Source organism: Miniopterus natalensis, chromosome 1 (assembly GCF_054644295.1).
Source record: "Miniopterus natalensis isolate mMinNat1 chromosome 1, mMinNat1.hap1, whole genome shotgun sequence".
Classification (NCBI taxonomy): domain Eukaryota; kingdom Metazoa; phylum Chordata; class Mammalia; order Chiroptera; family Miniopteridae; genus Miniopterus; species Miniopterus natalensis.
The window spans coordinates 14,830,551-14,902,639 of NC_142081.1; positions in this window are offsets into that span (position 1 = coordinate 14,830,551).

The following is a 72,089-nucleotide window of genomic DNA, read 5'->3' on the forward strand; positions in this document are numbered from 1 at the left end:
GTCATGAAAGTTATGCTAATTATATTCTACTGTACCAGTGTTGACATGTTTCTCCCAATTTTACCAAAATTGTGTCCCACTGTAGGCAATAACTTCTGGGTGGGATTTCTGTTTAAATGTTACAGTCCCCATTGGGAAATTCAGGTAGCTCATAGCACATATGAAATTGGATCTGTTAATGTAAATTAACTTTAAAGAAAATGCTCTCCTATCATCTAGACTCCAATTTTCCCAGAATTAACTGTGAACCAGGAAGATGGCAATTTGAGTTACAATGTACCTTTAACCACTGAAATTGAGTCTGAATTAACTTGCAGATAATAGCTGACTCTTGTTAAACTGATGATTTCAAAGTTGAACAGGTGCCTTACAGCAAAGAATTATTTCTTAAGTTGCCTTAAAGTAAACTAGACAACAGGAACACATTTGGGCTAAATTTACCCCCATTACCTTAAAAAGAGAAATAAAAATTGAGGCTCATTTTTACATGTTGACTTTTCCAAGCTATTTTCTTTTACACCCCATCAACAAGACTTGCAGAAAGGATCTGCATATGCTTCAGTAGGGACTCTGAGCTGCTCTGTTTACCTGTCTGCTGGACTGTGCTCAGGAGAAGGAAGGTGGAGGGAATCCTCAGAGGGAAGTGTACTTGTCCAAAAATTAATGGGGAGAAAGCTAACAGTAAATATTGACTGGTGAACCCATATATCAGCTTTATGTTAAGGCCAACTAAAGAGCTAGTACCCATAACATGGAGGATACACATTGGTCAACACAGTAGGACAAAGATAGATTTGAGTCTGTAAACAAACAGGAATCAAAAGAACAATATATCAGTGATCAGGACAAGGGGGGAAATCTAATCCAGCAAAGGACATGAAAGTAATTATAATTCAAGATAAGTCAGAATCAGAAAGCCAGAACTATAGATGAACAAACTAGCAAAAAACATCATGAGCTGGGGCAGTGATATATGTAGAAGTGCATACAGTAAGACAAAGAAAATCACCTCCCTATTTCTTGTATTCTATAGCTTCACTCTTTCTGGCACATAGTAGGTATTTGATAAATACATATTGTTTTGAATAAAACTTTGATGAATTGAAGACTGAACAGATGGCTGTCCCAGAATGTCATTGTTACTGATCTGGCAAGGATTAAATATAGATTTTGGTTCTGCTTAGGATTTGAGAAGAGGGAAGGAAAGATTTTTGACAAGCCCTTAACTTCAGATGTTTCTGTGACATCTAATGAATGAGGGCCACTGTGTCTCATAGGAGACCAAATCTCATCTCAAATGGAACATTCATATGAGATATCTGATAGGAGAGATGCCATTGAGTACTTACAAGCATATGACTTCTGGAAGTTCTGTGTTTGGCTTCCTTGGAGTTAGTCTTTGTATCCATACACATTTGCCAGGTAGCACAGTTCACCAAGAGACAAAGATGCTGCTTTTATGTCTCTCATCTTGGCTATATTTTCTCTTTGAACACACTTGTCTTTTCTCCCTAACTACTGAGAAAAGAGGCAGATAAATAAGAACACCTCCTGAGTTTTAAGTAGATGTTGGAGGACTTCCCTGAAAGAGCTTTGGGCCACCCTCAGTACTTTCACCTACGCCAAAAAAAACCCCACAAAAAAACCAAAAATAACACACATCCATTTTCTCAATATGTTAGCAAGAAAAATAGATTTTGTTGGCAATATCATAGGGAAATGGGTAGGAGAAGTCAAACCATTCTGCACAGAATAAACTTAAATCTCCATTTAGGCATTAAATGCTATTCTTCCAAAGGTCCCCTTGTTGTCAACCACCTCACCTGTCCTCCCTCTTTCTTATCACAGGTTCTAATCTCCTCTAATGTTGGAAACAATTCATTGATCTCTTGTGCACCCCACTATGTAAAGAAAGTCAAGAAAGTAGCCACACTTTACTTCTGAAGTTAGCTCATTGACTATCTTGTATTATTTAAGAAATTTCTTAGAGGTCTTACCTCTCATCCAAAGTAGCTAATTAAAGTACTCGCCTAAAAAAATATTTCTTGCCCTGGCTGGGTATCTCAGCTGGTTAGAGCATTGTCACAATACACCAAGACTGTGGGTTTGATCCCTAGTCATGGCATATACAAGAAGCAACCAACAAATAAAATTTTAAATATATGTATTTTTTATAGGGAATTTTGTTTCTTAGATGATAGCATTTTCTCTAAATTATGCCAGAAGAAACCCTTTTGTGTCAGTTATAGCCATTCTAGAAGCTATAAAAAGGAGGTAAAAAGATAAAATAGGACCAGGGAGGGAGTTTCATAAGAGAGAATGGTGTGTGAGGTCATAGACATATGATTCATGTCTCTGAAGTTCACTTTCCTCAAATAAAAGATGAAAATAATAATACCAATGCTTCACTGGGCTTAACTTGATATATTTTTAGGGTAAACTGAATTAACAAACATAAAGCCATTTGCACAATTTCTAGTGAAACTCCAACTGATGTGGTTCTTCCTGTTCCCATTTACCTGAATAATGGATAGAAAAGAATTTCAGATGAGAATAAAAGATAAGTACAAGGAATAGAGAATGGAAAGGAACAGAAGGTCTATTCACGGTGAAATAACTTTGCATGGCAAAGGCATTCAAATACTAATATCTCAAATTATAAGGATTTTGCATGTTTACAATACTGTCATTTTCTTGGCTCAGAAGTTACTGCAATTTATTGAGAAAAAGCAACTCCTGGAACCCTCTCTGTTCTCTGGTAATTGGTAGAAAAAAATGACATTGTAAAATTTTATTCTTTATTCTGCAAAAGAGTTAAATGAACTTAGGGAAGTTGGCCATCTTTTGCTATAGTTTTGCTTCCTCACTTTTTGTAAGCAGTGGCCACCAGTAGGATTGATAAGAGGCCAGAGAGCAAGGACTTCTGAGCCCTCTAGTCTAACACATCAGTTTCCACTCATCTGAGAGGGCTCTCCATTGGATATAGGAGTACAACCAAGCTACTCATACTAACCTGAGTTTTAAACATGACTTCACCAACATGACTCTGCAAGTTCATTTATTTCACTTGCTTTTGTAAACAAAGAAGGGGCTCTATGGCAAGTAACCTCACAGAGTGATCTGATCATAAACTCCTACTGGGCAGGTCATGGTAGGTAGTCATGTTCCAGGTCATAACTTTTTAAGTAAAAGACTTATCTTTGCCTCAAGCAAACTCTGCCCATTGTTTCTGTGCATCTAGATTAACACATCTTTGAAAAGTCTCTTTTTGGACCCTGCCTTCTAATACCTCACCATCCTTTCAGACTACTCCTTCTAAAGCATGAAATTGTCCTATAATAAGAGCTATGCTTTGCTTTCTCCCACCTCCATGTAATCTTTAAGTTTCCTCCTTAATTTCAAATGCACATGAGAAACTGCAAAACTGTTCTTGGGAGCATTTCATATCTTTTCCCCAGCATATGCCACCAGTTTTGGCTCAAATAAACCTTTATAAAATTCTCTACAGGTTTGATTGTTTTTTACATCGTAACTTTCTTCTTTAACCAATGCAATCTTTGTTTTAATATTCCTTTGATGTGCTGTAGTGAGAAATTATTGGACTATGTGAAAATGTCTATTCAATGATGTATTTATTCAACAATTGTTATAATAGATCAATTCCTCAACTGTACAATGGGCCAACTGGACAAGGTCATTTTGATCTATAGTCTCTTTGTTTATATCGCATAACATTTGACTTATGCTTTGAAATTCAATAATCTGAAGGGAAGCAAGCCTACTCAAAGTCATAGTAACAATAATAATAATGTTTAATGGTGAATATAGATCTTGGCATAATGTAAACCATCTGCAATAAAGTACTTTACATTGACCAAGATGGCCTTAACATTCCCCCCAACTTTATTAAACTATTAAACTAGTTAGGTTTCTTCCTTACTACTGGCTTTTGACATTCTTTTTCTGAGAACATTTACTTTAGAAAACTAGCTTAGTAAAATTTTTCTCCTGCCTTTTGAGATGTAAGTCTTCTTCCAGCCTCTTGCCTGCTTTGGAAATTCAGGAATGTCCTTCTTAAGGTTAATCTCTTTGAAATGGGCCAACTGGTCATTGTATTGATCTCTTAATCATCAATAAAGACAGTGCTCCTATCCTCCATATTTTGTGAGAGGGTAGATAAACATCAGTTAGTAGGCACAGATGGCCTAGTCACATAGACAAACATCTCCCCTCCTCAGGTCCTGGCTCACCTCAGGACATGAAAGCTCTCCCACCATTTGTTTCAATGGAGTTGAGTTCGTAGGGAAGGAAAGTTTTTTTTCACCCTCTTAGGGCCATTGACTGTGTCCAAAAATTAAACTGACAAAGAGATTAACAGGAGAAAAGTGTACAAATTGTTTAATATTAGTTTAACATGATACAGGAGCCTTATAAAGAAATGAAAACCCAAAGAAAGAGTTAGACCCATGTATGCTAAGTGTGATGAAGAATAAACAGTTATGAAGGAATATGACAGGTTAAGGGGTATGAGGTACATGTAGTAAACTGTGGAGCCTAGCAAGGCCTATTTGTTTAGATTCTTCTTGGGGCCCCTTTGTCTCTGGAGAGAAGGGTGGGAGGGCACCTCACTCATGAGGATTTTATGACCTGTTTCTGGGAAGAAGGGTGAGCAGAGGAAGAGAGCAAGGACCCTCCTGCTTCTGCCATTTTTCAAAACTCCTTTAGCTTAAAATACTTAGTATGTCAAGATGCCATTTTGGGGGATAGCATATCCTGAATCCCATTAAGTTCAATCTCCCTCTCCTATTGCAATAATCCCAAATAAACCTTAGCTTATTTAACTTCTTTGGTGCAATATGCATTATCTAAGTCTTTCTAACAATCAAAAATAGAAAATCACATTACTGTTTGCAGTTTATATTTGAGGGAACACAAAACTAGATCACCAGCTTATTGTCACATAGCTAGTTATTCGTACTTCTCCAGTCTACTCAGCAGGAGAAACCTGATGACACAGGATTCGCAGTTTGTCTCTTTGCAGCAATGAGCAGCTCATGCACATTATATTAGGGCTTAAGTCTAGAGTTGGGGCGGCCTGCTCTATCCTCCAAGTTTCTAGTAAGTCACAAATTTAAACCACCTAACCACATAAAACAAGGTGAGGAGGAGTGTGGTGAATTGAGTCAGGAGCTCAGCACTCACGGTTCACCTAGTTGGAATCATCCTGCTATTGGAACATAAGAATGTCACCTAAACTTTCTTCTTTTACTCCATTATAAAATGGGGTAGTTGTAAGGATTAGAATTAGGGATAGTCATGAACATTTATAGAGTGCTTATTGTGTGCCTTGCCTTTTAAAAAAGTAGTTTACATACATTTAACTCACTTAATGTCCCAATGAAGCCATGAGTAGCTAAACCATCATTCCCATCTTACAAATGAGGGAGTTCCAAGCAGAGAGAGGTGAAGCCATTTGCACACACTGACACTGCTGGGACATGGTAGAGCCAAGACGGGAAAGCAGAGTCTGACACAGAAGCCCATGTTTTCTTGAGGCTGCACAGCATCTCCATGGGAGAGGAGTACTCAGGCCCAGCACCCGGGATAGAGCATAGAGCGCGCAGTCAAAATGTTTTATCATTGCTATTATTATTTACTATTTTATTAACATGTGCATAATATGTCTTTCTTGTTAGAAGATTCGCTAAAATACAAACATGCATTATTTGGGGTGACATTTATAAGGTAGGACGCTATTTGTATTCTTTATATATGTATACGTAATAATCCATATGTCATCTACAGATCATGTCAGCCTCCTGGTAAGAATCACCTGTCTAGACAGGCAGCACAGATTTGGAACAGGTGGGTATGGGGGTGGCACTATTCCATGTAAATAATCAAAATACCTTACAGCACCCATTCCTGAAGGAAGGGTAGCAAAGTATGAGCCTCAAAAGCGAGCGGGAGAAGGCAGAATTGAGGTGGTAGTGGAAAACTAAACAAGTCTTACATCACATAGGGGTTACTTTCTTCCTTTCCTTCCATATAGTATTTAAATAATATGTGACATTAGAATAAACATAATTTTCCCCTACATTCCTCAATGCAGTGTAAATAAAATAGTTCAAAGTATAAGATCTTTAGATATAAAGTTGACTGTCAACATCTCAAAAGGAAGCCATAGGGGCCTTTGATGGATAGTTTCTTGCAATAAAAGGATATGAAATTCTCTTTCAATCATAAAGGATGGAGGTGACTCTTAGTAATGGAAGCATCAAAATCTCATTTAACATACATTCAAGTGGATGAACATCACAGTGATTTTTAACTCTGCTAGAAAAAGAATTAAAAAGCCAAGAGAATTTTGATAGTGCCTGAAACAGACTGGATCATTAAAGGGTTATTGGAATGCTTCACAACCAAAAAAAAAAAAAAATGTTGCTTTTTACATTCCTACGTTTTACTCCCTGTGAAGGCCACATATTGACAAACAAATAAACTCATGACAAACCTTCTATTCTTATAGCAACTTTATTTCCTCTTTGTCAGACTTTTTGTTGGAAAATTATTTTTATTATTAAAGGGCTAACCCTGACACCTTAGGAAGTCAACTTATTGTCTTACCTTCTACAAGTAAAGCTCTGATAGGAGGACTGTCACTACTTGTCAATCAAATTATCACTGGTGCCCTTTTTACACACTGGTACAGAACCCTTGCTGGCTTGGTCCATTAACAATGAGAACCAGAAAAAGAGTAGCACTCTGAATGGTCTGCAAATATTTCAAATGTTTTCTTAAATTACCCAATACAATCTTTGGCTAAAGGTCGATAGCATCTGGTAATTATTTTTATTGACATGTGCGTTTACATAGCAAGTGTTATTTGCAAAAGCTAATTATTTACACAACCACTCTGAGTTGTATCTCCTAATGACTTGAAATTTATTTCAGCACAACTTAAATTCAAAAAATCTAAATCTGCCTTTCTGTAGCATCAGAGAGTTACATAGTTGATTAAAAGGAAAGCAACAATTTATTTATTTAAATTTTTATAGATATCTAGATAATAATCTCCAAATATTTGGTGTTAATTCTGGTACTATTCCCCTCCCACTGAATGCAGGTGAGACCTGTGACTTGCTTGTAACCAGTGAAATATGGCAAAGATAATTATGTGTCATTTCCATGATTACATTATGCTAGCAATCTCTACATAAACACTCTCAAACTTAATCTACAGATTTTCCTTCATGGTTTGATGTATCAAGAAACCATGTTGAAGAAACCAAACAGACAGGGAAGTAGGAGTAGCCTCTGAGAGATGGGAGTAGCTGGCCTCCAACCATCAGCCAGCAGGATGTTGGGACCTTTGACCTATCATCTCCAAAAAATTCTACCAAGAACCTGAATGAACTTGGGAGTAGATTTTTCTCCAAGTGAGCCTCCCTGTGAGAACACAGCCCAGTAGCGCCCTTGATTAAATCCTTGTGAGACTCAGAGTAGAAGATCCAGTTAAAATGTGTCTGGCCTCCTGACTTAAAAACAAACAAACAAACTTTTATGTGATAAATATGTTGTTTTGTGTTACTACGTTTGGAGTAATTTGTTACGCAGCAGTAGTAAGTTAACACACTTCATTTTTTTGGCCACTAAAAATCCATGAAATTGATAAATCCCAAATCTAGGAGAGTAGTTATTTTGAAAATAAGAAAAGGGAATGTGTTGGGGGGTACATAAGGAACACCAACTTCATTTATCATGTCTGAGTTCTTAAACCATGTATATAAGCCTTTACACAATATATTTCAAAATACATTTTTAAAAGAACTTGGTAAACCATGATTCTCTGTGAGAGAAGATGTAAGCCACAGAGGCAAGCAGCTCTGCAGATTACCTTACTCGGAGGGCTGCATGCTTGGGTGAAAGTTGGAGCTAAGATTGTGCAAGGCTAACATACCCCGGAGCACTAGTAAGTATTTGCATTTACATGAAAGAAGAGAATATGTACATTGGTGTAATAAACACAGGTCTGTAGAACTGGGAATAAAATAAAGAACATGACTCCTTTTTAAAATCTACTTGCACATTTCTAAGAAACGTTTCCTCTTTAAGCCGCAGTGTTAAAAGCCGTATAACCTCTAAGACATAGGAGCATGTGCCTCTTGGCTCTGATCCCTTGAAGAGAAATTCCAACCTTTAGCTAGACAATCAAGTGGGGTTGCTTCCTGTGAATTCTACTAAGGAGGATTAGCCATCTCTGAAAATGTATTCTGTTGACTTACTCAGCTATTCTTAGCTTGAGAATCAAGTTCAAATGGTAAGAATACCTCAAAGTGTCTCCTAGCATATTGCATTGTTGTATTCTACATTTTTAAAATAAAATATTTATAACTTCATATTAGTATTCCCACAGCATGTCCTCAGCAAGATATCTATGCACCTTAAAATAATTTTAATTAACTAATTTATCTTTATTTTGTTCCTTAATATACTTGATGATATGAAACACTTATCTGCACTGAATTATGGTCGAATAGTTAAGTATAAAAATTTGCTTCTTGGACAACAGTTGAGCAGCTTAAAATGCCCCAGGTTTGTTTGTCATAACTGGAAGTGAAAACAAATATTGGTGACTAAGCAGTGAGAGGAGTGGATAAAACTTGTCATGAAAATTCAGAGGAGAGTTGTCATTAAGAAAAACTTCACAGAGAAGGATAGAGTTTGCGTTGGGGCTTATATCCTATATTGGTTCAGTATGAAGGAAAGAGGCAGAAACAACTGTGCATGTCGTTTCAAAAGGAAATTCATTTAGGCTACATTGTCCTTGATAAATCCACAAATATTTATGTTATGTGAGAAGACTGGAAGGACAGAGAACAATTTAGTTCCTTCTTTACCTATCGAATCACTATATAGATATATTCCTTTCTCAATATAAGAGGATTTTATTTAAAATGCATCTATAACAATTATTATTTACTCCAAACAAGTTAATATAATTCTATATAAAGGTACAACAACTACCATATATTCTTAACATAGGGTTTATAGGAAGTATGTAAATTGACTTGTTTTAAATATTATTGTTAAACTGTGTGCTGTTATTAAGGCTGCAGATATGTTATGCTTTAATAAGAACATTCGTTGCAGGCTGCCCTAATTTATACCAAGTATAATGAATGATACACAAAAATGAAACTATATAAAGATATTAAAACAGATAATCTGTTTTGTTAATAATAATATTAAATATTTCTTTGATATGTTAAAATAATTTTTTTTCTACCACTAGAATGTAATATCCACAAAGCTCTAACTTTTTCTGGGTGCTGGCTTGTATTTCTAGGACCTTGGACAGTGCTTGGCACAGCACTTCAGTGTAAAAGACTTAAATGTAAGTCGCAAAACTATAAAAATCCTGGAAGAAAACATAGGCAGTAAAGTCGCAGACATCTCACGTAGTGGAATTTTCACTGATACATCTCCGAGGTCAAGAGAAACAAAAGAAAAAATAAACATATAGGACCACATCAAACTAAAAAGCTGCACAGCAAAAGAAAACAGCCTCAAAATACAAAGGAACCCCACGGTCTGGGAAAACATATTTGCCAAGGATGAATCTGATAAGGGGCTGATTTCCAAAGTGTACAAAGAACTCACACTACTCAGCAAGAGGAAGACAAACAACCCAATTAAGAAATGGGCAAAGGACCTGAATGACACTTCTCCAAAGAGGACATAGGGATGGCCAAGAGACATAAAAAAATGCTCACCATCGCTAATCATCAGAGAGATGCAAATTAAAACCACAATGAGGTATCACTTCACACCTGTCAGAATGGCTCCATCAACAAATCAACAAACAACGTGTTGGCGAGGGTGTGGGGAAAGGGGAGCCCTGGTGCACTGCTGGTGGGAATGCAGACTGGGGCAGCCACTATGGAAACAGGATGGAGGTTCCTCAAAAGATTAAAAATTGACCTTCCTTTTGACCCAGTGATCCCACTCCTAGGAATATATCCTAGGGAACCCCAAACACCAATCACAAAGAACTTATGCACCACAATGTTCATAGCAGCGCAATTTACAGTAGCTAAGATCTGGAGACAGCCCAAGTGCCCACCAGTAGATGAGTGGATGAAAAAGCTGTGGGACATACACACCATGGAATACTACACAGCTGTAAAGAAGAAAAATCTTGTACCCTTTGGGACAGTATGGAAGGACCTGGAGAGTATTATGCTGAGTGAAATAAGCCAGGGAGAGGAAGACAAAGTCACATGACCTCACTTATATGTGGAATCTAAAGAACTTAATAAACTGATTGACAGAATAGATTCAATGACATGGAAGCATGGAGCAGACTGACAAATGTCAGAGGAAAGGAGGGGGGGTGGCAGATGGGTGGAAGGGGAGAGATTAACCAAAGAACTTGCATATATGCACAACCCAAGGACGCAGACAATGGTATAGAGAGGGACTGGGGAGGAGGTTGGGATGGGCTGCAATGGGTCACTGGGGAGAAAAAGGGACATTTGTAATATTTTGAACAAAAATTAAAATAAAACAAAACAAAAAAGAATAATACATTTGGCATTTGTATACATTTTCACATTTATAGTTATCACATAACATACTCATATATATTTTTTCTATATATTGTAAAAATATTTCATCAAGAAGAAATAGTAAATGTACTATTTGTCTCTGCAAATTTTATATTTATATACTTCAATAATAAGCCAGATTGAGAAACAATATAAATCAGGATAAGACTATTTATTCATGTGTATAGTCAACTAATTTAGTAATTAGTGTTTACCAATTAATATCTACTTAAGCTGGTATTTAAAAAAATAAATTAAATTGGCAAATCTGTCTTAAGGCTCTTTTTTAACAGTGGAAAATAAACTAGGTTTTAAACCAGATTTTTAATTAATTCTCTATTTATTAATTTTCCCATGGTATTGAGCATTGGCAGTCTATAGCCATGCCCGTATAACATAATGTTTTTAAAGATTTCTACATAAAATTATGAATTGAGACATTCTATCACCCAGAGTATTTATGAAAGTCTTTTGCTCTTTTTTATTTATATTTACTTATTTATTTTATTATTTTAAAAATTTCATTAGGATGACATTGGTTAATACAATTATATAGGTTTCAGGGCTACAATCTACCATCTGTATGTTGTATTGTGTGTTCACCGCCCCGAGTCAAGCCTCCTTCCACCACCATTTCCCCCCCTTTACCTATTTTACCTCCCCGCACCCCCTTTCCTCTGGCATTCACCACACTATTGCCCATGTCCATGAGTCTTTCTTTTTTTTCTTCGATACCATTATCATTCACCAGTTATTAATAATACAAAAGGAGCAAAGGGAAGGCCGAACATTGTAAGCATGGTCTCTGCAAAACACCGGGGGAGGGAACCACATAGGGAAGGCGGGCACATGCCCAGTAACGTCGCGATAACATAGGGAAGAGGCTTGTCTGTCAGTCACACCTGGGAACAGAGGACTTTGGCCAGAATGAACATGGCCAGGACCAGGGTGTGCAGATTTGAGATATATAACCCCCTAAGCAAAGGAGTTCACTCTCCTGGTTCCTCTGGGCAGGCCTGGCTCATGGCTCATGCCTGGCTTCCTGGCATCCTCCCATAAGGCCCACGGCCATGTGGACCCCCACACCCCAAAGGGCTGCAGCTGGCCTGATGCTGGGCTGGACCCGGCTCCCACAGGGAAAGGAAACCCTGACACTCGCTCTGATTTTAGCTCCGCTGAAGCCCCAGCTACACTTCTTCTATGCCTGACTGGATGAAGGGAAATGGGGTTTTGGAAACCCAGGGGTGTAGTTCCTCAGGAATAATGCTCTGTGCCATACCTCACCCTCCCCTGGGGCCTCCAGAAATGCTTATTCCAGTGGTGCCCCAAGAACCCCACTCCCAGCAGCAACAGGGGGAGACAAGGCGTGCTCTCCTCTAATATCACCTTCATCCTGCTCACCCAGCCCCCAACCTGCTCCTGTCAGTCTGTTCTCTGTATCCATGAGTCTGTCTCCACTTCGTTGGTTTATTTTGTTCATTAGATTCCACATACAGTGAAATCATATGCTCCTTGCCTTTCTCTGACTGGTTTATGTCATTAAGTCTTTTTCTGTTTGTTTTATTGAATTAAAGACTAAATGTCCAAGTGCCAAAGACATATACTTTCCTGGATCAGCTTTTCACTTATGTTTCAGCCGGATAACAGACCATTTATATAGAAAACAAGCTGCATTTTAGTCATCTGAGGTGTATGGAGATGGTTCAATAAGTGAGATCATCATGGGTGAACCTTTTCTTTCAGGAGTTTGCCTAGATTAGGAGTCAGCAAAAGTTTTCTTTAAAGGACTAGATAGCAAATATTTTAGCTTTGTGGGACATGTGATTGTGTAGTGCTACTAAACTCTGCCATTGTAGCAAGAAAGCAGCCACAGAAAACAGGAAAAATGTCCTGGCCAGTGTGGCTCAGAGGTTGAGAATCATCCCATGCACCAAGAGGACACGGGTTTGGTTCCTGGTCAGAGCTCATGCCCAGGTTGGGAGCTCAATCCCCAGTAGGGGAGTTCAGGAGGCAGTTGATCACTGATGTTTCTATTTCTCTCTCTCTCTCTCCCTTCCTCTCTCTCTAAAAAATCAATAAAAACATTTTTTAAAAAGAAAATAGGAAAAGGAATGTGGCTTTATTCCAATAAAAGTTTATTTACAAAAATTGACTACAGATTAGCTTACTTGGGAGAAGAAATAGCTGATATTTTCAAATTGTTTCTATCATTTCCATTTGCCACCGTCCTTAAAACTGAATATAATATTACTTAAAAGAATGTTGCAAGAGTGCGTTAGCATCTCACAATTAGAACATTTATATAGATAAGAGGTATCCGAGGACTGTGTTTTCAGGTTCTTTTGACTATGGACTTCTTCCACTGGACTGCTCTTCTTTCTCTTTTCAGTTCTGCCCTGCTCCTCTATCTGCTAATCAATATTAATTACCCCTGCCCACCACATACATCTAGGTGAAAGGAACAATATTTATTCAGGAGGGATGTGTGAGCAGCTGTTGTTCTCAGCTCCCTGAATGCTAAATGGATAATTAATCCTTCTAGCCCTTGGTTATTAGCCCCCAAAAGAGCTCTCACTGTCATGTAAATTAGACTTCTATGGCTCTGTTTTGACAATTTAAAAGGCATCTCACACGACCTTTCTCTGGTTGGACTATGGGGTTAGTTCCCCAAGGATAATTAGAAACCATCAAGCAGTAAATTCCTCTATGGCTAAGAGCACATCAAATCTAGAAAGAGGATTTTAGAAGACTAACTCTAACTTGGAGGAAGAAGAATGTTTTTGGTTAGGACATATGACTTTCCCTTACATGGGTGGCCCACAGTGAAGCCTGCCCCTTGGAATCCATATTCCTCCTCAACATGGACTGGTCCCTGGCCTTGTTTGCCTGGAGCTTCCAACTTAGTGTTCTTAGGTGGTGAGTCCTTGAGTCTCCATGTATGAAATGCGGCCACCCTGCTAGAGGCCAAATGAAGAGGTCATGTGGACAGGACAGGAAGAGGTAGAGACCAGCCATCCTAGTCTTCTAGCTAAGCCTCAAGCCCAGGAAGCCTAACAACTAAAGGCAGCTATACATACTGTATTTGCACATGGTTTTGATATATGCACATGACTATGTGTGTATATAATTAGAAAAATATGTTTAAGAACACAAAAACTGTATCCACACCTGATTAACTTAATTAACTCCTTAGTAACCAGTTAGTATATCAGTTGATTCAAACCCATTTCATCAATTACAATGATCCATGACTGCAGAATCCCAGCACCCTTTAAAACAACAGCATTGTTTTTACTTTTAGTTTTAGCATTTGGGAAACTACAGCAAGCAAAATTTAAAAACACTGACACAACCACCATAACTTGTCCCTGATGGCCCCTTGCACAGTATTTTCCCACTCAGGAACACACTTAAAAGAAGCTAAAAATTAACACCAATTTATTTTTTTTCACATAAAAATGTCTATTGAAAAAAATAATAATGTCTGGTGTTAGCTTTTTGTTTAAATTCCTTGCAGTTGTAAACTAGTCTTCCTAGTAATTTTACAGCACATTTGTGGGAAAAAAATTAGCTTTTTCAGTATTGGTAAGCCTCCAACCCTAAAGGGTGAAAAATCAGCCTATATTTTCCTGAGAATAAAAATAAAAGACAATACTCACTAGACTACATTGGTTTTACTATGGATAACCTCAGAATTTCCTCTTTCGATCATGACTGACTGCTTACATACTCGATTTCATTCCCTTCTCCCATTATCTTTGTCTCTGTCTTTCTTATAATCCAGCTGTCATCACCATGACGTTTTCTGGACTGGCAGTTATCAGATTGAGATCTGAAAGCGATGGAGGGGCAAACATGAGGAGTAGCCATTCAATTACATTCATTCATTCATTCATTCATTCATTCATTCATTCATTCATTCATTCATTCTTCTATTCATGGAACCAAAACGGTGGCCTCCTAGGTAACATCTAGTCATTTCTCAACATGAGGAAGTAAAATTCATTAATTTAAAGCTCTTTTAAGGGAGTTTAATAAAAATCATAGTTCATATAGCACCATTAATATTTAAAACCACCTTATAAGGTAGGCATTTTCCCCATGTCACTTCTGAGGAAACAAAGTTTTACCAAATCTAAGATACTTGCCCACGTTATATAATTCTTAATCTGATATTTGAAGCTTTTCTCTCTCACTCCAAAGCTTGGGTGTGGTTTTTTTTTTCATTGTACTCACTTATTCTAATACGTGATTTAATGTCTTGGAGACGTCAACATAGCAAATTTTATCCTGTAGCTTAAGAGTCCACACAACTTTTAAAAGACTTTAATTAAAGGTAGAAACATAAAGTAATTCTTTACCAAGTCAGTTCAAACTATTATATATAGTGTTGTATTCAAATGTAGAGGTAAATAAATACCCAAGCTGTTATACACAGTTAGCATAATTCTTTGCCCTTGTCAAGAAGCTTTATAAATCTCAGTTTTTCTTTCTAAATCTTTGTCAGTTTGTTGTCACCGTTTCCCTAAGGTTAAGGTAAGACAAGGAAAAGAAAGAAAAGAAATGATTTCATTAGTATACACACCGCAGCACATGGAAAATCAGATTCTTAATAACAACTGCGACTAATTAGCACTAAAACATCTGGATCAAAAGTGAAAAATCCAACTGCTTCTATCAGACATGGATGTCTCCAGGTGCATCTGTGTGATTAGAAACAGCTGGACAATTGCCCAAATGATTGGATTTTCATTCATAGTTTTATTTTCGGAACTGCATAGATAACACCCTGTATGCTGCACATTGCCAGGTTACAGAATATTAACTATGTAACCGGGAACGCTGCCTGCAGTGCCTGAGACTAGGACATCAAATTAGCACCACTTTGCGGAGAAAACTGAAGGCAGTTTCAGATTTTTTTTTTTTTTTTAAATATATCTTTATTGATTTCAGAGAGAGGAAAGGAGAGGGAGAGAGAGAGATAGAAACATCAATGAAAGAGTCATTGATCGAGCCCGCAACCGGGCATGTGCCCTGACCGGGAATCGAACCCCGATCGCCTGGATCCGAGGTCGATGCTCAACCGCTGAGCCACACATGGCAGGGCCAGTTTCAGATATTGAGCTTCATTTACAACCTGAGTTCCCCTGATCACATCATGTACTTTGATCTAGAGTAACAGCTCCTAACCGCACCCCATTTTTCTGCACAGACAACTCTATGACACCTATTCTCATCAACCCACTCTTACTTTCTAACACAAAAGTTACTCTATCATAAAAAATTGACATTTTTACTTTATCTTCTGGGGGTGTGTGTGTGTATGTGTGTGCTCATGGGTGCATCAACTATGTAGAATTATAATAAAAACAAAATTATAAGTGATCATTATTTCAACCACAACATTTATGTGCCTTAAAATTGAGGCTTTAAAAAGCCTAAAATACTACGGCAGCAAATAAGATTATTAACAGTAAGCGCACAACACCTAGAATTAATGATGCTTAAGATAAATCGACAGTTATTTTTCATTGAAAAGCAGCAATAGAAAACCATTTTTGCTTCAAAACAATACTGATGTCAAAGCCCCCTTGCCCCAAATTGTGGGGATTCTGATTTTCCTTTGCAATGTATGTTAGGAGCTTCAGAAGGCTGTCTAATGTGCTATGGCAGGCAGACTTCTTATAATAATATTGAACTTGAAACTCTCAATGAAATTGGACAATGCCCACATTATTTTGGAAGATCTGCTTTTAGTAAACTTTAATAATCCACAGGATGGCTTACCAATACTTACTCTCTTAATGTTATTCAAAACAAAAAGTCCATAGACTTGTGATCACACTCCAGTAAAAACTTAAAAAAAAATAGAATTTGGAATTGTGGTTGTATTTGTAGTTTTTCAAGAGGCTCCTTATACCCCGGTGGGGAATTATTACAGTAGATAGTCTTCCTTACTGTTAAAACCTAGAATAAAACATTGAGTTTTCTAATCATGTTTGTTCATCAGAAAAGCAGACTAGAAAAAGAAACAAGAAATGAAATTAGGGTGTGATTGACTGTTATATTGGCCTTCAGTCTTCATTCTTCCGTTTCCCACACACTTGCCAAGGCACCACCATGGGCAGAGTATAATTCTTCATCCTTAAATTTGTGCTCATCGTAGGGTGAGACAGAAGTATCAGTGCTGAATTTTGAGCTTAGGCCTTAAGAAATCTTATGTTTCCTGTGTCCATTTTTTCTTCTGTCATCATGATGAGAATAAAAAAATCAGTTATTTAGCCTGCCACGCCTTCAGTAAAATTAATCTATGTGCATGGATATTACACAAGAATTTTCATACATTATTTTTAAAACATTATTAAGCACTGTTCTTGTCCTTAAATACGGCATTATTTTTAATAAACTCATGTACAAATGCCAAATTCCTCAGTAAATGGGGGATGATATTTTACTTCTCATTTCAGTCAATGTCAACAGCTAATGAAAACTTTTTAGTGAAGGATAAATAAGTTATTTTAGGGAAACTCTGAGAAAGAATCGAAAGCAGGCAATGAAACCATTTTGGTATGTAAAGCTCTGGAGACTGAGGCGCTCACTCCATGTGTGTGTGTGTGTGTGTGTGTGCTGTGTGTGTGTGTGTGTGAGATGATATTTAATACACATATTCATAGGGAATCTACGTGAACCTCCTTCAGGCACCCTGTACTTTAAAGAATGTTGTCCTTTGATTCCATATAGTCAACCATGAGGCAAATTCTGTGATTCCCAATAATACATGTATGGAGAAAACTTCGGCGATAAAAATATTTATTATGTTGCAGCATGAGGAAAGAGTATAAAAGAATCTCAGCTCAGTCATAACGGTGCTCTCCGCAGACGCCTGGCAGTAAATCCAGAGATGAAATGAAAAATTAATCTGTGGGGATGGCAGGCTGGCAGACACCCGCTGCCACGTTGTTAGTCTCCAGGCCCACTGGGTTGCATTTTCCACTGCGCGCCATTTATTCACATATGTTTGCTTTGGTTTCCGAGTATACGCAAAAGGTTTTTTGTTTTTGTTCCCAACTGCATGATATTAGGTGGTGCTGTTTCCTATTGGATGGGGTTATGAGTCAATTAGTAGACGTTTCTCTTGATTGAGAGTAGATTATACGTAGATGACCATGAGCAGGGAGGTGTAACAGCGTCCAGGCTGAACCTAAGGAGTGTGCTTAATAAAAGCAGCGCATTGAGTGGCCCTCCAATGTGAATTTGCAGGAAGTGATTTATAAGAGCAAGAAAAGTGGCTGGACTCAGAGGTGGTTATGGTTTTTTTGGGGGATAGGCATGAGTGTAAGAAGAAAGCATGGTGTACGTCCCCAGGCCCTGCCTCAAGGGCTGAGCAGGTGGGGACTGGATGCAAAGATGTGGAGCTGTTTCACTTGAGACTCAGACACAGGGACCGCAACCGAGCATCCTCAGTGCCCAAGGAGCAAAGGAAACAGGATCCCTGCAGTGTGGGCAATGGTAAGAGACAGCACCCTTGACATCGGTGTGTCGTAGGCAGGCTGATGGCAGCCCTGGTGAGGGATGCCACAGAGCAGGCACACCGAGGGCAGAGTGTAGGGAATTGATGAGAGAACTGATTGTCCACTTTTATCAAAAGTCTCCAAGAATACTCCGAAATCACCATTGGAGAATCTGAGTTACGCCCCAGGTTCTCTGCTCCTACACAGCCGGTGCACCGTGACATTTGGTGCCTGCGTGAACTCATTTGTACTCACAGCTGGCGAGGCTGGGGAAGCAGATCCCTGCCTTCGAAAAGCTCTCCACAAAAGGGGGATGACAGAATGATATACGTGAAAAGATAACACCATGCGAGTGCTCCGGGGGAGCTAGAGATAACAATTGATCTGGGATGGGCGAAGAAAGTTAATTACGAACAAACCTTTGAGGGTAAGTCTGATTTTACATGTTGTATATGGTGGACATCTGAGTATCAGAAACTTAGGAAGCCCCTGCATCCTGTTCTCCCTCTCTGGAGTTTGATAACCTGTCTGTGTGTTCCCAGGGCATCCTGTATTATCATTGTATTGAAAGTTGTGTGGTACTGTGTGTTTTCCTGCCTATCTAAACCTAGATTGCAAACTCTGGCATATAGAGGTTTGTTTCTTTATTTTTAGTATCTGATTTTTTTGTATTACATAGTATATATGTTAGTTATCATTCACTTAATAATTAAAAAATGATGAATGTATCTTTATAAAAAGAACTTCCATATGTTAATTATGACAAGCACAAATATAAAGGCTATCATGGCCATAATGGCCTACCCAGCAATCATGCCTGCCTATAGCTAATCATTAGATTTCAGATAATAGTCTGCAAGACTTTGAGTTCTACAGCCTAAAATAGAAAACCTCTTGATCCCAGTAACTCACCACCTTATATTTACAGTCCAACAAAACTAGATGGATAAATTTCTGAGAATATGTGTGAGGTAATGAAAGCCCTAATCTTTTATATTTGTACACTCCCAACTTCCCATAAAGAACAGAAACCTAGTTGGGTGACAGGGCTCTGTAAATTTGCTTTCACTATCAAGATGCTCAATTATTCTGCTGTTTCAATGTCCTTAATGCCTGGGATTGACATGGATGTTTTCATGCAACCTCATCAGGAATACTATTTAGAGCAAAGAGAAAAACTAAACTGTAATGTAGGCAAAAGTCTCTCTACAGAGCTAACCACTCGCTTTTGCTACTTGGGGGCTCCTTCCAGTGTACACTCTGAAAACTACTTAAGTGCCCCATAGTCATAAATCTAAACTTATGGGCCCACTGACTTTATTTTACCCTTCCCCTGCAGGCATTACCCACCCAGACTTGCCAGAGCTCAATAACATTTGCCTTCATTTATGGCAAAAAGAATGAAGTGAAAATAAATGCTATTAATTAGTCTGGTTTGAACTTGAGACCTTAGGGAAAGTAGGGGTGAGAAAGTAGAGTGATTTCTTATAATTTCTTTCAATTTTTCTTTATTAGTTGAATACATAAGCAGCAGTTAAAGAAGATTATATGGCTCCCAATAAGGTGATTTAGTGTTCTAGGAGTTTTTTAAAACAACGTTTAGGCATTCATTTATGGAAGTCTTAGTTTCTTTCTTTTAAGTCATTCAGCTGATGGCTTAGAAAAAGTGGCTCCGGTCTTGTGCTTTTCCATTGGAAAATTTGATAGAAATGGCTATAAAATGGCCATCTTTTGTTTAATAAACTATCAATCTAGTTCACATAATTTTAGGTGACTAGGTCAAATATCTCCCCATTTGTGCAACAATGGTGATGATTTTATCGCCTATCCACTGGCCTCCATATGGCCCATTATCCCATTACATATACCTTTTCAATCCTTATGATGGGATACTGAATTGCAATGATGCTTAACTATTCAACCACAGGAATAAGAATGATGTATTTAATGGTCACGAATGGCTGTGATCTCTCCCTCTCTTTCCCTCTCTATACATATTTGTTTAAAATATGCCACACTTAGAATATATCATTCCCAAGTGAGCCACAGAATTGCCTTGGTGCCCACGCAGCAGTAGAAGAGACTCCTTTAGACTGAATTTTCTGTTCCAAACAATGGCGCTCATTGTTCCTCAGCAAGTTGAAACCAGGTGTTCCCCAGGTAGAAGTAAACAATTGTGCTCTATCTTTGACAAGCTCTTCGATTTACAAATTATGTTCATTTCTTTAATTTGTCAGTATTAATGTCAGAAAGCATCTGCAGAATTTATAGAAACGACCCCCTTGAGCGTATCAAAGAAAAAGCACTAAAAAATGTCAAACTTTGTTTTAGGCAGTTGCTCTCTGAATAGCAGTGTTGGGGGAGAGAGGGTTCAAGAGTAGAGGGGGTAGGGATGATTAAGTAGACTAAAGACAGAAACCTTCTGAAGTAAGTGAAAACAGATGGACTTCTGGTTTAGCCTTGCTCATTTTAAGTGTCACTGCTGGTCAATGATTTGTTTCTGTATCACGTAATATTTATTATTGATAACCAGTTAGAGATTTAGGTAACTCAAAGGTTCCCAAAAGGGGGAGAAGAAAAGTCCATGCCAAATCTAGTGAAATCTGAATAAGGCCTGCATTCGAGTTAATATCATTGTACCAATATCAATTTCCCGGTTTTGACAAAACATTATGTTCATGTAGGATGTTATCATTGTGGAAAGCTAGGCGAATTGTATTTAGGAATTCTCTGAAATGTTTGAGCAACTAAGTTCTTGTGAGTCTTAATCTATTTCAAAATAACAAGCGCTAAAACAATAACACTTAAGCTATCAATTTAAAAAAATGATTCTCAAAGACAGGTAAGAGTGGTCAGTCACTTTACCTTTAAAAACAATGAGCAATAGAAATTGTTGAAGAAAAGCAGAAGTGGTATCCTTTTACTTTTTAAAAATCCTTTGCCCGGCCGGGCATGACTCAGCGGTTGAGCATCCACCTAGGATCCAGGAGATCTGGGTTCGATTCCCAGTCAGGGCACATGCCCAGGTTTCGGGCTCAATCCCCAGCAGCGGGCATGCAGGAGGCAGCTGATCAATGACTCTCTCATCATTGATGTTTCTCTCTCTCTCTCCCTCTCCTTTCCTCTCTCTGAAATTAATAGAGACATATTTAAAAAAAAAAAAATTTAAAATAAAAATCCTTTAAATGTTTTAAATTCAACAAAATAGCACTTTAAATGTATTAGCTATGGCCATCCCAGTAAGTGGTACCAGATTTGACAACAACTACTAATAAGGAATCGGACTTCTTAATCTAAAGCATACCTTAATGTTTTTGATCTTGGCATCATTTTTTAATGTAACTCAGGGCATGATTTGACAGTTCTTTCTGAATTGAACAGTCTTAGCCAGGGGCAGCAGACCAGGGCTTCATATTTGCCAGGGTCTCTCTTAAGAGCACTTGCTTTGCACTTCTAAAGGATTAGACAGAGGTGACAGGCTTGAAGATGAAAATACTTTTGAAAGAAGCTTGACAACTGCCAATCTTCACCACGCCAAAATATTTTGTCATAAGATGTGCAGCTTAGTGTGGTTTCGGAAAGTTGGAATTTTCCTTATTTCTGAAACCACTAAAATTTGATACAGACCAGCACTTTCTCACACTTGCCCTGAACCATGAACTCTTCCCACCCCCAAAACACACACGATCCTACACATATGAGACACAGACAAACACACACACACATTTTAAGTTTTCTTAAAAGTCCAAAGAAATTCTTATTATGGAAGATTTATAGTTAATAAGAAACAATGGTCTGTTCCTTTATACTTGGGATGTTTGAAATAACATATTGAGGCTTTTCTTAGATCCTTGCTCAGTTTCTTACATAATCTACAGTGTTATTTTCAGATACCCAAAGTGGAAGTTTGTGTTCCCATGCATCTCTTATGGGCATTTTGTAGTTTCCTTAGATTTCTAGTTAGCTTTTCCCCCCTTGTTTTTATATTTTACTGTGAAGTCTCTTGTTTTGCATTCACAAACAGTTCTTGAACAGGTAATATGCATTCTCTGTGGCTTCTGAGATGAGTAGACCTCAGTCCTGCCCCATGCTACAAGAAATTCAGATTTCCTATTGTATTGTTCAGGAATTAATAGATAAAATCTTAATAGAACATGCATTTGCTCACTGTGAATTATAGTATATTGCTCCATGGAAGAATAATACCTACATTATTTTACATTTGATTATCCCATGCCTTTTTTAGGGGGAAGTGATTCCTTTGATTTAAATTTAATTTTCACCAGAATTCTACTAGGAATTGGGACAGACACTTGAAAGATGACATGGCTGAGCTCCAGAGAAAGTATGCTTTGCCTTTTTTTATACAACTAGACAGTGCTGGACTTCAAAAAAGGACTCAGATATCTCCCAGCCTGTGCTTCTACCACTAGGCTCTGGGCATCGGGAGCAGGCTGCTGATGGATGGCTGTGCATTAGAACAATGAGACCGCTCTTTGGCAACTCAGGCCACAGACCAAACATTCCTAATTAAGATGTTGTCATTTTACCTAGGGGGAAAGCTTTGGCCACATTCCAGCATGCCCATAAATAAGAGAGTCTACTAGAAATATGAGAAAGAATAGTTTCAAGTGAAAGTATCCTTCCATGATTAAGAACATAATTCAACCTACCACCTGAACTGATTTATGGGCCCGCTGTACCAGGCTGGTTTGTAAGGCAGACCTTTGCACAGGCTGCCTTCTGCTGGCCAAATACGAAACTGTGTTGTTAAAGCTGAGAATTCAGCTCATTAACTCACAGACTGTACCTTTTTGGGGGTCCAAAATTCATCATTTATTCCAATAAAAGGAACTTACTAAATTGTATTCATACATATATCCTTTGATTTCCCAGTGTCAGCCTCTGACACACATTTCTATGCACAGTCCCGTTCAATAGCTGAGGCCATCTTTCATACTTTTATACAAAAATGTTTTATTGTATTCCCTTAGAAAAAGATTTTAAAAAAATCTTTTCAGTATGAAATCCAAATGAACTCCCTTTGGTTTCATTGCAAATATGTCATTCCATAGCTTTCCTCTCTAGATATATTTCCTGTCCTTAGCTTCTTTCAATTGTCTACTTTTCCTTGATGTCCCTCTTGGGTTCTGGATCAGCAGCAACACACATTATAATTTATTTCCCTATTTAATCCAGGCAATTCTTCTATGAGAATCACTAATATAAAATATTCAGTGACCTGCTAAGGAATTTTTTCAAAAATAATAACCACATTATGATTTAAAATATGCGAAATGTGATGAGCTGACCAGTCAACTCTGCATTCAGGGCATTAAAAAACATCTGTGTCTTTCTCTCTGCTGAGCACAATCCCATAGATGCCCTCACATGAAAGATTCGAACGGAACTCTGCAGCTGAACAAAAAAGGAGTGCTGACTTGCTTCAGACTGGAAGTCTTGACCTTGTGTGTTTGAAATCTCCATAGGAATCAAGTTCATAGTCCTAAATCAGATGAGTTGGATGGTCTTTGCCTCATTCCATATGGCTGGCAGAGCATCTCGTGTGTGTCGTGATGTGAGTGCAAATGGAAATCTCCCTCAGAAGGAACCAGCGCCTTCTCCACAGCCACTGTCAGGTAACTATGTGTGTCTAATCCTTCCACCCCCACCCAGGGTCAGCAGCTAGAGGGCCAGTTCTGCTTGGACTATGGAAGGGCTTCTAATGGCAACAGTCACAGACAGTGGCTGCTCTGGTAAAGTGAGTTGCGAGATTACCAGGCCAGGGACAGGCTCTGCCAGCAAAAGCAATAGACCTTTGGCAATGGAGATACCTGGCCCCAAGCAGTTCTTTGACTCATGCTCTGCTAGGTTGACATAAGCCTCCAAGCCTTTGGGGGGGTCTCAGCTGCCCCATTTAGGCATGTTTCCCACTTGACCTTAGCAGGGCAGGCTGGAAAGCAGCACCCAGACATCTGTGAAGGATCCCTGGCTCGGAGTGCCAAGCGCCCCGGTTCCAAAGTGTCTCTTTCCTTTCTCTGCAGGGGATGGAGTGAAATAGGAAAGCTTTCATTTTTATTAGCACCTCTCTGTTTGGTTTTTAAAAATTATGGTTCTTTTTATGACGCATGGTACTTACCCACCTTCGTTCGCCTCCTATAAAGTGATAAAACACATTAAGTCGCCCTATTCTTTTTGCTGCTGGAGCAATAACATTCTTTAGATTGCATGTGGCAGATTCTAGGCATTTATGATAGAGAAAAAAAATATTAACGATAATGAATAGGCATATAAATCACGGTGGCTACAACATCTTGGCATTTGTTTTCCTTGAGTAAAATCCACAAGCCTGCCAGCAGCTGAAGGTTTGCAGCTCTGAGGCCCAGAGTCAGCCTCGCTCCCGCTGAGCTGGCAGAGGTTAAGGGTTAAAGATGGAAGTGAGAGAGAGCCTGGGGTTGTTTGCAGAGTCTCAGACTTTATAGAAGAATTGAAATCTATTTACACCTGTTTCCAAACACCCAGGCCACCACTGACTCTGCCCTGGATAATCTGCCTACAGATTTCTGGAGGTTCCCATGGTGATTCAGAATGAAATATTCCCCTCTGTCTTCCAGAGTTGATGGCAGGAATATTGTGGAGTTATAACCTGGGTTAGGGGATGATGCTAAGACTTGGCCTTTGCCTAAAAATTCATAGTTAACATCCTCCTGTTCCCTTTTGGTTTCCTAGTGAAATGAAATATAGAAGAAAACCAAACACCGTGCACTTATTGGAAGGTAGTTAATTAAATTCAGGGGGGAAATGGGAGATGCCCTTCCAGAGCACATGAAAGAGAAATGCAAGGATGTGACACAGGGTGTTTAAGGGTAAATTCTGTTCTATTACAGTATTTCTCTTTTATAAGGATGATCATTAGTTTATGTTTCTGACTATTGTCATTCCAGCACCTTTGGGTTCAAGAGGTGGGGGGGGGATTTCACTGGAAAGGACATTTTTAAAAAGTTGTGGGAAAAGTAAGCTACTCAAAAGCTTGGATGAGCACAAATCAATCCCAGAAGAACACTTTAATCTTTGCCAAAAACGGAAGTAAAGTAATGTCCCAGGTGGCCTTTCGGAGATTTCGCAGCTCTGAAATTCCTATAGGGCTTGAAGGGAATCTCTGCTTTATTGCACACAGATGGGCTGGGAATGGCCAACACAATCCATTAAGATCAGCGCTTAGCAGAGGCTGAGATGCCTTTGGCAATGTAAATACTCTGCCAACAAAGGGAGCTAGAATAAGCCTTGCTCACCAAACCTTTTGCTCTAAAACAGCTCACTAGGTAAACTCTAAGGGAGAGTGAGAAGAAAGTCAGCTAAGATTTTAAAGGAAAAATTTTTTAAAAGTACAAGAGCAGTCCTCTTAACACACACTTAGGCTAAATGCATCTTAAAGCATATGTTAAAAATAGTTGTTTCCTTACTCGAGGTGGATGCTGATAACAAGGGAGGCTATGCCTGTGTGGGGCAGGGGGCATATGGGAACTCACAGTTTGTTGTGAACCTAAAACTGCTCTAAAAATAAAACCTAATGAAAGAGAGAGAGAGAGAGAGAGAGAGAGAGAGAGAGAGAGGGAGGGAGGGAGGGAGGAAGGAAGGAAGGAAGGAAGGAAGGAAGGAAGGAAGGAAGGAAGGAAGGAAGGAAGGAAGGAAGGAAGGAAGGAAGGAAGGAAGGAAGAGAAAGAAAGAAAGAAAGAAAGAAAGAAAGAAAGAAAGAAAGAAAGAAAGAAAGAAAGAAAGAAAGAAAGAAAGAAAGAAAGAAAGAAAGAAAGAAAGAAAGAAAGAGAAAGAGAGAAAGAGAGAGAAAGAAAGAAAGAAAGAAAGAAAGAAAGAAAGAAAGAAAGAAAGAAAGAAAGAAAGAAAGAAAGAAAGAAAGAAGGAAACTTTCTAACACACATAAGGAGGTAAAATGGCAGGGATATATATATATATATATATATATATATATATATATATATAATTTGGTTTCCTAAAAGCAAAAAAATAAAAATTATTATTTCTTTAGAGAACAGGTCATGAAGTCAGTATCGAATGGACTTACTTGTGTCTTTCCTCAAAACCTAGCTGGAAAGGGCTGATTTCTCTCAAAATGAGGAAAGGTTTTCTCAGTACATTGCTACAGATTCCCCAGCAGGAATACTTTTCATCCCCCGAAAATGCACATGTGGAAACACACAATTAAGTAGGTATCTTCGTTCCTAATAAGTCCCCTCTCTCTTTAATGGTTTCTGATCATCACATTCGCCCCCAGCACACACATCAATTTTTCTCTCAACAAGAAGGGTTTTCTCCTATGCCTTCCTCTCCGTGCCTGGCATAAATATTCCTCCAAAGGAAAGTGACCTGCTAATTATGAGTGATTGCTTTTCCCGTCCCAGGGCGACTGAGGAATAATTTCAACCCAGTATTCATAGTCAGGGATCATCAAGTGACTGCCCTCCTGATGAATCTCCCGGGCCCAGCACCGCCTGGCTGTGGCCCGCACGGGGCACTGCATTCTGTGGTCCTATTCAGCCTCAATAAACAGGCCTTATTTGCAAGACCATTTTAATTCCTTCTGCACAATTTAATTACGCTCCAGGGCAGAACCACCTGTGACCTAGGGCTTTGTAAGGAAAGCCACTCCCGGCCACCACTGCAGAGCACAGCCAGGTAGAGGGTGGGAAATAAAAATCTGACCTATGGTTCCTCCAGGGAGAAGCCATGCTCTTTGGGACAAGTTCTCTTTTAGGTGCCTGTAGGCATTTGGCTGTTTTCTGGAGGAGATTTTCCATAAGAATTACCTGCCCTGGGAGATCTGAGTGAAATTCAAAATGACTCATAGCTGTTTGAGTGACAAAACAAGGGGAAATGTCCTGTGTGGGGCTTTTTTGCCTGCATTCTGTGAACCAGAGGGTATTTTTAAAATAAAGTCCTTTATTTTCCTCCCTGAGAACTAAGATGACCACATATTATGTGTAATTAAATGCTAATTTGTATAAATCTGGGTCATTTGATATTCAGTCATTAACTGGAGGGGTTATTTAGCTCACAATGAGTCTTTCGGAACACAGTTTCACAGTGGGCAAGTTCTACTTCAGCAAGGTGTGGGGTACTAGTTAGAAAAAGTCATTGGGAACGTATAAATCCATACACGCTCTTGGAATTTTTAAGATCTACTCTTTTAGCAGTTTTCAAATACACACTGAAGTGTAGCACAGTCACTGTGCTGTGCTTTGCATCCCCAGGACTGGTGAGCTTGAGGTCTTTCCAATTATTTCAGTGGCTTTTCCCTCCACTTCCTGCTTATATATAGAACTGCATGTCCCACCCATGAAGCTTCTGCATCCTATTTAATTTGGCACTTCGTGGCCTCCTGTCTTGTATGATTCTTATTTCAAGAATCATGGAATATAAAAGGAGAGAGGGTCGTAGAGTCCACTTAATGTAACTGTTTCATTTACAGACAAAGAAATTGAGACTGATGGAGTTTAAATGTTAGTGACAGCTCTGAGACTGTGTGATCATCTTTTATGATCATAAAATTAGACATGATTCCTGACTTTACAAGAGCATATTGACCAAGGATCTGACAGCATGTTCCCAGTTTCTTGAAATGTCCTTTCAAATTTACCAAGCCTTCTTCTTACATCCTTGAAGGAGGCTCATGTGTCAGCTATTGTTTCTTTCCCACTATCTACCTAAATCCACACTGGAGGTCCACTCTCACCATCTAATTACCTCCCAAAGGCCTGGCCTTTTAATACCATTTCACTGAGGATTAGGGCTTCAACAAGAACTTCAGAAGGATGCAGCATGCAGTCCATAGCAGATAGCGATTTTATCAAGCCAAGCTTTAAAGGAATTAATCTGACGGAAATGATTAGAATGAATTGAAGTAGAGAAGATACTAGAGTTAAGAATATTGGAACCTACGATTGTGTTCTTCCACTAGTGACCACAATCACCATGACATGAGGGCACGAATGTGAAAATGTGGCTTAATGGGCTTACTAAATGACAGTGGAAATAATGAGACTCTCACTTAGCATTTTTTTGCCAGGCATTAAGCTAAACACTTCATATACAATATTGCATTTAATATCACACCTCACCAGGCAGTAATGATAATAATGACAGTCACGATGATGATGATAACATCAAACCATATGATGCTCAGTGTGGGCCAGATTTCATTCCAAGAACCTCAGCTAAATCTGGAAAACAACCTTATGAAATAGGAAATGTTGGTGCTCCCATTTTACAGTTTAGAAAACTGAGGTTAAGCAGGTAGTTTGATCTCTCATAAAGGAGGAATGAGTGTTCAAATAGAATGAGTCATCTCAGATCAATTATGTAGCAAGTTAGCTCAATAATGCAAATGCCAGATAATTTCAAGCCTATTCTTTTCTTCTCCATAAATAACAACAGATACTAATCAAAGTTAAGCAGATACTTGTCATTAATATATTTGGAGTATAATTTCAGATATATCTCTGTGCATGAGTGGATACATTCGTTAAAATAAAAGTTCTGGCTTCTGTAACAAAGGCTCATCTATAGTAAGGGGTTTAAAGAAGATAACAGTTCATTGATTTATCACACAGCCAGCTTGGCGTAACCATCATGGCTGATGTGGAAGCCCTGCACCTTCCCAGGCCTAGTTGGCTTTTGTTTTGTTGCTCTGCAAGCCAGGCGAGTGGAAAGACTAAGATATACAGACTTCCTTCAAAGACATTTCAGAAATTACACATGTACTTTCATTTTTACCCCACAGCCAAAACTTAAGCAACACCCCTATGCCTGGTTGCAAGGGAGACCAGGAAATGTGTTTTGAGAGGCTTCCCTTTGCAGGGAAAGGGGTATAGAGGCATCTGGGCAACATTAAGAACTTTTGCTACATGTTCTATCATGAATTCGGTGTTTAGCTTCTCTATTCTCACTGCTTCTAATTTAATTATTAGCTCTATTATAATCTTGTTTCATCTTGGATTGGCTTTCTTAGCTATGCAATCTCACCTTCCATCTCTGTTTTAGTTTCCTAAACCTGCTGTAACAAATTACTATGAAATCAGTGGTTTGAAATAACAGAAATGTATTCTCTCAAGTCCCAGAGGCTAGAAGTCTGGAGTTGACTTGCTGGCAATGTTGGCTCTTCCTGTAGGCGCTGAGAGATTCCGCTCCTTGCCTCTCTTCTAGCTCCTGCTGGCTGCTGGTAAACCTTGGTATCTCTTGGCTTGTAGCTTCATACATCCAACCACTCCCCTCATATTAACACGGCCTTCTCTCCTGTTGCTCAATTCTGCTTCTCCCTTGTATCTCTGTGCCTTATTTTTGGTCTCTTAGAAGAACACTCCCCATTAGCTTTACGGTCCACCCTGATCCAGTGTTATCTCATCTGAGATCCTTACCTTAATTTTATCTGCACAGATTCTTATTCCAAATAAGATTACATTCTGAGGATGTGAGTGAATATATCTCTGGGAGCCACATTTTAGCTCATTACTATATTATTTTGTTATTGTCTTACCTGTGTGACTTATGTGTTTATTGCATTTATGCTTTTAAGTTTTTTCACAGCATAAATCATTCTTTGGAATTTTCCACCTCAATCCTTGCATTATATTTCCTTTCAGGTCGCATCGCTCATATAAATTCTAATGCTACTTTACTCCTTCTTTGCTCCTTTTGTTGTCTATGGGAATATTTGTTTCAATATATATGTTTGATGACGGGGGAAAGGACATATGTTTTTATGGTGACTATGTGATTCCTTTATCATCTTACTTTATCTTGTGTCTTTGCCCGGACCTTCTGTTCATTTTGCTACAGCATGGGTGATATATCTTGGCCTCTCTTCCTAAATATCAGAAAGGGAACCTCTTCCTCTTTCCCTGAGTATTTCATATTTTGATGTTATTTAAGTAATCTGAGGACATGGAAGAGGAAATGCCAAATAAAGTTGTATATACAGTAAAGCTGTATAAAATATTTGACAGAATATCTGGCCTCTCCTCTGCTTTATGAGGACTTACAATGGTCATGTACTAGGCTTCTCATCAACTGGGGGGAGGGTGAATTCTGATTATCCTGAGCTAAAGCTTCGGGTCATTTTTCCAAGGTCAGAGCCTGGAGTCTTCCCTCCCACCATAGCATTAGCATCCATCATCATGCTAGTCTCCACTTCACAGTTGCCCTAGAAAACTCATCCATCTCTTTCCACTATGCCTAGGAAGCCCTCCAGTGCATCAGCCTCAGCCACAGGTGAGTGGGCATCCTGGAGGCACAGGGTTTCTTTTGTCCTCCTGCTACTTCCAGATCATCAGGACCTTGAAGTGAGTGGGCACCACCCTGTGATTCTGCCAATTATCTGGTACTTACATAGAGGAACCCCCCTCAGCCCCATCCTATAGTCAGGCCCAGGCATACATGGCCTTTCAGGACTCTTAAGGGGTCTGGTTGGATCCAAGGTGGCTCATTCCAGGAAGCCTTCTCTGACCCAGCTTCCTACCTGTGCCAATCTGCAGAGCCTCCCATTCAGCAAGACCTTTTTGTGTCCTGTTTGGCTCTCTTGGGTGGCCGAAAAAAGGAAAATGCAGAAAATCAACTCAGTTTGCTCTCTCAGATTTGGTTGCATTTGTCTGTGGGTCAAGGCAATGTGCCTAAATTCCATGCCAAAGTCCTAAATCTCTGTTATCTCCCCACCCCATCTCTCTCTCTCTCTCTCTCTCTCTCTCTCTCTCTCTCTATATATATATATATATATATATATACACACACATATACATACACATACACACATGTATATATATACACACACACGTGTATATATATATATATATATATATATATATATATACACACACACACACACACACAACATACAGGGTGTGGCAAAAGTAGGGTTACAGTTATAAGTACCTGAAACAGAGTTTATTCTTGTATTATTATTTATTAACATTTTTAAAAAATTGATTTGAGAGAGAGAGGAAGGGAGAGAGAAACATTGGTGTGAGAGAGAAACATCAATCAGTTGCTTTTCCATGCACCCCGACCCAAAACCCGGGTATGTGCCCTGACCGGGAACTGAACCCGCCAACTCTTGGTGTGTGGGAATATACTCCAACCAGCTGAGCCACACTGGCCAGGGCTGTGGTCTTTCTTTGATTGCTAAAGGCAACTGGTTTAACATTAAAAGTTAATGTTTCTGTTGATTTCATCGGGTAACATGAAAATACTTTGAGTTGACATCACTACATGATCTAATGCCCTTGTTCTTTTTCTTGTTTCATGTCAGATGGTCGTGATGCAGAGGGGCAGGGGGAAATAACTGGAATCAAATGTCTGACCTCCTTAACAATCTATTATAACCCCCAAAATAATCACTTCCTTTGATGCACATGTTTTCCCAGGAAACATTCATTGGTACCATTTTCTGAGACCAAGTCATGGTATAAAAGAGACTGGTTAGTTCAAAGTGCTCAGTATCAGTTCATGTTTACAATGAAGTTTCTCCAAATATTAATTTAACATTTTCTGTCAAATATTCATAGCTAGCTTAAAACATAATCTCTTCTTAACAAGATATATGATTGGTAGAGCAGAGTAGTGGGTAAGAACTTGGAATGTGTGATTTGATAGACTGGGTCAAGTCCAATGCACACAAGATGCCTTTGGTTAAGTCACTATTTCCTCAGAGGTAAACTAAAAACTGTGACATTATCTGTCTCTTGGAGTCGTTGTAAGGGTAACATTTGCTAGATAAAATTAAGTGTTTTGCATAGAGCCAGCTACATATTAAGCCCTCTATAAATATCAGCTATTATTTTCATTAAGCTGCTTCATCTTTGAAACATAGGTGTGCTGTAGCTTCTGATCACAGTGAAGTTTCCACTGTTATTTTAATGAGAAACATTGGAAACCAGAGGGTAGTTCTAAAGACTTAGGAATAGTTCAGAAACCTGTGAAAGCCAAATGTGTTAAACACCAGATCGTACTTTGCTTCTACAATAAACACCCTGACAACTTAGACATTCCTCAGGAGGCCTGAAGGAAGAGTTAATTCGCAAATAAGGTTTAATAACAAATTCTCCAGAGTTGCCGAATCACTTTTCCTTTTGTATTATAAATAATCCTTTAATTATTCGACTTTTTATATTTGCATATATTAATTATGCAAAAACTACAACTCAGGATATAAGTATAATTTAATAAGCAAGGTTATTGGGTAGGAAAATGCGCTAAAATTAATTATGGAAGATTCTGGGTTTGGCATAATCTGCTGGAAAACAGCAAACAAAAGAATGAATGGAGGTGATGTGTTTCAGTATCTGTCGCAAAAATATGAATTCTAGGCCGAAAGTTAAGGTCAGCATCTTTAGTTACAAGGAGATGCTTGCAGGAGGACAATCGCAGTCAAGTCAGATTAAAAGAGGGAATAATGGTTGCACAGCACAGCGCCCCCTGCTTTGAGGGGACTCCACTGGACAGGTGTCCGCTCCCAGGCTGGCTCCCGCCCTCAGCGGCCTCGACCCAGCCCTGACCGTGCAGGGCGCCTGCTGTCAGCTCCTCGCCTCTGGCAGCGCCCGAGCTTCTCTCACGGACCCGGACCTGCCAGCTGGGAGGCTCGGCCGCTTAGAAACCATTCATCTTTTTTTTTCTCTTTTAAAGAAACCCATTCATCTTGAGTTAAGGACTACCTAGGAGCTGATTTTGTAACACAAGGACAAACTGAACACAGGTAAAAAACACATTAATATAAGAGACTCATTCCAATGGCGAATATCAGCTTCCAGATCGCGAACCAAACGGCGCATAAAGACAGAAGAAGGGAAATGCTATTTTACCAGACAGGCGCTTTGACCAGCTAAGCTACAGGGCCCCCTTTTAGGGAAATGTTATTTTGATGCTTCTCACTTCACATAGTTTAATTTTTTCTGATTATAATTAGCAGTATCTATCAGAAACACTGCAGCTGTTGGATTTTCTTTGACAATACCGGACTTAGTTAAAGCCAACTGACTATCACTGATCAGTTAATTAGGGAATGTGATTTATCTTACCTGCAATAATGAAATCCCCCTCAGAAACAATAGCCCTGGCGCCAGAGGGACGAGTGGCTACTTCTAGTAACAACTGTGCACCCAACAGCACAGCTCCTAGCTTGAGGGGGCCTGAGCTCCGTTTAGCAGGGTGAGTTGATGAAGGGGTGAGCATAGTAAGAACCATAAGAAAAAGCCTCACCTTTTGAGAAAAACTGGGATATATCCATTGAATGTGCTCTGAGATGTTTGGGTGTTTAACCTAAAAAGAAACTTCTGTTAATAAAATTCCTGCAGGCAGTGTTGCTTTGCTGCCAAGAGTCTGAAACTCTCTAGTTGCTTTTTTAACCATTGGAAACATTATGTCAAGTGATTTTTAAAACATAGAAGGACAGTTTCCACTTTGATCTTTACTTCTTTTTATACTTTGAAAGTTTATAACTTCAAGGGAAGCTTAAATTAGCTTGATGGTAATTTCATCGGATTATCATATTTTGTCTATCTCTTCCCATTGTTCTTAACAGCAATGGGTATAAGCACTTTGCAGTTAGGAGGCTTTACAAATATCAAGAAGTTATTTAGGGTGGAGAATGGTTCTGGCTACAGACTCACCGAAGTGAATAGCTCAGCATCCCTGGCTTTAAGCAGTTTATGGCCTATATGCTTCCTTCTTGTAATCTGCCAAGTTGGTAAATATAGCACTATGGCAGATTCCAAGAAGGAAGTTAAGAGAAATTGAGACTTGTAGTTCTATGTGAGAAAAGGAAAATCAGCCAACAATGTTTACATTCCCAATTTGTTCCCTTAAATTTCACTTGCATTCAAATAAATTTTTTAATCTTTACTGTCCTGGCTCCCTTCCCCACCTCCCCAAGTTTATTTAGGGTTGGTGCTCAGTGCTGGAAAATCCCATATAACCCTCTGGAATTGACATTCTGTACAGATAAGAATGAGAGAAGTCAAGTGGAAAAAAAAAAAAAGCGTATGTTTTTCTGTCAGCACCAAAACAAAACTGGAGGGTTATCAGGGACACTTAAATTTTTCTCTCAGATGATTGAGAAAGTGCAACCAGCTGCATTCAAATTGCATTGAAAATAGATACCTTCCAAGTTCTCATCTAAATGAAAGTTTAAATTACCAAAAGCAGCCTGACTGGTTATCTTGGACTAAAGTGGCTTACAATTTGCATATAAACTTCATTTCTTTTTCTAATTATGCTGAATAAAATGCATTCATTTTCTCTGTGATTATAGGCCAGCCCTGCCAAACACCTGTGACTGCCACAAATCCTAAATTGATATTTATTGACCTCAAAGCAATCTTATTATCTAAGTGATTCGAGGCATCAAAGGCCTTAATTATTGATAGTCAATTCCATAGGGTTAGCGTCCATGTCCTTGGGAGGGAATTTCTGATTTGCCCTTTCCTTTCTAAGTATTACTTGGCTGTACGAAGCCATATGATTCTGCTATTAAGAGTACTGGCAATCACATTTTTATTTAATTGGAACTAGATTTAGGCAGTACCAAAGAGCCAAGATTGACAGCTGCAATCTGGAGGCTTCCAGGTAAATTTAAAAAAGAAAAAAAAAAAATCTTGTTTGTTCTTAGTCTTCCAAATAAGCACTGTATCTTTTCTGTAGTTCCTGACTCTTTTTATAAAAGGAACACCTTTTCATTTCTCTGAAATTTTCAGCTCAGCCAGGATTTGCTGGAAAGACAAGCTTTTGTAAGGGCCATTCTGTGGGCAAAAAGGGGATACTGACAGGGAAGTCATTGGATGAGGGAGGTGAGGATGCTGGGGATTGTTTTGAAGCAAAACTCATTTTTAAGCATAGAATTTGCAGAAATGGAGACATAGAAGAGTTATGAGAAAACTCACCTTTGCAAAATTTTACAACTTACCAATGAGCCCCTCAGCATCAATGTCACATAACTAGCTCATCTTATTTTATTTTTTTTAGATATACTGACTTTATTAGCACACAAATATCATTATTAAAAATTCATGTGATGGTTCCATAGTAGTCTACAATCACTGCTACTTTTTTTTCTTCTTAATAAAATTTATTGGGGTGACATTGGTTAATAAAATTATATAGGTTTCAAGTGTACAAATCTATGATACATCATCTGTATATTACACTGTGTGCCCACCACCCAAAGACAAATCTCCTTCCGTTACCATATTTTTTATCTCCTTTACCCTTTACTAACCCTCACCCCCCCCTTTTTATCTGGTACCTCAGCTTTTCTCAAGCAACATTTCATTAGAAATTAGTGGTCATTGAAGCGTTAAGTAGAGACTCAAAACATTTATCAGAGTTTCTCAAAGTGTAGTCCCAGAACACCTGAGGGTCTTGAGGCCCTTTGAGGGGTTCCATGGTGTCAAAACGCTTTCAGTGTTAATACTATAAAGTCATTGCTTTCGTCACGCTCATGCTCTTAAGGGTGTACACGGAGTAGGGCAGAGACCACACATTACATGTGAGGCTGTAACAGAGTGATTGCCGGAGTCAGCATGAGCATGCAGCCGTCTCCTAGGAAGCCAAATGTTAGGGGTTTAGAACCATGTAAAGATAACACCACTTTTCCCATAAATTAGTTTTCTTATAAATATTATAGATTTTTTAAAATAAAAATATGGGTATTTATACAGCCATATAAGGGTTTATCACTTATTTTAAAATGACTTAGTAAGTAAATATTTTTTAAAATCTCGTTTTTAATATGGCAAATATTAATAGACATAATCCATATAAAGAAAAGCTCTTTGAGTGGTTAATGCTTTAATGCTTTTTAAGATTGTAAAGAGGTCCTTAGATTAAAATGCTTGAGAGCCTCCAATTTATATAAATGAAAAAAACTACACATTCTTGCTAACGCTGACTTTTTCATCATTGCCATAGTTTTGGACCAAATTCTTAGTCAAGGCCTTCTCTTTGCTCTGCATTGTAAGGCTCCAGTAAGAAGCAATGTGAATGTAGCTTGCAGAAAGCACACAGCCTAGTAGGAGTCTACTCGCAAGACGACAATTCAGATAAAAATTGATATGCCCAGTTGCTGTGGTGACACAGGTGGTCAGCGTGACAAGCTCCCCTTGGGGGCGTCCCACAGGGCTTGGTGGCCAATGTCTGGCTTGTAGCATTTAACCAACACGATGGCCCGCCTTCTATTCCCCTGCCGTCCCCTCCTCCTCGCTTTCCAACCCATTCCCCTGGATGCCTTTGAAAGGACTATTGCTAACTCACGTGGGACCCGATCAAGAGCCCTGGGCACGCACCTACGCGTGTATTTCTGACCAGCAAAGTTTTAATGAAGGAAAAGGCACAGGCGGGGTGGGGAGCAGGGTGAGGCTACGATCCTACTGTAGATAAAGCAGCACCATTTCAGTGGCCACTAAATCAATCTAAGTCATTGGGAAAGAAGCGACAGGACAGGGCTGGCAGCGCTCTCAGGGCTCGCGGGGTGGTCGGCAGGTGGCTGCGGGCCTCGCTGCAGCCGGCGCGGGATCGGTGAAGTGCTTTATGTGTGCTGGCTCCGGGGCATCCCTGTCGGGGCCCGCTCTTGCTGTGTGCTGCGGAACAGAGCTAACAGGGACACAACGTGACACGCAATTAACCGCACGTGTCCGTCAGGAGAAACCCAGTGGACTCCACTTTGTCAGCAGCCCCGCTCACTGTGCGGGGGGGGGGGGGAGGAGCTCAGGCCTCCTGTTTCCAGGCCTCGCTCAGGTCAGTCCTGGGACCTGGACTAATGTTCCAGGACAGAAATCAAAGGTAACCCGCAGGGTCCCGTTTACTTCTCCGCTTGTTACGTGGCTCAGGCCACTATTCTGGGCTGCTAGGGGTTCACAAAATAACTCCTCTCCCCTCTTCTCTTTGCCTGGAACTCAAATTCCTCCCCCTTTTAACCAAGTGCAATAGTGACATTGATTAGAAGGTGATGCTTTTTTGAGGCCTAGCTGAGCTCTCAGTCTGCTGCTCCTACTTCTTTCCCTCTGGGCAGGATCGGAGCTTTCCCGAGTTAGGCAGCCTCAGCTTGGTGAACGGAGATATTCTTTAACATTTTTTGAGATCTCCTTAAACCCTTAGCTCCAAGGAGCTGGAAAAACACCACAGCTGCTGGCCCTGGTCTATGAGTTTGTCCAAAAACAATTAATTTGTTAAATAAAGGACAGAATCTTACCACATGTTTTACAAAAACATAAGAAAATAAGGGCTTCTAATCTCCAGGAATAAGACTTTTATTATATTTAGAAAAAATTCATTGGGTATGGTAAAGATGTATATTATTTAACACTTTTTTTTTCTTTATAGGAATATATACTTACTTTTCTAAGCTGGTGATTATTTTTTTGTCCCTGATATTATAATGTTATTCCTAAAATAAGACTGAAGGGGCTTATCTGTCTTTACATTTATATAAGGAAATTGTAATTCAAAATTATGAGAATTAACATGCATTAAAAAAAGGTTATACATTTTATAATAATAAGGAGAAAACCCTTCACTAACTAAAGGCTAAGAAAACATAAGACACCACAGCATCCAGCATTTGGGAAGTGCTTTTGAGCCAGACCCATCCCTCTCCAGTCCCATGCAGAAGGCAGCCTGTAGTGATAAAAGCAACAGGAACAACAACGGAGCCAAGATACTTGGGTTTGAAAGCTGACTGTGCCACCTACTAGATGTGTGGACTTGGGCAAGTTATTTAGACTCTCTGTGCCTCAATTTTATCTTCGCAAAATGGAGATGATATTAGTTAGCTACCTTGTAGGGTTATTGTGATGACTGTATTAAAGAATCATTCAAAGTGATATAGGTTTTCATTCTAATTACTTTATTCTTTCTGAAAAAGCATCCAAATGTTGCTGGTCTCAGGTACTTTATTAACTCGAATTTTATTGCTCAACGTTTTTCAGGGAAAAGTTTTTTTTCCCATGTGGGTTTAGAAGTGTTTCTCTTGTAAAACTTATCCATTGGTCTCAGTTTTGTGTTTTTTAAATACCCAGTATGAATACGTAGTTTCTTCTACATCAGAGGCTTTCAACCACTTGACTTCATGCTCCAGTCACACTTAGACTTCACTAGTTCCAGGTAATCACAGGCACATTTGACTTTGAGCTCAGGACCTAAAACCAGGCTGTCCAAGTTCACATTGGATACCAATCACCTTTAGCTATGTAATTGAGGACAATTTTTCTTTATTGTAAGTTGTCTAGACCTCACTTTCATCACCTATAAAATGGGAAAATATTACTTTCCTTATATATTTATCTTGAAAATTCAGTGTGCTAATCCACAAAGAAATGCAAACAACACCCTTCAAATACATGAAGCAAAGCTCCCACACTTTAAGTGGAGGCTGCACATAGTGACTTCTTTCAGAGAGCGCCATATGAGAAGGGGAAAATAAATAAATGTACAGTAGAGAAAATCTAACAAACACTACCTCAGCCATGTGGTCAAGGTCAACATCAACAGAGATAAGTTATGCTGACTATGTGTGTCCTTGCTATGATGAGATGAGAAGGGCACTTCACCTCTGCAGTCTTCCTCCTCAAAACCCATTACCTCAGTCTAACTGTGAGAAAAACATCAAATAAATATTTATTGAGGGAAATTCTATAAAATACCTGGTACTCCTCAAATCTATCAAAGTCATCAAAATCAAGCCAAGTTTTAAAATCTGTGACATAAAGAGACATGATGAATAAATGTAATATGGTACACTAGATGAAATCTAAGGACAAAAAAAAACATTTTTAGGTAAAAATTAGTACAAATGAAGTATGACTGTGGTTAATAATAATGTATGAGTATGGGTTCATTAGCAGTGACAAGTGTATCATATTAATAAATGACCTAAACAATAGAGGAAACCAGATGTAGGGTATAAGAAAATTCTTCGTAAAATCCTTGCAACATTTTTGTAATTCTAACACTGTTCTAAAAGTAAAAAGCAGAAAACAATGCTTACAACGCTTTCTGAACCTAGCAAAAACTCAGTATGGGCTGACTGTTTTTCTGATATTTTTATTAGACCTGCTCTCATGTAACATGGATTCCAGGTTAGATATAGTACGACTTGAGAAGCATGTGTATGGGGCAGAGGGAAAGGATGTGTTTGTGGCTTATATACATAGACCATTGACCAGAAGTCCAGGTCTTTGCATTGATATGGATCCAAAAGATAACCTGCAATTCAGTTCTGGGCTCCCCCAGCTGAGGCCACTATTTAATAAACCCTATTCTGGGAGGTCATTTGACTGTCGTGTAAATGAGTCAAAATCTGCAACTCTAAATTAAAAGAAGTATGATGAAACTTTACATTAATGTAGTAGTGTGAATTTTGGTGCAATGCCATGTCTAAAATGAAGGAGTAGAGTTGACTTTGGAAGCATAGTTTGAAATGATTGGCATTTGCTTGGCTATCGGCAGCATGCCATTTAATACCTGGCTGTACAAAGTAATTGCCAGGATTATATCCAGTTAGCTTCATAAAGTAGAGGTCTCCAGGGCTCTCCTGCCAAGGCAACCTATGCTAATAAGACTCGTATGCCACCTGGTGCCATCGCCATACATCTTCTGAAGCTCTCCTGTATAGCTGGTGTACCTCCTAGGACCTGACAAGGCAGATCTAGGTCTGTCTTGGGTACATCTGGCCACAAGATGTACCCAGTCCCCACATACTTTTCTCTGCCATGTGTATACTGAGCCTTAACCTGGATGGTGAGGTTTATATCCCCTTGCTTTCACTTTTGGAGCAATTTTTTCACCCAATAAAGACAGAAATTTGGTGCTTTTTGTCTAATTATTCTCAGTATTTGTGGTTTTTCTTTTACTTTTTATTTTAAGTATTGAAATTTGATAATGTTTACAACATCAGAAAGGAAATAGAAGCATGAGGTATTTGCCAATTTACATACTTGGATCGATGTGCTTTTGACTGTTTTCTCACAGATGCAGACAGTGCAACATTTTCTATCCCAGGATGTGAGAATGCATAATTCTTTATCAACCCCACTATTCCGTGCTGCTGGTGACTTCACATCAGGCTGATTGTTCAGCAAAAGATGTATTCTAGTATTTCAAATAAGGCATCCAAGCTAGAACATAGCCATCCATGCACAGTGACCGTGATTATAGGATGAGCAATTATCTTAATTTATCTAATTGCTTACTTATCTTAACGTATCATCAATTATACATCGTATTTTTTTCCAATAGGATGTCTCCACTTTGTGACTCACATACTGCACAACAGACACCGACAAGTCCAGCCACACCTGGGTTTGTGCATTCAGACTGTCTCCCATGGATGATAACACACCTGACAGAATAGGGCCAAGACTCTTGAGTCTATGAAATATATTTAATGCTATAAACTCTTTTATTTATTGTTCCTATGGACTATTTAAGGTTATAATGGCTCCTATAAATAAGTACAATGGTGAATAAGTATATGATAAGAAAAGGCATGATTGCTATTAACTTTCCTAAATTCCTGACTGGAAATAGACACTGTTGTACATTTCCAGAGCATTTTTATCTGCGTCTGACCCATGATGTTGATGTTTATCACGACAAAGTTGTAACAATAGAACAAAAGTAGAGGTGTTACTAAAGTATAAGGGTTCTTGATACTCCGGCATCTTCCCTTATCTTATTTTTTTACTTTACTCATATTTTCTATGTGTGGGGGATACAAAAGTGGGCATGACATGGTTGCTCCCATCAAGGGATACGCATTATTAAGGAGAATACATTTTTAATACATTGTTGAAATGCAAAATTGCTTTACTGATTCTGGAAATGCTCTTTATGGGAGGTGGCCTCTAGTTTGTGACTGATAGGACTAGAGGAGTTGGCCAAGTGTAGGACGAATGAAGAAAGGGAACATTTCAGGGAGGGCTAACAGTACCCATGCCTTGCCTTCGTGGAGAAGACACTGCATATATTTTTGAGGAACAGAATTTTGAACAAATAGCAAAACAAGAAGGAGAGTGTCTGTCGTTCTGCTAAAAGATTGAACTGCAAGTGAGGCCTGAAAAAAGTTAGGTTGATGATGTTTCATGGCAAGTAATGGTGTTGTAAGGGAGGAACTTCACATGAAAAACTGCCCACTGAAAACTCTAGGTTATCTTTAAAAAGAATCATGACTGTTCTCACCCAAATGTAACACTTTTATTGGCTCCAGGAGGAAACTTTAGCTCAAAAACATTTCCTCTGAAATTCCAATATTAGAGATTTATGCACGTGTCTTAAAAAGCTCAATTTTTAAATGTCAGGACTTCTTGAGGTTAAACAGGGCTGTAACTCATCCATGGTTTGGTGTGAAATCTCGTCATACCGGTGCATTTTTTCTCTTTATGGGGTAATTGTACTAATTATGAATGGAAAATTGGAACTTCTGTGGGAGGATAAATGGAAAGGTCAGCCATCATTTCTGAATTATCAGAGGAGGGATCTATGCAATGAGCAATCCCCTCCAGGGGGTTGTGGAAGGGCCTCAAGCACAGAGAGGACGCTGTGAGGCACAGCACTGGACTTGGCCTTCTTACTAAGTGCGTGGACAAAGTACGGCCAATTTAGTTTTGCTTTATTTTGTTTTCGGGTAGAATTATCCTTTCAATGATTTTAGATAAACAACTTCCTTTTAACTAGAAAAAAATCAATATTATGTTTAGTGTAGCTTTTCAATATTTTCTATAAAAGTGACCAACCTAACCATAATTAAGGGACCAGCTACTGCTAATTAGAATATTAGTAGCATATTGGTAGGATCTTATATGGTGTAGACAAAGGAGCAATAAAAAACAAAACAAAAAACACTTCCAGTTTTCTTGCCTATTTTCAAAGATTTCCCAGTAACTTTTTATTTCCTAACTAGGAATTGATGAAGTGAGAGGACCAAGAGAGTGAACATATGATAAATTATTAATCTTAACAGAAGAAAGAATGATTTGAAAATTAGACAAACAAGTTTCAGTCTCAGTTCTTGAAAGTAATATTGATTAAGCTCTCTAAACCTCATTTCTCCTGTTAGTTAAACTTGAAAAATACCTCTTTTAAAGGGCTTTTGTGAGGAATAAAGTAAAATAAAGTGTTTACCCCCATAGCCTGTGCATATTAGGTGATCAACTAATCATACTATGATTATAATAATGCAACATTAATATAATTCTAAGAAATGAAAGATAAAAGAACAGGTCTGTGAAAGAGAGGGTGCAAAAATGCTGCTGAATCCTTACAGAGAACTTCCTATGGGTCCCCAAGTGATTTTTCCATATATTAATTAAACCTTTAATATGTCAATTTAATTCTCACAATAACCCAATAAAATAGGTAAGGTGGACTAGAATGACTCATATTTTATAAATGAGAAGACTCAGGCAAAGATAAATTAATTTCATCAAAGTTAAAGAAAGAAAAACCGAGCAAACAACAAAAACCCTAAATAGCAGAGCCAGTATTTGAGCGAAAGCAATTCATAATAATTTATTATTATTTTTTTAATATATTTTTATTGATTTCAGAGAGAGGAAGGGAGAGAGAGAGAAAAAAAAATCAGTGATGAGAGAGTCATTGATTGGCTACCTCCTGCACACCTCCAACTGTGGATCGAACCCACAACCCGGGCACGTGCCCTGACCGGGAATTGAACTCCGATCGCCTGGATCCTAGGTTGATGCTCAACAGCTGAGCCACACCTGGCTGGGCTGTGGCAGTTATTATTCATTCAACATATATAACAAGAAGAATAAATTGCCTTTGTCTGCAGGCAGATAAGAAACTTTACATTTAAATGAGTCCTTTCCCCCTCAAATTACTCACTTTTAGAAGCCAAATGTTTATTCTTATGAGGGTAACTTTCTTTGTTATTTATTTTATTTTTTAAGTCTACAAAGTCTGATATATATTTATTAATTTTAGTATACTCAATGGTAGCAAAATTTCCTTTTTTGTATTCAGAGTTTGAATGACTAGATAGATAGATAGATAGATAGATACATAGATAGATAGATGATAGATGATAAATATAGATAGATGATGATAGATGATAGATAGATATAGATAGACGATGATAGAGAGATGATAAATATTGATAGATGATGATAGATGATAGATAGATGATAGGTAGATATAGATAGATGATAGATATAGATAATTGATAGAGGATAGATAGATGATAGACAGACAGACAGACAGATAGATGATAGGTAGATGGTGATGATAGGTAGATATAGATTAGATAGATAGATGATAGATGATAGATGGATCGATAGATAGATAGATAGATAGATAGATAGATAGATAGATAGATAGATAGATAGATAGATAGATAGATGATAGATAGATTATAGATAAATATAGATATTGGAGGAGGGCATCTAGAGACCATGACCTCCTATTGACCCTGGAGCTGGACGTGGCAATCGAGACAGACTCCTCACCCCTCTCGCCTTTCTTAGAGTGTAAGTTCTGCCCACTTTCCCACAGTGGGAGCTATGTCCAAAGAAGCAGCCTTGAGAGAACAATATGTTATTGAGACCATCTGGACTGGATACATGACTGAATTCAGGGTAAGACCTCTAGGTAAAATTGTAAGATTTTGGTGACAGGTACGAAGATCTACTCATCTGGTGGCACCCAAGACAAGCCTCCTATGGAAATTCCCTTGCTTATTAAAACTGTCACCTACTGATCTGGAGTGACCTCCCTGTTTCTCTGGCCTCTGTGTACAACAGCCAATTTGTGAACCAACAGATAGATATATAGGTGATATAGATAGACAGATGATGATAGATAGATAAACAGATATGGATAGGTGCTTATGCATAATACATAATTACTATGTTTAATTATGATCACTTAGAGTTTTATACATATCTCTATATAATTATTTATATCTCCATGTATCTATACCTATATATCTCTAAACCTATCTCTCTCCATCTATCCCTCTGTCTTTTATCATCACACATCATTTAGGGCTTTTAAATTGCTCAGGTCTTCTTGTCAGAAAAAGGATTGGGTGAGACACCAAGAAAAACTTCCTGTAGTTTTTGTGCATAGTAGGTAGACAATCCATGTTTTCAATCATTCAGCAGCACCTTGACGTGATGAATTGAATGTATTGTTTCTCTTACATTAGATTCTGCAGTGTTTATATTACATACCTACTTAACCTTTCTTAAAAAAATAATTTTACTTCATTTCTACACTTGGTGCCTTCATTTCATCCTGCTCTTCATGTTTCCCCTCTTTTTTACTGCAATAGCTCAATAAAGCATTTAACATATCCCAGTCCTGTTTAAAATATTAGGGATAGTGTTCCACTTTTCAGCATAAACCATAATATTAGCTGCGTGTATTTGTAGGTATATTTAATCCAGTCCAGATTAAAGTTGTTTTTCCATGTTTCTACTATGCTGAAACATTTTTATTATAGATGGTGAATATTGTCAGGCACCTTTTCTATATGTATGGAAATGATCATAAACTTCCCCCTTAATTCAGTAACTTGTGCACACATTACACTAATAATTAGAAAATTTTTGAGAAAATACCACTTGACTCTAAAATATTATTTTATATTGTTGAATTCAATCTACTAACATTCTATTAAGGAATTGTACATCTATATAGATGATAGATTTGGGTCCCTCCTTGCATACAAAGCGTTTTTACATCTAGTCAAAGATTCGAGACGCCCCCTGTGAAGACTGCTGGAGTCCCTTTTCTCTGTCTTTCTCCTCTCGGGTACCCTGTGTCTCATTCCGCTGTCTTCAGCATCCTTACTCAGACCTCTCTTTCCTTTGCCAGGCAAGACCGCTGCCTTCCTTTGGGCCTCACTGTCTGTGTTTAGACGGTGAACCTCAACAGACTCGCAGGGTGAATGTGGAGTTCATGCGTGTGCTCCCGTTCTTGTAAGGACCAGGGCCCTGCAGAGTCTGCCACCCAACGGCCTTCGTCTTTGCTACATGTAATTTGCCCAGCTGTATAGCAGTTTTCAGTGGGAGGTTAACTTGAGTAATCACTACTGATTCTTGGCCAGACCAGTGATCTCTCAAAGACATAGTAGAGCTGATGTGAAAAATCCCTCCTGTTCAAAAATGAAATTTCATTTTAAAAATTGCCTTTTAAAATCCGTTGATTAGATATTTATGCATTGTCATTGAATTTACATATTCAAAGGCGTTTCTTTTAGTTTGTGTCTGCTTGTAATTTTATGCACATGCGCATGCCATATCTTTACACATCCCTGGATTTTTGTTTCCCCTGTAGATTTTCTATAGGAAATTTCTGGTAGGTCTGTGTTTACTGGCCTCATAATTCCCAATCCACAACTAAGATAAAAAGTCGTGTATTTTTATGAGGAAAGAAGACAATTTTCATACTCCTATGACATATATAAAGTCACCTGGAAAAGATTCATATTTATTTTTACTTGAAATTTGTATTAATCTTATTTTCCAAACATTTACTTTTGGACAGTGTATGTTGCTCACATGCCAAAACTTGTGTGTAAGAATTAGAGTTACAGAGTCGCTGTCTACCCCATGTATTTGATGCTTGCTGACTAAAAAAACTGGGCGTAGAAAAGCAGAGAGGCTTGGAGGAGCTAAAGCAAAGAACGTGCATAGGTCATATCTGATGAGTAAGCGATTCCATGAGATTTCACATCTAAATTTTTGTTTTCTTGTCTCCACTCTTGTGTTAGAAGCAAACACCAGAATAGTCAGGAGTCATTTTTTGGTGTAAATTATTCTAGTGTTAAAATTCTAGCATTACAGATATGTGTATTCTAAAGATGTTATATTGTTACTACAAAGTTAACATAAAATACAGTAGCTCTATTGAAATACTGAGAAAAACATAAGACATCTCCAAAATAAACACAATACTTGCATATTTGGGCCCTGTGGATTATGCAACCTGTTCTGTTTAGGAAGATCCTCTATTCCAAATACCAGTGTAATTTATAAGCGTGTGCTTGCAAAAACAGACGCTAATGAAAAACATTCAGGATATTAAAATTAAATAGTTCATGCCCAGACAGAGGAATAGGCACTTGTGTGTCAATATTTATGTTATTTGAAATTAAATGTAGGTTCCCCACATGTTCCAAAAGAAAAAATAACATGCATCCATGTTTCTCTTCACAGGTTTATACCACAGCAGGTTGCTGCTTAAATAAAACCTGATGCGAGTTGTCGTGAAAAAAGTTTACTTTAGTTTGATTTTAGTAACAGCACACATATGTTATCATCTGGAAGATACAAAAAGTAAAAAGAAAAGCACTGCTCACACTACTCATACAAACACTCATACTTTCTCTGCTTGAGAATAAGACGAGACCAGTGATATTAGGCCTCTCACTGGTTACTTACAGCAAAGTACCATCTGAAAACAGCTACTGATACAGTTTTAATGTAGGTTTTTCTAATTTCCTGTTTTGTGTGCTTGTGTATGTGTGTGTATATGTATGGAAATTTACCTGTTATTATTTATTGGGGTCTCAGAATAATTTGAGGGGACCTAATAAATAGCATTATTTTTTACCTAAATATATAGAAATCGGGAAATAAGAAACGGAATGTTAAATGCTCTTATTTATTTAAATGTTAAATGTTATTCAGTGTTATTTCTGATAAAAGCTAATATAAAAGAGATAGGTTAACATGGGAACTAAATGGGCCTAACATATGAAGCTCAGATATAAGCAGGCATTCGTGTCTGTGAGAACACTGGAGCAGGGCAGACTTTGCCACAGGCGAGGCTCACCCAGGTGTAGTATTTAAGACATAAAAGAACATGATAACTGATCTTAGTAGGTAACTTGCTCTTAAGAGAAAGAAGAAAGTTGCTGAGCCAACTTCGTTTTTCCAAATCTATTCTTCCAAATGTATGGGTCAGATAAGTGGCTCTACCTGTCCTGGGCCAGGGTAAGTAAAGGCAGAGAGACAGGTCAAGAATGCTACCCTATTGAGCTTCTTTCAAATGGGTAAAACTATTGGGAGTGAAAAATACACACTTTCCCACAACACTCTACATATCTACTTATAAATTTGTCTTTTGTTTTTGTTATTTGAAGAGAGACCTTAATGAGAAAGTATGGGAATAGCTTCGGATGCAATAGAGGACTAGCCTGGCAGTGATGTCTGTGAATAAGAGGATCTTTAATTCATTAGATCATAAATGGAAGTCTGATATAGTGAAAGACTGGCTAAGGTTTCACTAAAACTTATTAGTTGTCTAGACATGTGAAATTTACCCAAACTTTTTATGTGTCTCCTTTAATTTTGAAATAAAAATTATAATGCCAAACTCACTGAGTTGAAATGAAGTTAAAATAAAACATGAAACATAATAGATCCTTCATAAATAATAGCTCTACTTTTACTTGTAAACAAATTATGTTTTTCAAATTGGTTCAAATTATCATGAATTCTACGAGGCATTATATGCAAATTTCAAAAATAGAAAAATATATAATAAATAATTATAAAGAATTAAAATAATCAGACTGTTTACTAACTACATAGATACGACGGTGTGAAAGAATTATTATCATGAAATAGATAAAATATTTGGCCCAGCTGGGCATGGCTCAGCAGTTGAACATAGATCTATGATCCAGGAGATCAAGGTTTGATTCCCGGTCAGGGCACATGCCCTGGGCTCGATCCCCAGTGGGGGGCATGCAGGAAGCAGGCAATCAATGACTCTCTCATCATTGATGTTTCTATCTCTCCCTCTCCCTTCCTCTCTCTGAAATCAATAAAGATATATATATTTTTTTAAATTAAAATAAAATATTTGTAGTATTTAGTTTTAAATTTTAAATAAATAAATTTATTTTATTAATCTGATTAAATTTAACTGATAAGTCTTGATGTTTTGATAAGTCTTGATGTTTTAAGAGAGTCGCTTTTGTGACCCTGGAGCTAAACATTTTTTTAAAGCAGCTGACCAATATGCATTTTTGATGTCTAACCTCAGGATTAGCTCCGGGAAAGTGTTAATTTTCATTCTTAATTCATGAAATGGGTCTTGATCTAATATTTCTCAGTGACAAAAAATATGTAATTTCTTCTAGTGTTTTCAACTCCTGGATACATGTGTTGACAAAAGCATACAAATAGAAGGCACATGAGAAAATCTATTCAAATACAGTCAATTATGGCAACACCTCACTCTGTTCAGCAGAGTGAAGCATTGCCAGTTCCCAAGCATGCAAGTCAACATAAATGTGAGTCATTATAGAATGCTTGGGAATTCAGAATGGTGTATATTATTTCAAATATTCCTAACCCCCAAGAAAATGTTAATAGGCCAAATTATTTTCTTAGTGTATTGCTAATACACTAAACAAGCATTCTTTGTCCTTCCTTCCTTCCTTCCTTCCTTCCTTCCTTCCTTCCTTCCTTCCTTCCTTCCTTCCTTCCTTCCTTCCTTCTTTCCTCCCTTCTTCCCTTCCTCCCTCTCTTCCTTCCTTCCTTCATTGAGTAATTTATTTAAAAATATGTGTTGAGCACCTATTAAGTACCAGACTGTTGAGTACTGGTTATTTCTTATTTACTAGGAATGTAGGGAAGCTTATCTTACTCTTCTTGACTATAAAGAACTCCTCATAATGTTACAATTTTTGTAAGAAAATTTTCCTTTTTAAAGAGGAGAGAGACTCATCTATTTTATTATTTTATTTCACGAATCATACCTACACCATTTAATATTTCCTGACACATTTCTGTTCAGATGATGCATTTACTCTAAACAACAAAAACTTGTATTTGCATCTTTGACAGCAAAGGAGAGACTGACTAATGGAATTGATGCTTGGTCTGAATAATGCAGGATGTTGTGACAATGACAGAAGCAACGAATCTTAAATAATAGATCCTACCGCAAGCAATTTAAAAATATCCACACTATTGTCTTAGCTGCAAATATGTTAGATTTCATTTCTACTTCTGTGATGCAGCTGAGTGTAATCTATCTTGATGACAGTTGACAAGAGAAAAAAATTTCTCTTAAGAACACTTCCCAGTTACCTTTTTTTATTTTTTATTTTTTGGCTAAACACTAAGCAGTTTCAAGCATTTGAGCATTTTGGAGCAAACTCCTATGTCTTTTCTCTATGTGGAGGGAGGAAAGTGAGGGGTGTAGCATGGATTGGATGTCACTTTCCTCTCTAACTCCCCAAAATTAACTTCCTAAAGTAAATGAGAACATTGGATTTTAACAAACTTTGAAGTAGATGTGATGTATATGGCTGATGGAAATGATTTAGAGGACATAGATCTAGATATCAATTTCCTTTTCACTTAAAACAAATATATCTTCAAAGAAAAGAAAGGAGGGAGGGAGGGAGGGAGGGAGGGAGGGAGGGAGGGAGGGAGGGAGGGAGGGAGGGAGGGAGGGAAGAAATATTACAAGAAAGAAAACATTTCTGCTTTTCCACCCCCAAAGCAAAACCCCAGAACATAGTAGGAGAATCTTCCTGATTCATGTTTATGTTCACAAATGCTGTCCAAAAGCTTTAAACAAATAAAACAGCTAAGTTTAATGGTATGTCATATTAGAAAAGTCTAAAATATCACTATATGTGCCCTTTTCTTAAATGATAATTAGGCAATGAATTACCCATGACGATAAGATGTGCTTTGTTTCAAGTGTCATTGTTTGAAATTTAAATAGTGAGAAAATAAGTGTTCCCAGAAAATTAGCAGAGTCAAATATTACTCAACAGAAGGCATACATCATTTCAATATTATTTCATTTTTTATACTCATTCCAATTTATATCAATCTTTCCTTGATCAAGTTGCAATTAATTTTGTAACTTGCTTATAGAAGTTGGAGGTTTTTTTCCTTCACTCACAGTGACTTAGCATTAGGGATGAGATTGATGGTGTTTTAATGAAGAAAAGAGAACAAGCAAAGACTTTAAAAGAAAATGGCTAGTTTTGATAATGAGACATGATATTATTTTGATGAAGATTAAGAGAGAGGCTATGCAAGGAAAAAAAGAATTCCTGGAACATTTAATAAGACTGACAATTATAACAAAAGATGAATGAAAGAAATTGTGCTACTGTAATAATTTATATAAATAAGTAAGAGGGTTTTTTTATAGTATGATTCTAAAACTATAAAGAATTTCCACAATTTATTCAAGGCAGAATATAGAGAAAAATATCAAAACGGTTGAAGTATATTCCAAAGAACATGCTCTGAACAATGAAAAGGTTTATAATAATTGTTGAAATACATTAGATAACCTCTGAACCTGTCACTCATAACAAGGATGTAACAGATGATAAGACTTTGAACTTGAGAGAGGATTTTACAAGATTTATTTGAAATGAACTGTGCTGTAAATCTCTCTCCCTATCCTGGTGCACCCAGGAGGAGGTGGAGGTTGGTTGCTGCCTCCAAATTCCAAAATCACTGAGAAGGAAATTATTCAAAGACTACGTGTAGAGAGATTTGTTGGTGTACTTGGAGTCTCCTCTATTCAAAAAGGTGGGCGGCATCAAAAGTAATTTCTCTTTCACAAAATTAAGAGGCATCAAGAAGATTCTTTAAATCTTACTGTATGTTCTTAAATTTTGAGGACCACAAAGGCTGAGGTCTGACTGACATTAGGAAGATCTAAGGGCAAGGGATTCCTATCTACCTGCTTTGAAGTCATAGTAAAGGAGAGATTATTCAGCTGCATATAACATGTTCTCCCAAGATACTGTCAGTATAAAAGTGAAACACATGTGGGCCGATCATGAGAGAGAACATCCACTGGAGAGCCAACTTCCATGGCTCTTCTTAGGACTTGTCCAAAAGCCAGTCCAGAAAGACAAATAGGCTTCAGCTGGAAAAACGAGAGGCAACAGGGATTTTCAGTGATGAGAAAAGATGAAGGGACCAGTAGAAAAAGAGGTGTATTTATTTCTCTCAGGGGCAATGCAGGTGAGTGATTCCTCAAAAAGGATGAGAGCTGCTGAAGAGCCTACCCAAGTCAGTCAGCTTTGAGTAGCTGCCAAGCCCAGAAAGCACCAGTTAATCCCCACCTTAGTGCCCACAGAGAAGTTTCCTGTTTCCCTCATTCCTGCCCTTGCTTTTGTTGCAGATGCTGATGACAAGCAGTAGGAGTGATGCAGTGGGAAGAGAGAAAGAGAGGTCAGTAGCTTGGATAGAGGGATGGAAAAATATATCTTACTCTTTGCCAAATTTCAAGATGCCTTCTAGATGCAGGTTAGAAAATCAAAAAGCCTCACTCAATTTTAAATCAAACTTAGACCGTACTTATTTCATGAAAATATATATTTTAATTACTTGATTGAGATTGTGTTTAAGACTTAAAGTAACCAACCATTGTTTGTTTGTTTTTAAGGGGGGGGGGGTCCCAAGTTTTTATCAAAGGCCAGGAAAAAAATTGTCCTCTGCAGGTATGTAAATCAAGTGGCAGAAAACAGTGTGGACATTTCTCAAAAATATTAAAAATAGAACTACCATGTGATCCAGCAATTTCACTTCCGGGTATTTACCTGAAGAAAACAAAATCACTAATTTGAAAAGATATATGCAACCCCATGTTCATTGTAGCATTATTTACAATATCCAGGATATGCAAACAGCCTAAGTGTCCATCAGTGGATGAATGGGTTTCTTAAATAAGAAATTAATTCACATTTACTCTAAAAGCCAACTCTATGGCTTCCACTTGGAAACACTGATTTGTTTCAAACATATAATTGTGCATTCTGACTTGTTAGAAATTCTATCTTGCTTCTACCTCCTATTTAATTAATTAGTAGTGGAAATATTGCTGTCCTTCCAAATATGTTCAAGAATCTTCTTCTTAAATTACTTTGCCTTTCTTATGATAGTCTAATAAGCAATATATGTGGACAAAGAAGCAAAAATCAAGTACATGGCCCAATAATAATGGCAACTGCAAGCTAACCCCCCCAAAAAAAAATCAGGAAAAGGTTTACATATTCCAATCAATAAGTTCATGTGATATGTATATTGTGTGTTAACTAGCAGTTTGTAACATAACTAAATGATTTCTAATTCTTTTAGGAAGAAAAATATTTGATAAGCTCTCTAGAAACCTATTGCAGACTAAGTAGAGCAATGGCCTTTTCTGAACAAGAAATGTACTTATTACACTAATGTAACCAATAATGAAAAGGTCAGAGAGAAATACTCCACCAATTTAAGTATTTGCAATAGAATTCTATCACTAATAAAAAACAATTTTTCTAAAGCGTTAAAAATGTTTCTTTTCCAAAATACACAATTGCTGCAAACTGCCGTGAGTCCTCAGTGAATATATTTTACTTCAAGTGCATTAAGTGTCTAGAAGCTATTCTGCTCTAAATTTGTTATGGAACAGGACCTCCTGATAAAGATGAAATAAACATGTGGATTGGTAAGTATCTCCATGTATTTTTCAGATAAAAGTACAAAACAAATGCTATATCATTTGTCTTCCCTGAGAAGACGGAGCCTCTGTTAAACTGAATTACTCCAGCCTAGCTTTAAATCAAGAGAAGCCTTTGCAATGAAGGAGACTCCCACCAAATGGCATTAATTTTCCTAAATACTCACTAGGTAAAGAAATGGTTACCAGGTAAGTGTGACTAGGAACGGAAAAGAGCTTTGAATTAGAGTTCCTGCATGTGAAAGATCTGCTTATTTATTGATTTAATCCCCAAGGTTGTTGATTCAATGCCTAGGGTTTTCTTCATACTTTGAATTCTGAATTAGGACAGATTTATCTTTTCCTTCTCATTCAAAACCAAAACAGGCAGAAACCAGCAAGATGTCTTTGGTTTACGCACAATCCACTAGAGGATGGAAACGCAGGGTTCTACTCAGCTGCCTTCTCATAACCAGGCGCACAACCCTATCAAAGGACGTGAGACCCACCCAGGGCCTACTTGACACATCCCACCACCACAAAGCATGCACAGTGCACCCGGTAAGACCAGGGAAGCAATTAATAATAGTGACGGAGGCTGCAAAAACATATAAGAAAGGAAAAAGGAAAGCGACTGAAATAGGAATCAACTAATGGAGAGTCTTTTTTAAAAAATTCAATTCTGTTTCTTTGGTTGCTGCATTATATCGCCTGAGAGTTCTTTCTGCAGAAATGTGTGTTCCCTTCAGTGAGAATAATTTGTCATATTTCCCTCTGCAAATCTATTCTGCTATTTTTGAGTCTGAGTCCCTGCAATTTTGCCAGAATTAACTCCTTTCAGATGTTGGCTCTTATACTTTCATTTCTGAAGCATATCTGAGAGGGGCTTTATTTATAAGTAGCATTCAAGCATGAGAGCCCTCAGCAGAAAGACGTGGCAGCAGAGAAGGTGGGTAGAGGATGGCCTGGCAGCTGGGCAGCCAGCACTGCAGTGGGCTGAGAAGGTGACATGAAGATCGCAGTCAAGGAGGCTGGAGAGGTAAGCAGAGCAGTACTTTGGTGTTTCAATGTGGAAAAAAAAAAAAAAAGACAAATGAAATTGAATTTTGAGACAGAGAACCCAAGAAAGCAAAGACTCAGCAATGAAATGTTGCCTGGGCCAAGCAGGGAGGTCACCACAGGGCCGGGCCAAGGTGGTTGTGAGCATATAGGCCGGAGCCTGAAACAGGGCAGCATCCAAAGCACATGGTGACTATCACCAGACTTGACTACAAAATGGGGCAGCAGGTGGGACACAGGTTATAAGTAGAGTGTTTTTAATCTTTTCTTTTCTTTTTTTAACTTTTACCCAGTGATTCTCACCTGGGGTTATTTTGCCTCCCAGGGGATGTATGACAATATCTGGAGATATTTTTAATCATCACCATGCAGGGGAAGTTGATGCTGACATCTAGCGGGTGGAGGCCGGGGATGCCGCTAAACATCTGACGATGCCCAGAACAATCTTCCACAGCAAAGAATTATCTGGCTCAAAATGTGAATAGTGCTAAGACTGAGGATCCCTGAATTTTATCGAATCCTGAATAATTTTTTTAATACAGTTCATTTCTTTCATCCAGTTATGTTTTCCTTTTTCTCTTTCCTCCACTATTTACCACCTTTTTGTCTAACAAAGAGGAAAACATGCATACATAGAGAAACTAAAGCTAAGGAGCACAGAGAAGATTCAAAACCAGAAGACTGCCTTCATTTTCTCTTTATTTTCCTTTACTCAAATTATTTGTTTATTCTTTAATTTTTAAACTGAATTTATTGGGGTGACATTGGTTAATAAAATTAACCAATAGATTTCAAGTGTACAATTCTGTAGCACATCATCTGTATGTTGCTTTGTGCACCCACCACCAGAAGTCACATCTCTTCCAGTCGCCATATATTTGATCTCCTTCCCCCTTTCCCACCTCCCCCCTTTCCCTCTGGTAACCACCATACTGTTCTGTGTCTATGAGTTTTTGTTTGTTTGTTTGTCTTGTTTGTTCATTTATTGCTTTCAATTTTATATCCCACCTATGAATGAAATCATATGGTTCTACCTCACACCTGTTAGAATGGCTGTTATAAAAAAGGGGAGTAATAACAAGTGTCTGAGAGGTTGTGGAGAAAAGGGAACCCTCATTCACTGCTGGTGGGAAGGTACACTGGTACAGCCACTATGGAAAACAGCATGGTGATTCCTCAAAAAATGAAGACTAGAGTTACCATATGACTTAGCAACCTCTCTTCTGGGCACCTATGTCCAAAATTTGAAAACACACATTTGTAAAGATATATTAATCCCTTTGTTCACTGCAGCATTATTTACAGTGGCTGAGATATAAAAACAACCAAAGTGTCCTTCGATAGTGTATTGGATAAAGAAGATGAGGCACACATATAGAATGGAATACTACTCAGCCATAAGAAGAGATAAAATACTGCCATTTGTGATAACATAGATTGATCTCAGGAATATTCTAATTCAATTTAGAAGACAGATGGTACAAGGATATTAAATTTAAAAACCTAACAAAATAGTAGCTATAAGTAAGTTAGAAAAATACTACATCAGAAAAATTTTCTTCAAACAAGAACCTGAAAAATTACCAGCTTTATAGATCTTATATTTTAGAGAATCAGTAAGATTCTGCCTTTGAAGACAGACTGGCTTCAAATCCTAGGCCTACAATCAATAATCATGTGATCTTTCTATGCACCTATATTATCTTGGATGTTTAAAGGAATTGAAAACAGTTCCTCTCATGGTTTTGGGATGATTTTCAATATTATATGTAATTGTCCAGCAAGGCCTATATCTGACAAAGAGTAGTCGAAGAACGGCAAAACCTCTCGGCACAAAATGACTCCATCCAAACTCCTGCACTAAGAGACGGACTTGATTTGTAACTGATAAATAAAAAATTGTTTAAATTTAAAACAAAGAGAGAGGCTTGATCAAACTCTAGCATGGCTTCTAGAAGCTTCAGTCTGAGTTCTTAGAATGACCCCAGTACGCCTTAAAATGCCTGCCTGAGAAAGCTCAACACAGCTGGGAGAATTTAGTGTTTGTTTCAGCCAAAACCTGGGGCTAGGCAAACTCTCGAACCCTCTCATTCCTCCCTCTGCCCTTTGAAATATAAACCATCTACCATCCACAACTGTCTTCTCAAGGACCTAGAGGTATCTCTCTGAAATGGAAACATTCAAGGAGATAGTTCTCACACACCATCCCTGTGGGAGGGTAAGGGCTTAACTTCAGTTGGAGCCTTGCTCTACCTTGAACAACTACCTCCTGTCACACAGACAAGAGAAGTCTGCTTCTCCTCTGGGTAAGTACCAGTAACAGACCCAGAGGACTGAGCCACATGGACCCAATTCCCCTTAAAGCCCTTTGGTGCCTCCCTCAGGCACACCCCAGCATTTCATAGGTCTCCTGCCTTTTGTTTTAGCAAAGGAGCTCAATTTAATCTGGACTCTCTCCCCTACTGTAGTGCTTTTCACTGAATACTATTTGTTGTTACTACCGTCTACTAGTGTCCAGTTTTGTTTCTCTTGGAAAGCCCATAAAAACAACAACAACAACAACAGCACCCACAGCTGTCACAATGTGCCAATTTCTTTTAATCTCACCTTCAGATTAGTGAAAAGAACAAGGAAGATTCTGTCTGTGAATGGGAATTTCTTACAGAATATTGTTATGACTGTCCTACTTTAAAAAAGAAATAGAAATGTCACAATAGCTATGCTAAGGCTAGATATTATGTACATTTGTTGTCAGATTTAGCGTCCATCAAAAATAACTCTGTACTGGTTACCAGATCAGAAAATTATTCTGTTTGAATATCAGTAAAACACTATTTTCCAAGGTGAGAGAGACCAGTTGAGTCAATGACGATTTATAGATACTTACCTCCCCAACTAGATCTTAGGAACAAATAAGCCAATGATCAATAACCCTTTGATTTAGTAGAAAGCTTTAGGATCAGTCAGGTACAAACAGGAGCAGGGAAAAGGTAGAAAATAGGGTTGAGACTCCAATCATGGGTGAATTTTCCAGTTGATAATTGGAAACTGACTTAACAGTAATTTTTCACATGACAACAAGGAAAGCAACCAAGTCACAACCTCCAGAGGCACTGACATCACACTCAGTATCACACTTGGATGCATCTATTCTAAAGAATGATTCTTGAGGGTGTCCTACTTGGAGGGAGCAATGGAAGGAGAATGTAGGCATCTTTCCTCTCACCTCTGCCCTTTGATTTTAAGACATCCAAATTTCACTACGGTAAAATTCAGACCTGACTCACCAATGTGGGGCAGCAGTTGGGCCACAGAAATGGCAAACTGTTGCTAAGCAGATAACCTTGGTTGTTCTCTTGTCCTACTGTTTGGCACTCAGGTATCAGTTAGGTCTTTTACGTCACTCCCAACTCCTCTCTAAGCCACTCTGTAATTCTAGCCACTAAAACCAACACCATTGTTACGCATCCCAAAGCCTGGTGCGGCAGGGCTTCTATCTCTTAGGCATGTGGCCTGGTAAGTACATGGGCATGTCAAGAAAGAAGATGTGGCCCGGCTGGGCGTCGCTCAGCGGTTGAGCATCGACCTAGGATCCAGGAGACGGCGGTTTGATTCCCGGTCAGGGCACATGCCTGGGTTGCAGGCACGATCCCCAGTCGGGGGTGTGCAGGAGGCAGCGGATCAATGACTCTCTCATCATTGATGTTTCTCTCTCTCTCCCTCTCCCTTCCTCTCTCTGAAATCAATAAAGATATATTTAAGACAAAAAAAGAAAAAAAAAGAAAAGATGTGTAGTCAGGACATGTGGCCCCTAGAGACAAGGGACAGTGTATTTGATAGAAATGCTCTTGAAATGGCTCTGATTAATTGAGGTTGAGTTTTGGGTCTCCTCTCTGCTTCCTACTGGTAGAAAGGGATACACTGATTGGTTGAAAGAAATAAAATTAAGTGCTATGGAAATAAAAATCCATTTCCTTTCCAAGTAAAAAGGGGACATATGTCTTTGATTTTTTTCAATGCTGATTTCATGCTAATATTCACACACACTCAAAGTGACCCAGGCAGATGTTTGAGGATGATTCTGCTTTGAAATTCATCCCAGAAAGTCAAGTCTACAGGTGGAATCCGGAATTCTAGCACGTAGGGGACAGCTTCCGATCAGCTCAAAGGCCAACAGCACACTTGCACTTGGAGAGACAAAGTTTCCATGGGCTAGTTACTGAAATACAAGTGAAAGAGAATCATAAACTTATCTGGTGCCCCTTCTCCTCATTTTTGCCAAGGGGAGCAGTACATACCATGCCTTATACTGAGCTCTTGATGCAAATAAAAAGGGTATTGAATTTACCGAAACAGTGTCTAAATAGCTTTCTCTTCATAAATTAGTATGCAAATATTTTGCGTTCTGCTAAAATTAGTATGCATTGAATTGTGATTTTTAAAATGTAGTAACAAAGTCCTGGAAAGATAAGGAAATGGACGGGTTGGTCACTTGCAGTAATAAATAGATATACGCAACTATATAAAAGACTAATAATAATAATAGTACAATAAGCCTGTGGCAAGAATTCCTCCAGAGTTTTCAAATTTCAAGAAAATTTTGCATATTTTTTTTCAAATTCCACTTTGGTGCTCTGGGATATAAGAGAGAGTTAGAAAGTTATTGCTCACCCAATTTCTAGGTGAGAAGAAGTGAGACCCCTGTATATTTAAAGACGTTTTTCCCAATGTCATATACTGTACCTATGATCCTCCCTGGTTCTCTGCACCAAACAACCTACTGCACAAAAGTTAGAAAACAAATGGCAAGTCAATTAGGTTGACTTTGGGGCACAAGGCAAGGCTTGGTCCATTATGAACGAGCAGAGATTCCTCAGTGTGGCCCAATAACTCCCCATGGCTGTGGTTAACAGTAAAACCACACACAGGGAGCGGCACAGAGACTACAGGAAATAATGACCCCAGAAGGCAAGGGGAGGTGGGGACATTAGATTACACATATGTAAGGTACACGCACACATTAAAGCAAGCACATCACACATGTAGCTGTTTTTATACAAATGTACCTTTTATGTCTGTTGTTTTCTAGTTAGTTTACTCAATTCATCAAACCTATGTTACTCCAACTTAAATAAGCCGAAAATCTAGGTGGCAGAAAATGCATTTGTTTCCCAACGTTGTTTGTTCCCTTTGGTTAGAATTACACATCGATTCCTAGACTTTATATTACTCTCCTTGCTCCTATGTAAACCTGTCTCTAAATCTGCATGTGGTGACATTTAAAAAGCAAGTGGCACTGTGAGTGGATCACACAGGTGAGCAAGGATCAGACTTTTAGTATCACCCCTTCCTATCTGTTTGCTGAAGGGCTGATTCAGTGAATGAGCATACGCCCCTATGCTGGCTCAACTGGATCTCACCCAGATCTCTAACTGGGCTCCCATAGCCGCACCCAACATGCCTGGTTTCTAGAGTTTTCCAATTCCTTACAGGCTCATAGTTAAAGAACCCACAGAGGCTGCTGCAAAATACTAATCTCATTAATGTTCAATAAAGTGTGGCAATCTGATGGCTTCTTAGAGGTCAAAGTCACAGTTTTCATTCAGCAGACTTCATCTATATGATAGTGTCACCCAAATGCCTAAATTGTTTAAATCTAGGCACCATGGAATAGTGTATGGTGTTGACAATATTATTATTATTAAGTTACAGCATGTTTTGCTGATTGATAACACTGATTAATAGTCGACAGTCTGTGTGAGATATATTGCTAAAATAATGGTAGGAACTATTCTCACCGCAACCCTGTGAAGTAGAAACTGTTTTTTTCCCATTTTAGATATGAGGAAACTGGGGCTAGCAGGAGTGAAATAATGTTAGTGCGGGGGCACCCCTGGGAAGTGGCAGAATCCAATTCAGAACTGTGCTTTTTACCACTCCTCTGAGCTGCAGAGTAAAGCTGAAAAGTAATGTCACCTGTCAATTCAATTCCACTCTCTGCTTTTAGAATGTGCCTCCCTCCAGAGAGAAGGTGTCATCTTCATTCCTGGCACCCCGGTGCAGTACCTCACACCTCCATTCTTGTCTAAGCTCAGAAAAGAGGGGGGAGGTGGAGCTGAGAAAAGCCCATCTGTGATTCCATCCATCTGATATGCCAGTCCAGCCCGGATTGCGTGTCACCCCACATCAGGCAGAAAGCGAGGCCAAATTAAATCCGGCTGTCAAGATACCAGATTTGCAGCAAGTAGGGATGCTCTTTACTCTTTATGTGAAAGCTCTGATTGAAAAGACAAAAACGATTTAATCAGTCATTCTGCACTGCAGCTCTGGTAGCTCCAAAGTTTTTGACTTGCTCTCCCCCTTTGCCTGGCACCCCTCTCTTTCCAATGCCAATGGGTTGTTTGGGCTAAGCCCTCCCAGCTAAGCTTCAATAATTGAATGGCTCACACACTGTGAGTAGCAGTTTATGGAGCTGAGCAAACAAGCAGGTGCTGGACCAGAAAGGGCACACTCTTCCAGGGTTGGCTCCGAGTCCTCACGATGCTATAAAGTTTGATGGTCTGAAGAGGAAATGCCAATGCAAACCCCAGGTGACAAAGGACAGTTCCGTGGTGCCATTCACTCAGGCAGAGGGGCACAGAACTGGAGGGCACGCATGTAGTTGGAAGAATTGGGGCTTTTTAGCAGAACCTCTCAGTATCCAGTGAGATTAAGGTCATTAGATTACATCAAGGCAAGGCAAGCTTCTCTTAGCAAGACTGACTTAGAAGTAAGTGACCTGGTTTTGGGCAACTTTTTTAAAATCAGAGGATGTAAAAGACTATTTGCCAAAAGTCATTAACCAGCAATGTTGATGAATTAAAATCAGCAGAAGTAAGCACTGCTCATCCTTGACTGAGACTCCCCTGGGTCAAAGTGAGGCAGGGTGAGAACCCTGGGAAAGTGGCCGACCTTTAAAAACAAAATGTGAAAGGAGCCACTCCACTACCTACTGCCACAGGGACAATCATAAAATTCTTAAAGTGGAGTCCTACTCTCTTGTCTGGATGTCACTACAGCTACCAAGCAGAAGCTAAGACGGGCATGATTTCACCATCTCCAGTGGTTTTGGGACACCTCTTGAAGAAGTTCTCACCTTGTATTGCATAGTAATTCTTTCTTGCATTTTCCCTCCCTTGAGACTATGAGCCCCTCCTGCACATGGCGGTATGCTACTCATCTTATTTCCCTGGTGTCTGGTATCATGCCACAGACTAAATACTCAACAAATACTGAGTATGAAATGACAAGAAAAGGATAATCATTATTTAGGCATCTTTTTTGAAAGGGCTTTAGAAATGTAGCCTGGGGAAAGCTGCGTGGCTACGAGGAAGTGGATCAGGATTCAAATGTAAATTCATCAGAGGTCATAACACAAGTTTTTCTAGTACAAGAAAGTTAAAGTAATGAAAAGAGAAAAGAGGGGCAAGAGGAGGAAGAGGGGGAGGAGGCATGGAGGCGGCGCATGGCCAGGATCCTTCAGTTACTAGAAAACCCTGTGTGGGCCTCAGCAAAGCATTTAACCTTTTACGGCCTCAGTAGCGATTGTGTAAAATGTAATAATCACTTACTGCCTGAAGGGGGCAGTCAAATTAGATAATCTCTCAAGATCATCTCAGCTATAGAAAAACATTCTGAAGTCATTATCTAAGACAATGTTGAAATGTCTTTCCTTTTCCAAGTAAGGGAATTATACTATGATGCAAACACACTCTAAAGCTGCTCAGCTTGTTCTCTGGTGCAAACATTTTATATACATTTAACTCAAATTTAGAATCCTTTAAGGCAACACCAAATGACGAGAGATCTGAAGCAAGTTGACCAACACGTCACAAAGCCAGCTCTCTTGAATAAGTCTTGTGGGCAGTTAAATACCAGTGAAGATGGAGGGTGGAAAATGATTAAGATGAAACGACCCCTAAGCAGGTGGTTCGATTCATGTTTCCCTTGTACAGAATCATGGAGTTTTGAGTAAGAACAAAATACAAACAAAGGGAAAAGCTCTACTGAAAAGAGCTTGTTTTTATTTATCTGTTTTAGGACACGGACGGAACTTAGGCTCAAGTGTCCTAATCACTAAAGGCAGGGGCCAGGGGAGAAGGGAGGCAGGTAGCTCAGGGAAGGCAGGCTCCTTCCTGACCAAGTTCACTTCAGGTCACGTAAAGAGACGGGAGGAGTATACACAACACTCATTAGAACACTGGGTCCTGGTCTTCGGATAATTTGTTGATTGGCTGAGGTCTTACCTATTGATTTATTTCTTTCCCCTTTTTCTCTCCTTCAGAAAAACTTCCAATCTGTCTTGCACCTTTGCCATTCTAATGAGGCCTTTCTTTAGGATCACTGTAATAAGAGTAGTGGAAAACTATAAAATATCCTATATGGTAGAGCATCTATACTTCTCCATGTTCCCTAGTAAACAAATAAATATTTAGTAAATAAATGAAGAACAAAGCAATAAAGGACAGATGTGAAAATTCCAAAGCATTACAGAATGAATTTCATTTCTAGGATACATATTTTTGAAGTCATGTGGGAGATGCTAGGGCTAAAAAAAACAGAGGATATGATATCATTGCCCGAGGAGCTTAAAATCGAGTTATATTTACAAGACCATTGACCCACTTTCTCTTTTTTCTGAATCAGATAGAGATCTGTCTTTGGTACTTCATAACTACAAGGACAGAACAGAACAGAGACTGGTGGGAGAAAAGGTAGATTAGGTGCAGTACTGAACCTACGTGTGGGGAGAGGTGCCAGGCGACCATGAACAAGGAGCTGTATTGCCTCAGAAGGCCAGGAACCCTTGCTAACCACACTCTCTGCAGCACCAAGCATATGAATGGATATTAAATAAACACTTGGTGATTGAGTGAAAGAATTGGTGAATGAATGTATATAGCTACGTATTCCACAACAAACAACACACACAAACATACACACAACTTAGAATGAGAATATTTTTTCATCATGGCCTAAATTTGAACACACCAATCAATAAAATAAAATAAAAAAATAAAAGTGTATGACATTGTTAGTTTATAATCAGATAGCCTATACTTCCAAGAAAGGCATTGGTATTTATCAGACAAATGCGACCTCGGCTTTAGGTAAATACCAAAGTAAGTCAGAGTATGACATAGATTTTACTGGCCTCCTCTGTCCTTCCAAAGGAGCAAAACAAATAGACTTATGTTTTATCAATTCAAGCTTTAGGGCTGACATGCATCACTGCTCTTAAATGGCTTAGGAAGAGGAACTGTCCAAAGTCACACCATCTCTTTTCTCTTTCCTGCTACCTGCCTGCACTCTGCACTTCTGTAAGACATTTTGGTCAAGGTGTGATAGAGTTTAGTTGGCTAACACACCATCATCCATGACAGGGTGCTAACTAAGCTATCTAAAGGACTGCCTCCAAGCCCCACCATCTCTACTCCCTCCCCTCACATATGGGAACAACTACAGAGAGATTTACGCTGCTATGCCTTTGGGCTTCACAATCAGCACTCAAGTGTACATTCTCAATTTAGAATTTGTCCAGTGTTATCAAAACTCACCAACCCTGACAGAATATGGCTACTCTCATAGCTGAAGTTTATTTTAATTCAAAGAGTATAAATAGAAAATAAACAGGAAAAGAGCCAAGACTTTTTTTATTTTATTTAAAGCTTAAAGCTCTGATACCAATCAGTGTTTGATAAACAGAGATGGCAGTGGGAAAACAGTCAAATAATGGATGTAATATCCATCATCAATGAGTAACCGTATTAAGTTACTCATTTTACCGTCCTGTCTTAGCAGTGTACAAGTAAAGGTTGGGCTTGTAAGAAAGAAAGATTGTTGACAAGTAATAGGAAACAATTAGGAAAGACTTTTTTTGCCTTTCTTATTTCTCAATTAGTGAATTGGAAACACAGTTGCATAACCCATAACCATTCCTGCAGATTCCTTACTAATATAATCCTGATTTTATTTATGAGAGCAATCTACTCAGCCCCAATATCTCTTAAGCTAGGGATACCCTTAAGTGTTCAATGAGATGAACTGAAGTCTCCTGGGTAATCTTTTCCTTTTCTAATATAAATGTCAAGGCATAAATACTGCCTACCTTCCCTTTTATACTGACTTTGAACATGAACTTGATGTCTGAGGTTGTACTAATGTTGTGACCTGCATGAGAGTGACACCAACATAGTAAACAAGACAGAAGTAACATCATTGAGTCCCAGATGACATCATTGAATGTCTAGACTCAAGACCTGTGAATGTCCACCTCTCATGTTTTTGGGAAAAATGAACAAATGTAACAAATGAACAAACCAAACATCTGTTTGCTTAAGTCACATATGTCTATTTAATAGTAAGCTCATGTAATATTTAATAGTAAGCTCATGACTCTTGATGTACAGATCCAAATTCATCTTCTTTCCATCTTGAAGGCCAGTGTTCCAGACTAGACCATGATTCTCTCTTACTTAGTGATGGCAAAAACTTCCCTCCCTCAATGGGATGGTCTCAAGATTCAAGTTCTAAAATATCTTCATCGTTGGTTGTTAAACTAGAAGCTCCATTGGAAACACATCGATAATATAACCTGCCTGCATAATTCTTTTCAAATATTCTCATGTCTCTTAAGATGAAATCTAAATCTAAATCTAAATCTGAAATTGGGAGTCTGAAAGGCCCTGCTCAGCACCCACCATCCCCACCCTGCCGCCTTCCAGTCTTTTCACACAGCATCCTATTGCTCTTCCTAAATGCCCCTAGAGCTCCATAAGCCTTCTCACTCACTGTTCCCTATTTTGCCATTCAATCCTGTCCATTTTCCCATCTCAGCTGGGAACTGACCTCAGCTGAAAAGTGACATTTTCTGTTGCCTCACCAGCACACACCCATTTCATCTCCACCCACAGCCCCCTGCCCGACAAGGCACTGCTCTTTGCTCTTTGTCCCAGTGTCTACCTTGCCCCCAGAGTCCATGTGCCTCAGTAGACGACCCTGCCCTGCTCCTGGGTGGCCTGGTCTTAAAGCAGCCATGCTATCTGTCTTTCCAGTCAATGGTGCGAGAAGTCAGGCTTAAATTGATTATTTGCAGCATCCTCTTAGCCAAGGATATTGGTTTGGAGATAGGCATGTTATTTCATTTGAGCTAATGAAACACAATGTAAAGCTTTTGAAGGGCTTCTGGGAAATTTTTTTCCATTCTGAAGAAACTGACATGGAACTAGACACCTCTTTTCCCCTCTTTATGTTCTGCCACAGTCATTTTTTCCCTGAGAAAAGAGACAAAGAGATGAAAGAGCAGCTGTTGAGCGAAGCTACCTCTGAAGCCCATCCACATCTTGGACCTCCAAGTACATCTCTGTACTAGATTCCCAGGGCTGCTGGAATGACTCATCCTAAACTGCATGGTTGAAAACAACAGAAATGTGCCCTTCCACAGTTCAGGAGGCCAGGAGTCCAAAACCAAGGTGTGAGTTGGGCTGGCTCCTTCTGAAGGCCCTAACGGAGACGATCGAACAGTCTTTGGTGGTCCCTAGCTTGTTGTTGCAGCGTGCTAATTTCTACCTCCATCTTCACATGCCTTCCCTCCCTCCATGTGTGTGTCTCCTCTGCCTCTCTGTCTGCAACTCTCTCCCACCATTGAATTTAGGGCTCACCCTAATCCCGAGCGACCCTCATTTTAACTTGATCCACTTAATTACATCTGTCTCAAAGCCTGATTTCCATACAAGGTTCATCTATACAAGGGTAAGGACTTCAACATATATTTTTCAGGGACATAATCCAATCCATGTGAATCATCATGTTTCTTGTTTTTTAAAACATTTTGCATCATAATTTCTATTATTTGCAGCTAAAGGCACCCACGTCAATACTCCCTCCTTACCTTGCCTTCCAAATCCGGGGTGCTTCTCCTTATATTCTCTTGCACAATTAGGCTTAGCCCATTATCCAACTTAATTCATTGCATTCTGGTTGCTTTTGAACTGCTCATTTTTAAGTTAGTCCTTGCACGCAGTGAGCTAACTTTACCCTTTGCCTGGCTAATCACAGTTTTGTCTGCAACACTTAGCAGGGAACCTGATCCATATTTGGGGCTCTATAAATATTTGTTAAACAGGTAAGTTAAATCAAATCTGAGAAAGTTCTAAAAGTAGGAAATACTTTTAAATCACCCAGAATTCCACTCCCCTATGGGAAAATACTGTAAATATGTTTGTGTACATGCTTCCAGCACTTTTAGGCAAAGGTGTTTCATTCTATAATTACCATAGTGATCTAAAATTGGGTGTCTTGCTTTTTTTTTTTGCCTCACGTAACATAGATTTTTTTCTATTGCACTCTTCACATACTTTTAAAATATTTGTGTAAATTCCACTGAATGGTTTCACAAAAATGTGCTTGAGCATTCCATGAAGTAAGACGTGGGATATTTGTCCATTTTAAGATTTTCTGAAATTTATTCTTTATACATAAATATTTTTTTCTAATACATAGGAATATTTTTTAGCACCAACATAAAACTGGATTAGTGTATTTCGATTTTAAAGCCCCTGAAGGGATGCAGGAATTCAGAGAACAGAGGTCTATTTCATGGGCTGAAATAGTCAGGAAGGTCCCCATGAGAGTGGAAGGACACCAATCAGATTAGGGAGCAAGTAGATCGAGGACACGCAATGAGAGCTGAGCAAGGAGTGTAAGCCAGGCTCCCTCCTCACAGCTTAATTTCTCACTGTGGAATATGACTCTCCTTCGTGAGGCCACCACATCAGAACCGAGTGGCTCCCTAGGTTTTACCTGACTCCCGAGACATCAAGAGGAAATCAATTCAAGTGTAAGACATTAGGGCCGAATGTACTACAGTTTTCCTGGCATCGCACCATTGAATACACTTACAACAGCATATCTATTTTGCTTGCTCTGGGGACATATCAAAAGTAACCTACAAATAAGCCATGAAAATACCATTCTAGGTAAGGAGGTTTTAGTGAAAAAAAAATTCATAGAACAAACCTTATATTCTCATAATAAACTTAAAATTATTAAGTGAATGAAACATGGACCAATGGAGTTTGGGCTTTTTCTCTAAGAAAGAGTAGAACACAGGAACACAAGCTTCAGTGGATGGTTATAGTTTATTTATAAACATTTTGCATGTTTGTATTTCCCACTAAAGTCTCAGCTCTTCATCTGTAAAGCAGTCGTGACCATGAAGGAGTAGCTTGGAGAAATGAATTCAGTACTGAAGGGAGCTGGTTCTAGTCCCAGCTCTGCCACTTCCCTGCTTTGTGATTTAGGTCAAAACATACTGCAGCATTCATCCCTGGGATTTGACTCCTGCATTCACAGATTGAAATGATCGGACATGATAATTCTTTAGATGCACTGCCCTCTAAAAATCTTTGATTCCAAGCAACACAAGCTATAAAACTAGACAACAAATTTCCATTTGTTGAATATTGATCCTACCATGGCAGTAAGGTAATAAACCACAGTCCCAAAGAGCTAATTTTAAAGAGTAAACCTCCATTCAATTCACTGAAATAGCCCCAGGTTCTTGGCAGTCAGATAAATGAAAGCTGAAAATGTTTACAGAAGAAATCCTACATCCTTGAAAACTTTTCATGGTTTATCCTAAAGAAAAAGTCATTCTGAAATCCATACATTTCTTTCATAATCGAGACAGTTTGGACCCAACTGTATACACACTCACAGTGCTTCTGTCATAAGTAAAATGCTAAGGAAGATTTTGCAAATATGTCTTACAAATATCATAAAAACTATAAGGCACCATGGCGATGGAGAACACAAAGAAAAGCAATGACCTCTGCACTACTCAAGAAATTCTCCTTCTCATTCACACATGGCCTGAGCTTCACTGAACTGAAATATTTTAACATGAAATTGCTGTTCTGCCTCCTGGACTTTAAGGGAGAAGGGACTCCAGGATCGCCACTGCTCTAAAGAGGACACCTGGGGCGGTGGGCGCATTTCCAAGCATCTGTAATAACAGATGGCTGGCGATGTGTATGTTGCCATGTATTTTAGTTCTTTATTCTTACTTTCTTAACGATATAATTTAGAGAACAAACGGTTATAAATGAGCCTAACATATCTGAGAGAGCGATGCTACTAACTCTTTATAGATATTTAAGCAGCTACAACAGGGTACTGAGTGTATCAAATGGCATAAAACTTATTAGAAATGTTGGTAATTATTTCAGGTAGCTGGTTATGATAATAGCATATTAGGAAAAAATGTTCGTACTTGTTCTACAGATCATCAAGTAGTCTTCTATAATTTTATTAAGAAGTTAATGGTTGTCCGGCCGGGCATGGCTCAGCAGTTGAGCATCGACCTAGGATCCAGGCGATCAGGGTTCAATTCTACATCAGGGCACATGCCCGGGTTGCGGCCTCGATCTCCAGCAGGGGGCGTGCAGGAGGCAGCTGATCAATGACTCTCTCATCATTGATGTTTCTCTCTCTCTCTCCCTCTCCCTTCCTCTCTCTGAAATCAATAAAGATATATTTTAAAAAATAAAAAAATTAATTAAAAAAAAAGAAGTTAGTGGTTAGTTGGGGAAAAAGTTAGATGTCAACAGTTAGCTATCATTTATCTACTATTGTTCAGCCAGGTGCCAAACTCTGTGCCCTGACTAACCCAAATTTTGCCCCCTCCCATTGTCTTGCAAAGCTTTATCTATCAGAGAGATGAACAGGACTAAGAAAGACCTGAGTTCTAATTGCAAAGCCCGTATTTCCAAGCAGGGCAGCCATTAGCAAATTCTTCAAAATTTCTGAACCTCAGAGGAAAGGTGGGGGTGGTGAGTAGTACAGGAGAGAGATTAATCAAAGAATTCAGATGCATATATACATGATCTATGGACACAGTAGTGTGGAGAAGACCTGGGGGGGGATGCCTGGTGGAGGGGTTCAATGGAGGGAAAAATGGGGGACATCTGTAATACTTTCAACAATAAAGAAAGAAACATTTCTGAACCTCAGTCTCCTCATCAGTCAAATGGGGATACTGACAATCTCACATGGCTTCTGTGAGGATTAAATAAAGCAATGCAGGTGGAACATCTAGTCCAGTGTCAGAATATCTAAGAAGCAAGGCCATGTCCGAGTCCCTCCCCGAGCCTTCCTCTCCCCTCCATGATAGTGTCGAAGTTCAAAAGACTCAGTCATAAGCAAGGTCACCTGAGCAATGATGATCTTAAACAGACCAATCAGTGGCACGTCTTTGAGTTCATTTCCTTTATGAGCTAATCTTATATATAACACTGAGACAGATATGAAGTTCATTGGAATGCAATGGGACAAATTTACCCACACATTGGTATGTAAGCATAGCCAACCAGGGAAAAGGACTGTAGTTAGTAATGACGATGGAACAGTTGTGAAGTATTACACGCCAGTGGCAGTCTGGATTCCCCTCCCATTTACTCACCTACTCTGGAGTTCACTTCTGCATCACACCAACTGGCTATACAATAATAACCAATCTTAAATTAAAACTATTAATAAAATAAAAAAGCAAAGCAAGCCACAACAACAAAGTAAACCAAAACCCTATCTGATCCTACATCTCCAGCTACTACCTACTTTCTCATCAGCTCTTTATAACAAAATTTCTCAGTATAGTTATAAATACTCACTGCTTTACTTCATCGTTCATCATCAATTAATATTTTACTCCAGGCAATTCAACACAACGGAGCAGAGTCCATCAAGATGGGGTGGGCACTGCTGGAACTGGAGTCAAAATCCTCATACTTTAATATTGAAACAAGACATACTGATGAAATGGCCAGGTTCCAATTAAGTAATTGGTTTGCTGTTAGTAAAAGTGAACAAATATCCTGAACCATTTACCTTAAATTCACTTTAAAGTTGCTCTGGGATAAAATTACTTTTGACAATAAAGATAAATTTTTTAAAACCATCTATGTATAATAAACTCTGCTTAATGATAATTAGAAAAAAAAATCCTCTTGTAAGATACACATGTGATGTATTCAGGACCACATGCATGGTGTATGTAGCATGATTGAAGCTAATGATCCCCAGATCAATGGATGTTCTAATGATTCCCCCAATCATGTAATAAGCAAGAAGAAAAATGAAAATTCAGTCGTACTTACATTCTCTGTACTATGAATTCTGTATCAAATAACAAGAATGGATTGATTTGATGAGATCAGTATAATTTAGCTATTCAAGCAACCTGCATTTTATCCTGAGGGAATCAACGTACTGGAGATAAATGCTCACTTAATCGAGATGCACGTCTGTGTTGAAGACCAAACTAAATTCAAAAGAGTCACATTTCCCCACAATTGACTCTAATGACATTGACTGTTAGCAGCTCAAACTAGTTTAGTTCCCCAGAAATAGAAGAGAGGTGCATGTAGGGAACCACCAGATTACTAACTCTGCCTACTGCATAATATCACACCTTTAAATCAATGGTGAAAATTCTCGGAATGACGCAAGGGTTACATGGTTTAAAATCGCAGGCCGTGTGGAACTGACAAAAGAGTGGTTGAGAAAACTGTCACATTACTCATTGTTTCTAGACAAGATAAGATCTATTCCTATGCACTGTATTTGAAAGGATGTGGGACACTGTTAGCATTTTGAATAGCTGGGATTCATAAACGCTGAACTCAAAGCCTGACATGAAACCATCCAATGCTCATTCACTTTCGGTCAGAGATATTGGGGGTGGGGACCAACACTTAGCTTTGAGAATAGGCTTGAAAAGCACACCCGTTGCTTGCAGGTCTCTGCCCCAGGCACCCATTCTGCCCTGATTCCAAGATACAGGTGGAGGAGTGTGGGTCTCAGGACAAACTGCGGGTTTTAAGACCAGAGCCAGTTTCCTGCCAGATTATCTTGAGCCTGGAGGCAGGATTTAAATATCTCCTTGAACTTTCCCCACATGACTAACAAGGCTTTCTTTCCTCATTGGGGTTTTAACACCATAGAATGTCTAAACTAATGTCCAGGCCTCCTCTATATAGAGCTTGTACAGAAAGAACTATGTGATTCCTCTGCATTAAAGAGCTAGAAGGCCATTTTTTTCTTTTTACCAAAATTCTGGAGACTCTGAGGAGATTCCAGCTGAAGTTATGATGGTGAGAAAGTCACATAGATGAGGAGAGTCTGCCTCCAAATTTCCTGCACTTTTCCCCTATTTTTTTCCAGTATTTACCACACCTGTCTTAGTACTACACAAGAATGTGTCTCAAGTTAAACACACACTTTTTTCAAATATTAATTAGAGCTCTTTCCATTGCCGGTAAGATTATAACAAACTACTAAAGATTATATGTGACCTAAAACTTTGGCCTTCCTGACAAAGAAGCAGCCTAAAGAAAGAGCAGTTCATTAGGTTTTCTCTTCTGCTCTAACATGAATCGTGGCCTCCCCAAATTTGTATGTTGAAGCACTAACGCCCGATATGATTGTGTTTGCAGATGGCTATAAGGAGAAAATTAGGTTAAATGAGATCTTAAGGCGAGAGCCCTGATCCAATAGGATTAGTGCCCTTATAAGAAGGGAAACCAGAGAGCTCGCTCTCTCTGCCATGTGAGGTCGCAGACAGAGGCGTCCGTCTGCAAGCCAGGAAAGGAGCTCTCCCCAGCCTCCACGACTCTGGGAAAACTGATTTCTGTCGTTCACGCCACCCATTCTGTGCTATTCTGTTCCGAAGCAGACCAAGGTATTCTCTCTCCTGTGGCCTATCTGTTGCCAAGTACTTTTGCTCTAGGTTAAGACCTTCACTGGCACTTGTATCAATTGCCTGCTAATTGGTCTTCCCCTTAAATCCCTCTGTTTCTAATCTGAAACCTGCATTTGCCCTAATCTGGATCTCTTCTCACCCATCCTCACTTAGTCTCCCAGACACTTCAGCCTAAAGATATAGGGACAAATTCATACAGTCTGATTGTCATCAAATTTGAACTTTTTAGGGGTGCTGCGTGACACATAGGCATATTAGAAATCACTAAACCTGATGCATACAACTAGAGGTATTCTGCAGATAGTAGTGAAGGCACCGTTGCAAGAAACCGTATTATGACATTGTATAGAAAGACAGCTAGCTCAGCTGGGAGGGAGACGAAGGGAAAGAGAGAGAAGAGGAGGGGGCAGGGAAGAGGGAGGAGGGGAAATGGGTTAGGTCAGGAAAGAGCCTAGGCTCTAAGGGACCAAGGATTTTTACTAGTTACTCATGAAGGAAGATCTGGAAATTAGAACAACATGGAAAGGATTTCATAATAGTATTGCATTATAATCATGAAAGTAGCTATAGAGAAAACTATTCACGTTTCAAATATAGCTTAAAGTCATTGTGAAACAA